The following is a 62,936-nucleotide window of genomic DNA, read 5'->3' as shown; positions in this document are numbered from 1 at the left end:
TCTGTCTGTCTGTCTGTCTGTCTGTCTGTCTGTCTGTCTGTCTGTCTGTCGGTGTGTCTGTCTGTCTGTCTGTCTGTCTGCACACTCACACCGAGTAAACTGTATTGTTGAATGTAAAAAAAAAGCACTTCATGTGTGTATATATATATATATATTTTTTTTTTTTTTTGTCATTTGTGTCCTAACGAATAATATTTACATGTCTGATGTCAATACAGTTCAAAATAAAAGAATTGAGAGTGAGTTATGCCTGAGATTGTGCCCTTTTACAAAAATGCTTTTTTCTCCCTTTTCTCTTCCCAGACAGGCTTTTTTGGTGAACATGGGGTGTATAAAAAGGGTTATAAGTAGAGTACAGAACATGCTAAAAGCTAACTTTCTTTTTGGGGGTGAAAGTAGAGACTTAGATCTTCATTTCGAGGTATTGGACATCACTGTAGTCCTAGTACAGAATTTACTGTGGGTCTTGAAAGATGACCAAACATTATGGAAATACTTGGCCTGTGCCAAAAATGCCAGTCAGATATTGGCAGTGAATGAGTTAATGGCATAGTAGAATTTCCCCTTGACCCCCGTTTAACAGCCTATTGAAGAAGAGCTCTAATAATCCAATCAAACGCCTTCTGGAAATCAATAAAACAAGCTAAAGTAGACATTTTTTCCTTAATTCTTGCATGTACAATAGAGGTGACTGCATAAATATGATCACTCTAGCTAAACCATTTTGCTCATCCACAAGCACACTAGTCCTCTCAAGATGATCAGTAAGTCTATAATTTAACAATGAGGAGTGGGGAGAATAATGCTTTTGTACCACCACTGAGCTGGAATAGTGCCACTATCAAAACAAAACTGAAATAGCTCAAATAGAACATTAAACAGCCTTGGTGATTTCATCAAATCTGGCTTTTTACAATTTACACTTAACTATTGCATTCCTTACCTCGTCCATAGAAAAGGTTGTGTTTAAATACTTATTACAGCTGTTTCAATCACCATTCATCTTATTTTCCATTACTTATTTTCTATTCATTATTTCCATTAAAAAGGCTTCATCAAACGAATGCTTACCACCAGAAAACAATTCAGCAAAATCCTTTTCCCATTTTTGTAATACAGAACTATAATCTATAACAGTACATGAGTGTAGTTCTGTTATAGTTCATTTTACAAAATACAGAACTATATATACTATATAACTATAACCATTCTCTAATTTTACTTCCATCGGTATATATTCCTACGTTTCTGGGGCCCAGTTTGTTAATTTTGTTCCAAAACTCTTGAGGGTTATGGGTTTGTAGATAATCAATATGCAATGAAAGGCCTCTGTTGAACTTGCGCTTCACAGCGTGTAGCCTCCTGTCAAATTTGGTTTGCTTTCCGCTAAAATCTATTCTCAGTCCTTCGCTCAGATTTTTGTCTGTACACCTTATAAACGGTTTCTCAGCTGTTCTCACATTAACCCACAGTGATTGCAAATCAGAGTTCCAGTAAGGTTTGAAAGATTTTATAAACCCTTTATGACTAATACATTTCTTCTTGGCACATTTGTTCAATGATGAAAAAATACAGTCACACAGCTTATCATACCAGGCATCCAGACGCCCCTGGTTACCACAGTTCTTCAACAAGGTTCGCTAGTATGAAACATTGACTAGAGGCCAAAAATAAGTCAGGGAGATGCCTCCACGGTGCAGAACTTGAAACATGTTGTAAATAGAGGATATACACAGCTGTCTACTCTGACACACATGGAGTCATTAGCCCCGGTCATCAGATTTGTGGAACATTAAATATATGAGTGACTTACAAATATATCAACAGTGTTACTCAAATGTATTATTACTCATTACTCTTTTCAAAGTAGGGGGAAGATCCGGATCCGGATTCGGATTCCGGACTCCTCATCGTACAATTCGGTTCACCGTACAAACCCCTAAGTCATCCAAGTCCAGCGCCAAGTTAAGTCACTAAGTCACCCAGGCCAAGTTGGGAAGCGCCAGCCATAAGTCACTAACTTAAGTCACCAAGGCTGAAGGCCAGGCCAAGTTGGGAAGCTGTCGGAGCCGCCGTAAGACGGCAAGTTAAGGACCAATTAACTTCTGGAAATTAAATCTTCCTTTTGGGGGATTCTCTCTAGCCCAAATAGATGCCGCCCTCTCGCCTAAAGAGGAGTGCCATCTTACAATGGAGTCATACGCCAAAGTACTTGCCATGCACGCCACTTGCTAAATAAAGTCCCTTGTTAAACCTTACCAACCGGTCTCTCATGATTGAAGTGAGGTTTCCATACCAAATTTCAAGTATTAATATATTAGACTAAGAACTCTTAGTCAAATCCGTCAGCTCCAGGTCCCTCAGATCAAATGAGCAACTGTGTCTGAAGGTCCCGCGGGCCAAACTGGTGACAAGGGGTTACCGGGCTTTTGCAGTGAAGGCGCCGACACTGTGGAATAAGCTCCCTTTGAACATCAAGTCTGCCAATACCTTACAGACTTTTAAGGCCTTGCTTAAAACCCACCTTTTCGCTCTAGATGATCACTGAGTTACTTTGCTGTTATGTTGTGTGTTTGAGGTGTACTTATGTTCTCTGTCTGTCCATCCGCCTGGTTCCCTGTCTCCATTGTCCTGTCTATTCATTTATTTTATTATTATTTTTCCCCCGGGGTGCGCCCCGGACCAATGTAAAAGTTGGCTGAGGGTCACAATGAAAATATCATATCATCATATCATCATATCATTAGTAATATATTACCACCCAACACTGTATGTCAACTAATTACTTACTCATTTACTAATTATTTGTTTATGATCATTTCATGATTTATTAGAAGTATATAGATGGCTTGTTGACATATATCATGTTATTAGAAATTACAAACGTAAAAACATCAGTTGGTGTTGGATTCGCTGTTTTGAGCATGTCAGAAACTTTTACATTACATTTACATTACATTACGTCATTTGGCAGACGCTTTTATCCAAAGCGACTTACAACAACACATTGTGTCAGCAATAGAGCAATCAACTATGCAACACAGTCTATGACAGCTACAACTTCTACAGAAATAGTGGTAAAGTTTATTTTTTTATTTTATTTTATTTTTTGAGAGAGAGGGAGAGGGAGAGATATGTTAGTTCAAGAAGGGCCCAGATGGAGCCTAAAAAGGCCGTCCTGACCATACCATTTTACTCTGATGATTATATTTGTGTTTGTGTGGGGATCTTCCTTCGGAATGATTTCATTCAGAATGGGAAAAAATGTCTTGAAAGCGACTGAAAGTTTGACAGATGATCATGATGTATTTGGACCATTTTCAGACTGCTGTTGTTAAGCAGAATGTTGTCCCTACATCCATGGTTAGTCCATTCCACTCTCCCATTTCCTCCTTTTCATTCACTGGTGTCTGTCCTTCAGTCTTATTGGCTGCTTTAGGAGGTCCCTCCTCAGTCTTATTGGCTGCTTTAGGAGCTCCCTCCTCTGTGTCCTCATCAATGTACAGCACATCCTCCATCCATTCCTTGGCTGTCTTTGAGCCCAGCTCTCCCACTCCTCCGTTGGCTCCTTCCCTCTCTGTCTCGTTGTTGATGAATGTACTCAGTAGTCGGTCCACTTCATCCCTTTCTCTCTCGCCTTCCTCTTCTGTCACTCCCCCCTCTCCTCCGTCGCCCTCCTCCCACTCTCCAGCCCTATCCAGCTTCACCTGGCCTGCCCAGGCCTTGTCCTCCACCCCTCTCCGTCTGCTGGAGCCAAACTGTTTCAGCTGCCTCTTCCTCCTCCATCTCACGAGCAGGCAGAGGACTCCTCCAACACACACCACACCAGCCAGCAAAATACCCATCAGGATCCACAGCAAACTGGCCTTAGCTCCATCCGTTATGAGGACTGTAGCTAGCGTTATCCCTGAGGTAGAGCGGGTGGCGGTAGCAGCAGCAGTGAGTGTTGGCTGGGCAGAAAGGTGATGGGCAATGCCATCAACCAGATGGGATATGGGTGAATTTGTAAGGGCTAAAGAGGATGGGTTTGTTGTGTACTCCATGGATTCTGAGACTGCTTTGTCAGGTGTGGGAGAGTCTAGAGTGGCAGCTTTGGTGGAGTAACCAATGCTTGGTGGGACTGCTGAGGTAAGGGATTTATTAGTAGTGGGTGGCACTGCAGTGGTGGCTTTGGTCAACACATTGACAGTGGGATCCAGATGATGAGATGCGGTAGACAGTGACAGAGTGCGCCCTGTGGCATGAGGGGAGGCTTCTGAAGCAGCAGCTTCACTAACTGATGATCTTGCTGCAGCTTCCAACATGGGCATTGCTGCTGTGGTGGTTTCAGTCAGCACGGTTTCCACAGTGAATCTATTGTGGGCAGACACTGGAGATAAAAGAGCTGTTGCACCCAAAGTTGCTGCTGCATTATTGGCAGCTTCAGTCACAGATGTTGCAGGTAGGACTGTGGTAACGGCATCCATGACAGGTGCATCTGTTGGTACTCTGGTGGTTGCAGGTAGGACTGTGGTAACGGCATCCATGACAGGTGCATCTGTTGGTACTCTGGTGGTTGCAGGTAGGACTGGATCTGTTACCTCAATGTCATGACCGGGTGAGCTCATCATCCCAATGTAGGCAGATACGGTGATTTCCTCAGGTACATCCTGGGATATGGCCGATATAGGGAAATAAGCAGGTGTGGAGAAGTCCTGGCTTTGAATAAGGGGTAGAGTGAGGCATAGAAGAAGAGTGCAGAGTGGAGTTCCACTTGGTGCTGACATGATTCTATAAGCAAGCAGTTTGGTTGACTTCTCAGATAAGGTGACTTTTTTCAGAGAACTGTCAGTTGGTTAGAGCTCAGCACTCTGTGGCGTGCTATGCAGGAAATACATAGTCATTTGTTTCCTCTTTCAGCCTTTGCTCCTGTTTCTGCTGGCTCTTTCAAGAGTTGCACGAGAAATTGCAGCATCAATGCAACTACCAGCTTGTGGTCTGCAGACAGAGAAAGAAACAGATTGAATGATATGAGATGGTTTCTAACAAAGCGTTTTCTAACTAAACTACCTGCTGCCAGAGATGGGAAAACTATATACATTCTTTACTTAAGCAGAAGTACAGTTACTTCTGTAAAAAAAGACTGGTAAAAGTAGAAGTACTGATTCAACTTGTTTACTCAAGTAAAGGTAAAAAAAAAAGAGTATGAGCTCTGAAATGTACTCTTAGTATCAAAGTAAAACATATTCTAGGCTGTTTCTGTGCAAAGCTAACTGAAACTGACGTCATATTAATTAATATAATCTGAAGACTAGTAAACTTAAAAGATCCCCTCCAAACATGTATTCAAATGGATAAAAACTCTACTTTGATTAATAACATTATTACATTATTGATGTGATGTGACACACTAGAGAGAGAGAGGGAGAGAGGCGGTTGAGCGAGCTAGAACCATGCATGAAGAGAGGGAGCGGTAGATGGTGTGGAAGCTGGGGGAGTGCGAGACAAGAGACAAACAACGTTACATGATTTTTGTCTGTCCTGTGCATTAAGACTAAAGTAACTAGTCTGTTTTCAACATGTAAGGAGTAGAAAGTACATATTTGTGTTAGATTTTAGGGAGTCAAATTAAAAAGTTGTCCCCCTATATATATATGGGGGGGGGGGACTGTAAAGTACAGATACCAGAAAATTCTACTTAAGTAAAATACATAAGTACAAATACTTTGTTACTTCCCATCTCTGCCTGCTGCTCATTGCTTTGTTCACTTTCCTAAATTTGAGGAAGCAACCAGTTCTTGTCGGCTACCTCACAATATATAACGATTAGTAATATGAATAGAAACATCTTTCTATATGTGTCAACATGCAAAATAACTTTCAATCCCCTTTCTGCATTTGTATCATCGAAGAAAAAAGAGACAATGTGTTTTGTTCATCCTGTAAATAAAACAGCAATGTTTGAGATAGAAATGGTTGAGAGGGAAAAGCAAAGAAAGAGTCAAGTTGACTTACCTGCAGCTGTGGGTTGACCAAGGAGAGACCTTTGAAGAGCCAGGTCACCTCACACATGTATCTACTCTTCAAACCTCGACTCTTTTCTTTCTCACACTCCTCTCCTCCTCTGTGAGACTGACAGCAGCAGTTCTGCTAAGTGTTCAGATAGGTGGCGCTTGAGAGCTGCTTTGAGCCTGGTCTGTTGGTCCAATTAACTTCCTATTTTTTCTCACACAAAGGGAACCTACCATCTTTTACGTTGGTAAGCACTTTCATGCTTGTGTGTGTGCATGCGGGAGAAGGGGGGGGGGGTCATTGAAGTACAGTAAGGTGGAGTTCACCAAATACTCACACTTCTAACCTATAAGACAATAAGTGCAAAGGCAAAAAAATCCCTGGGCGTTTATTTACAAAAAATAGTTTCCAGATCCGGCGTCTATTTGAGACCGGCATTTAATTCTTTTTGCACACAATTCTTGCTCAACAAAGATTGGAAAGTATCAAATTGCTTATTTAAAGCAGTATGATAGTACTTAAGTTAGTACACACAAGAAGGTAGGTACAGGCAGTTTTGAACATGCGTATTAGTAACAAGCAGACTTACCAAATGTTTCCAATACATGTCCGGTATAATCCATACTGCATTTATGATTGCTGTTCCACTGACAGAAATGCACTTTTACAAGGCTAACTAACGTTACAGGTGCTCCTGTTGTCTTTAATATGGAAACCAGATGTCTCCAGTCTAACATGTTGACTCCATCCATACAGTCCGTAGGATCAAACAATGCGGTATGCATACTTGAAACATGTCGGTTATGTAGAAACAAAGCGTGAAACCGTCTGAGAGGGGGGAGAAAGTACAATCTCTCCTCTTGCCAAACCAGACTGACCTCTGCCCAAAACACACGTCATTACCATAAGTGACTGGGAATTCAGTCTGAGCGCAACACAAAAACATACCGTAATGAAAAAATACCTGGCGTCTATTTGAAGTTTTACTATAGACGGTTTTCACCAGAGCGCAACCCCACAGCACTTCCTTTTTCTCAGCATTCGGCAAACTGCAGGAATATTCACTCGACATCGTTACTTTTGTTTTCGCCGCTCAGCTGTATAGACGGTTTTCACGGAATGGTCAGTCCTGCACTTGAATGTTTTTTTTTCTTTTATGTCCATAGCAAACACTGCCACAGGAAGTGAGCGGGGGTTCAATTTAGAATGTTTTTGTTGTCAAGTTAAAACCGTCTATAGCCTACTAGGAATCACGCGCACTCGATTCCTAGGCTCGCCCGTGGCCTTGCCCACAGCTCGGCTGCTGTGTGGCCAATGAGACCAGCATCACTGATGATGTCAGATTTATGACATCATATATATATATATATATATATATATATATATATATATATATATATGTAAGGGTTAATGCACGACGAGGTGTCCATTATCAGAAATTATTGGACGAGGTGGAGGCGTGAACAGTCCGAGGCGAAGCCGAGGATGGTTGCCTCCGCGAAAAAATCTAAACTAACCTAAACTAAACTTGTACCACTATTCCTTACAGAAGTTGTAGTTGTCATAGACTGTGTTGCATAGTTGATTGCTCTATTGCTGACAAAAATGTGTTATTGTAAGTCGCTTTGGATAAAAGCGTCTGCCAAATGACGTAATGTAATGTAATGTAATGTATTGAGGTAGAACGTGCCGCGCAACGGCCTGGAACAGAGGCCGATAGGGCATGTGACAACCGTTCATGTAAAAAGCTAATTTTCTGCCACACACTGGCTCAACCACAGGAAAATACTATAGAGGATTTGTCCGACATAAGAACATGCCAGGTTTGTAAATCACATCCTTGAGCTGTACAACCATCATTACATCATTAACATATGATTAACTATTTCAACTGAATACATTTCTATTTTATATGAACTCACACAACACAAATATAGCAGTGGTGCTGCAGTGGAGTGGCCGGGCGACACGAGTAACAGCTGTATGCCCTATCGTTTGTCGTCTTTCTGTGGTTTATATCTTGATGCTATACTAATTGCCAGGTAATGATAATATAATTTGAAATGTGATTTTGCTTACATGATCCCATATTGTAAGAAAAATCCTTAGGATTGGTATCGAGAATGATCCTTATGATTATCTTGATATTGACTTGCTCCTGCTAGCGTTCAAATCCCTCCACGGGCTTGCCCCTTCATATCTCTCAGATCTCATCATCCCGTACATCCCCTCACGCTCCCTCCATTCCCAAAATACAGGCCTTCTTACTGTCCCTTTAATCAAGAAAAAGTCAGCTGGCAGTAGAGCTTTTTCCTACAGGGCACCCTACCTCTGGAACGAGCTTCCACCCAGTGTTAGGAAAGAGACATCAGTCGAAGTCTTTAAATCCAGGCTCAAAACACACTTGTTTGCACAGTCATATGACTTACAATAGCACTTTATTGACTGTTATATTTGCTATGATTATTGTTACTTTTGATATGTCACTTTACTGAGATAGACACTCACTATATTTGATGATGATTATACTGTGCAATATTTCTCTGTGTATTGTCTTATCTGATTTTATTGTTCTGTTGTTATTGTGAAGTGTACTGAGACACCTCGGTGTGATTTTGCACTCTAAATAAACTTTGATTGATTGATTGACTTCAACAGGCGAGATATGGCTCATAATAAGTGTCCGCAATTGCAGATAGATAGGCTACAGTAGGAGCGTGCATGTTGTCGAAAGCGTCCTTACTGAGGACATGCATGCCTGTTGAATGCCAACCAATTACATTTTCTTGCTGCAAAGTCGGCCTCTTAATGACAATAGTGGAATAAAGATCGACTAGAGGCTATAAAGAATAGACTACAGAGAAATAAATGGATTCAAAACATTTATTTAGGAAACAATTACTTTATGTTTATAACATACTTTTTTAGTAGTGGCTGCCGGTAGATATATATGGCCGGAATTCTGGAACGTTACCGGCCGCATTGGCCGTCTGAAAAAATGCCTAGCGGAATCCCTGGTTGCATGTACAGTAAGGCATAGCTGTGGCCGAATACAATTCTCCTCGCTCACGCACGCACGCACGCACGCACACACACACACACACGCACGCACACGCACGCACGCAAGCACGCACACACACACACACACACACACACACACACGCAAACGCAAACACTTTGCATTCTTATTATAGGATAAGCTTGTTCAATCCAGTTTATTGATAGTGCTTAGCTAGACCTAGCTAGACCAATTATCTGTAGCCCTCTTAGACATGCTAGTGAATTAGGGCTATAGTCTCATGTGGTCAGTACGGCTGGCTACTGCAAGAGGGCTATACAAATAAACTTGACTTGACTAGATATATTTATTTTCTTCCTTTCCATAACTACAATAGAAAAGCAGGCATCAGTTGCAATATATTGTTGATAAAAAGAGAAGCAACCAAGGGGATCGTCTCAACGCGAAACTTTTTGGATTTTCCCACTCAAAGCCATGGTGTATCCAGGCCTCAATGAGGAAATTGATTATTCTCTGTTCTTGTAAGTTTTGTTTTGTTTCTTTCTTGGGGGTTAGGCTACATGAACTCATGTTTGCTGTTTTTTTTTTTTTTTACTTTTATTATGTTTGCTTCTGTAATATTAGTCTCCAAATGTGTGATAGAGGGCATACTGGTTGTACAGGGGGTGTTTTTTCTTCATCCATTTTACTCCATTTTGAATCCTATGATGTCATTGCTGGAGTTACCTGTTCCCTCCTTATATGGTAATGCGCCAATCTTCCTGTCTGCTCAATCCAATATGGTAATGAACCATGTTGTCATTTCCTGCCACACCCTATATATGTTTTGGTGTATCACAATTCTCGTTAGTCACCCTGAAGGCCTGTGTGCTGCAACGCATTGGTGTGGTTTAAATTTTTGGTCATATGCATTAGCCATATAATAAAGGCTTTTTAACTTTTTCAATCACAAGTGCGCCTTGGTTGCTTATTTTTTTGTCATCATCTATACCACCCCTTACCAAAGAGCACCTTGTTGGTTTTTACTCAGCCTACAAAAGACACTCCTTTTTCTGCCTTTCTGCAATATATTGTTTTAATGAATGACTGATAGTCCTCCGCTTGCTTATGGTGTTTGGTTTATGGGCTCCTCTGGTTTCAGTCTCTCATGTGAGTACCAAAACTCTGTGATGTCCTTCAAAGTCACCTTGGGCTGCGTCCACAGTTTGTCTTCCTCTCTTCCTTCTCTCTTGTGCTCTGTCCTCTTCTCCTCCCTCCCTCCAATGCTGTCCTGTCTCATCGTCATCGTGTCACTGGTATACCACAACTCCACCCTCTCTTCTGGGGTGGACCTGTGGGCCACCCATAAGTTCTTCAAGTCTACTCCTCTGGCTGTCCCTGGCCTCAGCGCTGCCCCTCGCTGGGCGGACAGTCGCACCCACAGACAGATGGTCAGACCCAGGAAGACGGAAGCTGTCACTCCCAGAAGCCACAAAGTGATGAAACAAACCAGTTTAGACGACTGAGGGGACACGGATATCCAATCTCCTTCTTTACACTTTGGAGCTGTGGGGCTGCAGCCTTGTGTGATGTCAAGAGTTTTGTTTTTATTGAAGGATGTCTGCAGAGACGGGAAAAGTACACACACTCTTTACTTACATAGAAGTACAGTTACTTGTGTAAAAAAAAGACAGGTAGAAGTACTGATTCAACTTACTTACTCAAGTAAAAGTTAAAAAAAAGTACAGGCTCTGAAATTTACTCAAAAGTATGGTATAAAAGTATAAAGTATTTCTACGGGCTGTTTCTGTCCAGAGCTAACTGAACCTCACGCCATATTAATATAATCTAAACGTAAAAGATCCCCTGCAAACATGTTTTAAGATGGATAAAAACTACTTTTGATTAATAAATTATGTGATATGGTTTTTCCACAAAAAGGTTCAATTATCTAATTAAAATCCTTACAATGACATCTACTCCTCCCTCATTAGGCTACATTGTTGATGTGATGTGACACAGTACACTAGAAAGAGAGCGTGCCAGATAGAGTCAGAGAGAGTGGAGAGAGGGGCGGTTGAGCGAGCTAGACCGTGGATTAAGAGAGGGAGTGCAGCGTGAAAGCTGGGAGAGTGTGAAACATTACATCATTTTTGTCTATCGTACATTAAAACGAAAGTAAAACGCCTGTTTTGAAAATGTAAGGAGTAAAAAGTACAGATATTTGTGTTAAAATGTAGGGAGTAAAAGTAAAATCAGAAAAATAAATACTAAAGTACACATACCTGAAAATTATACTTAAGTACAAATCAAGATGATGCTGTTTGCTTGTGTACTTACATCTCCATGATTGACTGTGTTGCTGTTTAACTGGCTTGTCTCATCCAGCTGTGTTTGAACAGTTTGACTGACATCACTGTCTCTGGCTGGTGGTGGCCTGCTGGTGCTGAAAGCTGCTGAACTGCTCGTTAGTGTCCCTTGTGTCTTGAACAGTGTTGGGCTGTAAAGTAAAGTAATGTGTTACAGTAATTGTATTACTTTCCTAGTAGGCTACCTAGAAATGTAAGGGATTACAATTGCCAAAACAATAATTATATTACAGTTACTAATACAAGTAACTTCAAGTTACTGCATTACTTTCTCCAGCGCTGGCACAGCGCTAAAGCAAAGTGTGGAGATAGCTCTGGCTAAGCAAGACTTCTGTGTTGCCAGAACGTGATTCATTTTTGTCCTAGGTAGCCAAAAAAAAGTATGCAGTTTGGCAGATTGTTGATTCCTCCTGTAAGGGTAATATTGTTCCAAAAAAAATTATTCAGTTCTAAAAGGAGCTGGCTAAACAGGTTGTACATCACTTTTTGAGAATGGGGGTAGCAAAAGTTATAGTAAAGTAATGAGTAACATAACTAATTACTTTTGAAACCAAGTAATAAGTAAAGTAATGTTATTACTTTTTAAATGGGTAATAAGTAATAAGTACAGTATCTACACTTCCTGAGTAACTTGCCTGACTCTGGTCTTGAATGTGTCATTGGCTGCTAGGAGCTTAGCATTAGTGCTGGACTCTCTCACGTTCCAAAGAACCTCAGTGGTGGAATCTGTGACAGGGTTTGCGAGGAGTTGAGCAAGGTTGAGTAGCAGGGGAACAAGACTTCTTGACAACATCTGTCGGACACACAAAGAAGGAGAAAGACAGAGAGACAGGCATTCAGATCACCTATTAAAAATGACAATCTTTGAAAGATTATGTTGTTCGAGGAAAACTCAACACAATACAACACAATGACAAAAGAAATGACACTGAACTCAAACAAAAAGCCCACATACCTTATATGTCATATAAGCCTTTTTCTTCCCTTTTGCACAGGATTTCCTCTTTTATGCCCAGGGTGATGCCTGCTTGCGGTTATCACAAACGTCCAATCACACTGCTCTCGAGTCGACTGCAGTGAGACGTCCAATCACACTGCTCTCGACTGCACTGAGAAAGCAAGGACCCTTAAAAAGAAGGATAAGACGTCACATCACAGCATTCAAATTTTGCATTGGGGACAGTTTTATTTAAGGCTACTTTCTCACTGGGAACGATTGCTTTCGTTCCGTTCCGCACCCGGGAACGATTGCCCCCCCTCCCCTCTCCCCCGCTGGTCAGCTTTCACATTACAACATTTCACATTTCTCTATATATATCTCTATATATCCCTCTATAAACATATCATATCTGTGTAATTTCACCTTTGATTGAAAAATGCTTCCACCAGATTAAAGAAAACACCTTATGTGATGTTGACTGATGCCCATTCAGTCATGTGTTGTGATGTAGTTAAGCCCCAAACAGGGACTTGAGTTGAGCTATGCAGCTTGGAGAGCTTGCAGCTGTTTGGAGACCAATAATAAGGAAAAAAATGCACACATTTACATAAAAAGATAATCAGTCAACATCCCACAATGTATTTTCTTTAATCTGGTGGAAACATTTTTCAATCAAAGGTAAAACAACACAGTTTGTGACTTACCCTGCCCGCCCCATTCACTTCAATAAAACTCCCCACAAAGTCTGGCTGGCCCCAATGCAAAATGCAAACGCTGTGACATTAGTCTTAACCTTCTTTTTAGGCTCCTTGTGTGAAAGTAGGAAGTTTGCCTCCCGTAGCAGGCGAGGTGATATTGAGGTGACAGTGCATTGGTTAAGGCAGGGTGTGAGCTGCCTGTGGATTGGTTGAGGCAGGGTTTGGGCTGCCTAGCTGTATAAGTCATGAGACAACTTCCTCCTTTCTTGATTCATCACTTGCATGTCAGAGATTCGTAGAGAACAGAAGACATTTTCTAATGTACTTCAGGGCTACTCAACTTGGTTTGCCCGGGGGCCACTTTTACAAAAGTAACAGGAGGCCAGGGGCCCGTTAACACATTCACTGCCAGCCGTTTTTTTTTTTACTGTAGGTAGGTTCTGCCAGAGGGTTTTTTTGAGGATTCTGGCTTATCTTTCAAGACCCGAGGATTCTTTTCTGCTAAGATTTTGTGAACACACAATATCTCAAAAGAACTAATAGAATGTGTGCTTTCTCTGTCTAAAAGAGTTAGTTTGTAGAGTTAGTAGTTATGTAAGCATTAGCAGTTGAATACAGCATGGTTTCAGCGTCTGAAAAATTATTCAGAGATAAACGGCTTTTTGTGAAATTCGATAGAACAGTCACTTTAACCATTCATTTTTGGCATCAGTAAGACGTCAGACATCTAAACAATAGTTTTGAACAGTAATTTCCTCCATAACAGCAGGAAACCCCCCTCTGCTTCCAACTCCTCCCTCCGTGGGCGTTCTCCTCCGCCCTCCTTGGCTCTGCAGCGGGTCTGTGACAAACGAGTTGCTGCTGCCTGGCAGTCTGGATGGGGCTCGCTGGATGGGTTTTGCTCGTTTCTTGGCGGTCCGGTTGAGAGCTCTGATGAAGCTCTTGCGATTCTGGGCTTATTTATGGTGCGTGTTTCAAAGTGTGCATCCAGTCTATTCTTGGAACCCCCCACCGTTGCCACCGCTGTGCGTCAGCGCGAAAGTGAAAGCGTTTTCGCCATCCATTTTACTGTATGAGAACGGCTTCCTCGCGCTTTTCCCTCCAGTTTTGGCTCGCCTCTTTCTACTGTGGAGAGACATGTCGCCACTCAGTGGGTCGGTAAAATAGATTATACACATTCAATACCTCCAATTCTGGTATAGGAGACGTAAAAGGGTTAGATCAACGTCAAAAATCGGAAAAAATTTTTTTACGTAAAAACACGTCATTGGCAGTGAACCGTTGGATTTTGTTTGACGTAAAAACACGTCATTGGCAGTGAACGTGTTAATAAACAAACATTAATAATATTAATTTTTCTGTAGCTGATTAAGCATGATTTTTTCAGTTTACCCACAATTTTTTCAGTTTGAAAAAGTGGGGGGGACAGAATCTAGGTTTTGAAAAGTGGGGGGGACATGTCCCCCCTGTCCCCAGTGGAAAATTCGCCCCTGTCTATACCGTTAGATAAAGCCTTAAGCCTTCTTCTCTGTATTCAGACCCGAATTATAAACCGGAAACCGGAGTACGTTATAAACGTTATAAATATAGTCACATTATAAACAACTAACCAACGCTGGGGGTCCGTATGGAAACAATGTTACTCAAAATGGTTAAAAGTTAAATCAATTTGGTCATTCAGTGGCGTTTTACTGCCATGTAAAGTAACTAACATTAGCCGCTAGCATTAGCCACAGTACCCGACTACCCATAATGCATTACGGTGATAAGAGAGACAGGGCAAATTCGGAAACTCCCCCGGCACCCGCTAGGGGCAGCCTCTCCCCGTACACTTAATCCATCTATTATACTATCAATGGTTCCAATATTATCCAGCTCCGGCCATTGCAAAGCACGCCCCTACATAGCACGCTGTAGGCCTACAGAGCACGCCCATAGGCGAGAAATGTTTTAGAGAACGAACAGAAACTAGTGAACATAACCGTTGTGTGTCAGTCGTCACGTAGTTAGCGTAGCACCCCTTCCCAAACAAGAAAATGTTACATAAAAAGTGGGATGTTTAGGCTAAGCTAAGTTGAAGTTGTCCAGTGAATGTGTGCATTTTGAAAAGCATTTTATTTGTGTCTGCATCTGCCAGCGGGCCATCACAATAAGAGTAGGCATAATTCCACTACAGGAGAGACGATGTTCTCTGGAATTAGGTGGAAAGTATCCACATACAGTAGTGGGTATCGGATATCAGCAACAAAAAAATCCAATATTGTGCGTCCATATCCAGGATGATGATGAGAGTGAAGGAAAAGGGATTTTTCACGTTGCACTGTAAATCTCAGGATGCTAAAGACAAAAAGTGAAATATAAATGAACTGTGTGTATAATGCTTTGGTTTATCATACAAGGGTTTCATGATTCGATGGAACAAAGTAATACATTCAAATGAGAATAAAATGTGACTGAGCAGAATCATGTTTATTTCTGAGCCACAACATTATCTAGCAATAGCATTGTCTAGAATGTGATTTTTTTAATATTAATATGTAGGCCTACAGCACACATTCCTGTCCATTACATCTTTATTTGTATTAAAATAATTAAAAGAGGGTTCCATTGCCGTTGCCACCCAGTGACGCGGTTTGTTTTACAAAATGCTGCTGCTGATCCCTCGTATTTCTCGCCTATGGGCGTGCTCTGTAGCATACTTACGGGGGCGTGCTCTGTACTTAGGGGGGCGTGCTCTGTACTAGCCCCGGCCGGAGCTGGACCCTTCTCCTGTGTTAGTTAGAAGGAAGGGACTCAGATGGACATTTGTTTTTCACACTGTAAAGATAATAATTTGTGTAACTGCTAAAATTCAGAAGGTGGCGCTAATGCACAAAATGCTGTTTGCCAACCGCCATTAAACAGAAGAAGAAGAAGAAGAAGAAGAAGAAGAAGAAGAAGAAGAAGAAGAAGAAGAAGAAGAAGAAGAAGAAGAAGAAGAAGAAGAAGAAGAAGAAGAAGAAGAAGAAGAAGGGCTGACGTGCTGAAGCAGAAAGGAGTAAAATGTTTGTTAGCAGCGGGGCCGTGCAGCTGAGGCTGTGTGTACAGGAGCGGATCAGCTGTGCTGCTGAAGACTTTCTGCTGCTGCTGGAAAAAGGAAACGAAAGGGCTGAAATCCCACCGGAGGAGCTGAGAGCGCTGCTAACCGAGCGGCTAACTGCGGCTGCGCAGGAGATTTTCGGGCTGTTTGAGAAAACCGTGGCGGAGTATGAAGACAAAGTTCAGCGGTCAGAGCAGGAGATCTGCCGCCAGAGGAAGCTGCTCCATGTCCTGTTGAAACCCCAAGTGAAGCTGCACAGAGCAGGTTAGTAGTCCATTTGGACCAGGTGATTCGGACGCGTTAGTATGGAACCCACCGCGGTTGTGGTGTTATTTTTCCCCCCATGATGGCAAAGGCTAGGCGAAGGCATGACCCGCCCCTCTCTGCCTCTGATTGGCTGACTGCACTCGGCTGCTCTCGCCTGCTTTTCAGGCGAGTCAGAAGTCATCTCAAACGAGCCTAATATATTTCATTCAGTCACTAAGCATTATTTGTTCATAAAGTGAGTAGCAGGTGCAAAACAATCATAAAATCAACAAGCATGAGATGGCAGATGGCAGCATAGAAATAAATAAATAGAGGAGGCACGCACATCCAACACAGTATGGGTGCTGGATCAAAGAGCGTGATTCAGCGTGATCAAGCATGATTTAAAAATAAAATAAAAAATACTAGCCTACATGGGAGCTCCAGTGGTGTGCGGATCCATTATTTCTCTTGTGTGAGATCAATAGCCTACTTGAATGTGTATTTTTTCTTTTCATTCTAAATGTCATCACCTTGTTTCTTCTGATTTATATTTCAATTGAAATACATGTCACTTGTGTTACAATGAGCTGAATTAAAGTTCAATGTAATGCATTGGCCCTGTTTTTATATCACCCTTGATCATTCTCATGAGTCTTTTATCTTATTTTTTCCCCCCTATAGGCTACATAGCCTACGTGCACTGCCAAGAGTAGCTAGCAGCAGCATTATAAACCACAGGGCCAGACTATATTAAAAACATAAACACACATGGCGTCTTTCATTCAGGCTAGCAAGCAAAACTGCTGTCTGTCTGATCCACTGAGTCTCACCACAGACTGTAGAAAGTAGTCTGGGCACCTTTCATCCCGCTTTTTGTCATGGGGCGTAAACCACGGAACCAGAATGAACACCGGAAGGCAGTGCGCCAAAATACGTCTTTGTTGCCGTTAGCTTGACGTCTCTTGCCTCGATTAATTGTCTGATGCAAAGCTTCTGTATTGGCTTAACACGTTCACTGCCAATGACGTGTTTTTACGTCAAACAAAATCCAACCGTTCACTGCCAATGACGTGTTTTTACGTTAAAAAAAAAAATATATTTTTTTTGACGGTGGGACGTTGATCTAACCCTTTTACGTCTCCTATACCAGAATTGGAGGTATTGAATGTGTATAATCTATTTTACCGACCCACTGAGTGGCGACATGTCTCTCCACAGTAGAAAGAGGCGACCCAAAACTGGAGGGAAAAGCGCGAGGAAGCCGTTCTCATACTGTAAAATTGATGGCGAAAACGCTTTCACTTTCGCGCTGATGCACAGCGGTGGCAACGGTGGGGGGTTCCAAGAATTGACTGGATGCACACTTTGAAACACGCACCATAAATAAGCCCAGAATCGCAAGAGCTTCATCAGAGCTCTCAACCGGACCGCCAAGAAACGAGCGAAACCCATCCAGCGAGCCCCATCCAGACTGCCAGGCAGCAGCCAGGCTGCAGCAACTCGTTTGTCACAGACCCGCTGCAGAGCCAAGGAGGGCGGAGGAGAACGCCCACGGAGGGAGGAGTTGGAAGCAGAGGGGGGTTTCCTGCTGTTATGGAGGAAATTACTGTTCAAAACTATTGTTTAGATGTCTGACGTCTTACTGATGCCAAAAATGAATGGTTAAAGTGACTGTTCTATCGAATTTCACAAAAAGCCGTTTATCTCAGAATAATTTTTCTGACGCTGAAACCATGCTGTATTCAACTGCTAATGCTTACATAACTACTAACTCTACAAACTAACTCTTTTAGACAGAGAAAGCACACATTCTATTAGTTCTTTTGAGATATTGTGTGTTCACAAAATCTTAGCAGAAAAGAATCCTCGGGTCTTGAAAGATGAGCCAGAATCCTCAAAAAAACCCTCTGGCAGAACCTACCTACAGTAAAAAAAAAACGGCTGTGAGATTGTGAATCCGCAATGTTTCTAAAAGAACTTCTTCAAAAACTTCGTTCACTACGTCCATCTTTTGTTTTGTTGTTTGCCGTTCTGATACTTGGGTCAAATTGTCAAGTTAATGTGAAAGTTGACGAGCTAGAAACGCTGCCCATCCGGTCTAGGGCGGGCTCTAGGCCGGAACCAGGTAGGGTGACAAAATCAATTGTGAGCGGAAGCCAGGCTCTTTCTCGCCGAGAAGAGCCTGGTGACGCGAGGTTAGTAGAAAGAGGTGCAGGATAGCTAAGCGAATGTGATTGGATGAACATTTGACGCTAGGCCAATCAGAGGCAGAGAGGGGCGGGTCATGCCTTCGCCATCATGGCGGAAAAAATATTGCGCGCTGGTGTGACAGCCTAACTGGTCGCTCCACTATCCTGTCTGGATACACGTGCGTGTGATTGTTGTTTACTTACTGCAGCAACTGTTGTGCACTTCTGTCCGCAGATTCACCACAACTCCACTATAGCCACTTTCAGACATGAACTCCGGGTCAGGTCAGGGTTGCTTGCCCTGAGCCTGACCCGGGGGATACGTGAAGTGTACCCTTTCAGACATGAGGCATGTTGCTTTCATACATGTCCCAGCTAGCAGATCATGGCCGCCACCCACGGCTCATCCAACGGGCGTTTCTGCACTCCCATGACAAGTTTTCCCCTGACATTATTCAGGTGTTTGTTGTTTTTCTTCCTTGGAATTCTAAGAGAAGTTCAGTCATCAACTATCCCTATTGAGTGACGAGCTGCGAGCATTAGACCTCATTGGCACCTGGCCAATCCCAGCGCTTGACTGCTGCGTAGGCGGGCACAGGGCGTGGTTTTGCCGGAACCTTTGTCACTTCAAAGGACGAACACGGAAATTATCTTTCCCTCACCTGGTTCAGCCCGGGGTAATCAGTGCACAGCAGGGCACACATCAATAACACTCCAGGTTGAGTGGTGACGTGACGGGGAAGCCTATGCGACACTGTGTGTAGTTCTGGATTAGCTTAGCACAAGCTTTTTACTTCTAGGGCTCGCATTTACACTTCAAAACTCATGAAAGTGGTCCTCATGTGTGAAGATTATCCGGCTGAACACTGGTTCACGTTTGATAAAGCTTGCGTTGCCCAGAGACCTTATTTGAAGCATTGCGCCAAAACCCCAGCTCTCTATTGCCCGCTGCCTCGCCCACCCTGCAGCTCGGCCGCTGAGGAGGGGAGGGGCGCGGGGGCTCACTACAGCTCAGAGCCACACATTAGGTGTGTTTATGTTTACAATGGAAAGTGAAGGGAAATGTTTTCTAATAGATAATTAGATCAATCACCTACCTACACGCTATAACACTTTTCAAACATATTTCATTTCATCAGACACGCACACGCGCACACAAATATCATAAATAGGGGAAAGGTAAAAAGAAAAGATTTATTTTCCATCTTAAAATAAAACGCCAAATAAACAAAAGGAACCCAACTAAGCTGTTTTAGTTTATACAAATATATAATATCGAAACTAGCTTTAAAAATACAAGACTGCAGCTGTAAAAAAAAAAAAAATGTGTTCGGCAGAAACAAGGACTTTTATAAGAAGATTATTTACTGATCCAAAAATGGCTGCATTTTATGTGGGATGGATAGTTAAAATCCTCTTTTTGTGTATCTTATTCTAATTTGAAAAGTGTGTGTGTGTGTGTGTGTGTGTGTGTGTGTGTGTGTGTGTGTGTGTGTGTGTGTGTGAGTGTGTGTGAGAGAGAACTTTGGCTGGCCATGGCTATGCTGTGACCTGACGAAGCCGGATTTAAAAAAATTAGGATGAGGCCATGACTAGGGATGTCAACGGTTACAACATTTTCGAAACGTGTACACTGGACCTTCTGAAACGTGTACACTGGACCTTCTGAAACGTGTACACTGGACCTTCTGAAACGTGTACACTGGACCTTCTGAAACGTGTACACTGGACCTTCTGGCAGAGTGTAACTGAAACATGTACACTGGACCTTCTGGCAGAGTGTAACTGGTTAACTGGATATTTTTTTGTTTGTTTTTTACCGCATTTGCGCATTGTGACCAATGCGTCCTTACGTGCAATGTACTGCACTTGTGTGAAAACTATAACAATAAAGTTATCTTACAGGCAGTAGATGTCCACTAAACTTCTTTTTCTGACAGTTAAACCCTGGAAGAGTGCTGAGGAGCGCCGATCCTAGCACACCACACAACATGCAAGGACGCAGATTGAAAACATTAGCAGCGGTAGCTAGCTTGATAGCTAACAGTCAGCTAACAACACATACTGTGATAAAAAGCACAGCACTCACCAGGCAGAAATCTTAAGTGTCGAGCCAATCTGCTCCCACAATTGAGCCTTTCTGTCTCTGTAGTGATTGTTTCTCCATATGATTAGTTGCAAGATGAACAAGCGCCCGCACCAGCGCCTTTCTGAAGCCACTGCTGAGTTAACGTTAATTATTTTCAATCTCCTTCCCGACCACCGCTCCCCAGTGCACCCCCAGCACCCAACTGACAGGGATACGCCTAGCGGACACACGCACAGTTTATTTTTGATGAGAAATGAATGATTGCGAGTCCAGAACACAGTAAAATCATTGTCAAAACTTTATTTAAAAGGACACACACAAAAAGACGTGTAAACGGTTATTGATTTCTCTGGATATGATTTATGAGGTGACATCCCTAGTCATGACATTAGTGATGATATCATCAGTGATGTCATCCTTCTTGGCTGAGGCTATAAGTTCAGTCATCTGTGATGATTTGAGGTGTGTGTGTGTGTGTGTGTGTGTGTGTGTGTGTGTGTGTGTGTGTGTGTGTGTGTGTGTGTGTGTGTGTGTGTGTGTGTGTGTGTGCGTGCGTGCGTGCGTGCTTGTGAGCAGAACTTTGGCTGGCCACAGCTATGCCATTTGACGTGCGATCGGGCTGAAACTTTCAGGGAGTGTAAAGACCTGACGGAGCCGGCTTTTTTAACACTTTGAGTGCCACGGCCCTTGGGCAAAAGGTGCTGTACTGTGCCACATAGGCCGCAATGCATTTTAAAACAGTCATATAATTTCTTTAATAATTACTATGTAAACACTGAACACGCACAAATAACGATGAGACTCTCTTCTATCACCTGCAAAAAAAAGTTTATTGATCCCATTTTCCGTTCTTTAGTTATGAGCCGGAGAAGATAGCTTGATTTGACCAAAAACAGCCACTTTTTTTCTAGAACCTGAGATATTCAGCCTTTTGTGAAAGGAAGCATTTCAAGCACATCATTGACTCATTGCTAATATTTTCTGATGTAATGACACCTCAAAAATAATTTCCTTCAATAAAAGAGTGAAAACAAAGGAATTTTGTTTGGCCAAATAATATTTTTTAGCTGCAACCAGCAGCGCTGGCCCCTGCGTGCGCTGCTGGTTGCAGCTTCTTGCTGTTCTTGATTTACTGCTGGTGGGCATCAGATATTCTAGCTTGCGTTTGCTAATCCTGTCCTGCTGTCTGGGTGTTGTATGCTGCTCTGCGTGCTCTGCGTGCCCCCCCCCCCTTCCCCCCCCCCCCCCCCACCCCCTCAACTGCACACTCCTCCTTCTGGGAGTGTCTCTGGGGCTTTCTGCTGCCTGCGTTTGCTCTGCACTGACAAGTCCGCTACATCCAGCTTTTTTACAGCTGCGTGTATTTGTCACCAGCTCCCATGCTTCCAGTTGAGAATAATAACAACTCCACGGCTGATCATGCGAATGGGCTGTCGCAGCGGACACGGAGGTGCTCAATTGTGACAGCAGATTGGCTGCTGCAGGGGCACAGCTAACGTTATGCTTCAATGAAGCAGCTGCATACGGACGGATGCGATGCGATTTCCTTTTCCCCAACGACTTCTTCTGTGTGTTTTACTCCACTTTCTCTCATCTGGAGTGCGCTGTCGCCACCCAAGGGTTCTGTAAAATAGGTTAGACACATTCAATAGCTCTCATATTGTAAGAGGCGATGTAAGAGGCATAGATCGACACCCCCCCCCCCCGTCAAAAAAACAATTTTGCGCTATTGACGCCATTTGGCGTCGCTGGCAGCCTACGGTAAATTTCTAATGACGCCATATGGCATCGCTGGCACTCAATGTGTTAATTATAGTGGGGCTCAAAACAGCACCTATAGGTCGCTTCCGGAAAGAAGCGCCAAAATTGGCACAAATACTGCTTGTGGACTGTTATTTTGATAAAAGTAACTGGCCACGCAGATTTTTTTCCCCCCAAGATGGCCGCCATTTCCAGCCTGAAAACACTATTTTGGGGGCAACTTTGGGTAGAATTTTCCAATATGAATGATCTTGTTATCAAACCATACATTTATGACCACAAAGAAGCCAGATTTATTCCATGAAAATTTCAAAATGGCTGCCATTTTAAAGATGGCTGCCATTTCAGCCATTTTTACCATAGGATTTCACTGTCCAGGGCGATTTTGATGATTCTGGTGTCAAATGAGAGATTTAGTATTTTAGAGTAAATGGTAAAAGGAGATATACAAATGATTTCTGATGTATAATTTTGAAATTTCCATAGTTAAAAACCTGTCATTTGACACCAGAATCATCAAAATCGCCCTGGACAGTGAAATCCTATGGTAAAAATAGCAGAAATGGCAGCCATCTTTAAAATGGCAGCCATTTTGAAATTTTCATGGAATAAATCTGGCTTCTCTGTGGTCATAAATGTATGGTTTGATAACAAGATCATTCATATTGGACAATTCTACCCAAAGTTGCCCCCAAAATAGTGTTTTCAGGCTGGAAATGGCGGCCATCTTGGAAAAAAATAAAATTTCTGCGTGGCCAATTACTTTTATCAAAATAACAGTCCACAAGGAGTATTTGTGCCAATTTTGGCGCTTCTTTCCGGAAGCGACCTAAAGGTGCTGTTTTGAGCCCCACTAATGGTAAAAATAGCTGAAATGGCAGCCATCTTTGAAATGGCAGCCATTTAGAAATTTACATGGAACAAATCTGGCTTCTCTGTGGTCATAAATGTATGGTTTGATAACAAGATCATTCGTATTGGACAATTCTACCCAAAGTTGCCCCCAAAATAGTGTTTTTGGGGCGGGAAATGGCGGCCATCTTGGAAAGATCGAGATTTCTGCGTGGCCAGTTACTTTTATCAAAATAACAATCCACAAGGAGTATTTGTGCAAATTTTGGCGCTTCTTTCCGGAAGCGACCTATTTTACATTGAAAGTGCATTTTTTGAGCCCCACTATTAGGTGATTGCCCTAATTAACTAATGATGTGATGTCAGTAATGATGTCACCAAGTCAAGTCAAGTTTATTTGTATAGCACATTTCATACACAGAGGCAATTCAAAGTGCTTCACATAGTGATGTCATCTTCTTCTGTGGTGTTTTATGGCAGTTGGCATCCTTTATGTTCAGATCCCGCCTCTCCAGGCCAGTGATGTCATCCTTCCTGGCTGAGGCTAATGAGTTCAGTGATAAAGTCATCAGTGATGATGTCATCAGTGATGTTCCAGACCAGGGGGGCCTAACTCACAGGGGGGTCCCCACGGGTCCGCTAGTTCAGAGGTTAGGGATGTTCATCAATTATCGAAAATCGATAATCGATCGTTAAGGATTGGAATCGATCCTGTGGCATTTGGATCGATTTTTTAATTATTAAAAAAAAAAAAAAAAAAAAAAAAAAATTTTTTGGGACTAGGTTTGGGTGAAAATCGTTCCTCCTCGCCCCACTCCATTGCACAGCCGACTAACGTGAGGTGGAGCTTCATATAGTCTCTAGTTTTCTGGCTGGGCACGGGCCTTTGTGCCAACAAAACTGTTTTAAACATGAGAAATTCACACCGGCATGCGCCGGGGACAGCAGTGTTGGAGAGGAGACACATTGAAATAAAGAGTTCATTGAGGAGAACACGTTGTCTTTCGTATTTTCTGCCATAGGCATTCATTTTGTTTAAAAAAAAAAAAAAAAAAAAAATTGAAAATTGAAAATATTGAAAATTTTCTAAGTATTAATAAAATCGATAATCGATAATTGATTGTTAATTCTCACCGATTATCGATTTTGGGAAATTTTCAAAATGAACATCCCTATCAGAGGTACTCAAATGTTTTTCAGCCAAGGACCCCTTACAAGATAGAAAATATACCAGGGACCCCCTCATTCTGATTTGTGATTTTGGGCTAAGCTTAATTGTTTCCACGGTAACGTGCTTGACTTTTAAATTGATCGGTTTGTTAGATTAAAACCATTTTAGATTTAAAGCATAACATATTTTCGGGGACCGCCTTCCATTCTGAAACACCACCGTTCCGACACCCCCCCACTCAGAAACACCCCCATTCCGAAACCCCCCACTCAGAAATTGAAATTGATTTAACCCCCCCACTCCGAAACCCCCCCACTCCAAAATTGATTTTCAAGTCCATATTTCTCAGAGTTTCCTGCATTCCTGCAGCTTGAAATAAACGTTTCAACTCATTGTTTTTTTTATTATATGTCACTGTCTTCATATAATTTCGCTATAGCAGTAAACACGAGCCTGCTGCATTCAGATAGATAGGCTACAGGAATGTGAACGTTGGATACATCCTAAAATCAGCTGTGGATCACTGACACTGTGTTGTTCAGAATCGCGCGAGCCGCTGCTCAGGGACTGGGCACAGCTGTCCCGCTTGCTTTCTCCCCCACTCCGCAAAGAAATAGGCTACACCTTGACAACGCACACTCTAGAGCTGCTTTCACACGTCTGGAATTCGGGAGTTATCTAGAGGCCATCCGTATGGCGGTCTATGTGTGAACAGATTTTGGAGGCTCATGCGCGCTCCCGCGAGCCTCCTCCTAGACGGAGGGAAGTGTAGCCCCAGCCGTAGTGCCAGGAGCAGATTGTCCCCCCCCCTCCAGAGCTCCGTGAAGTAGTCAGCTCAGTGAGGCCATTTACACCTGGCATTAACATGCGTTTTTGGTGATCAGATTGCAATCAGATTGTATTTTATCACTTGAAAGTACAGGTGTAAACACCCCCAAAACGCATTGAAGAAGGATTGCAATCTGATCGGCCAAACCACCTCCGGAGGTGGTCAGGGACGCATTATGACAACATTTAACACAAGTGTAAATGCAATGCGTCCTCTCAAAACGCATTCAGCAACTACCATACGGAAATACTGTACATAATCTTCGGAAGTCGGTGACGGCGCACACACCTGAACGCAATTCCCCGTTACCAGCAGCTGCCACAGTGATTACGCACGGGATCTGCCCCGTATCCCATCCCCTGCATGCTCAAATCCAACCAAATGGTCAATGCAAATCACCACATGAAGTTACAACGCATATAAACGAGCCTGATTATCAATTAAAAAGAAATGAGTGGCAACATGTTGCTGGCTGCGGTGAATGCAGTGAGCGCAACAGACAGAGGAAAAAAGGAAATAAAACTGGTCCGATTTAGAGATGGAGGGGAAAAAAGGCTGACTGTGTGTGCCCTCATCTCGCCGCTGTGCCAAATGCGCACACACACAGGCAGCCTGTCACCATGGACCGGCTAAAAATTCTCTATCTCCCCCCCGCTCCGCTTTTGCACAACACTCGTCTTTCTGCTAGGTAGCGTTGCTTCAAAGTTTTCCACTTGCTGCGGAGGTTTTGCCACGGCGTATATCGAACCCTTTCTCCCTAATTTCCTTTCATTTTCCGCTCCTTTTCCAAAGGAGAATGGGTCACATGACATGCAAATGCTGAAAATGTGTTTCCATTACACCTTTGCGATAAACTGCTATATCGACACGTCTGAAAAACTGCCTCATGAGAGCGCAAAAGCTTTTTGCGATATTTGGGAGGTTTTTCGAAATTTACGTGTTTCCATTACCCGATTTTTATTGCGATAGGCCTATTTAGATTTTGCGCATTTCTGAGGGTAATGGAAACACAGCTACCGTCAGTGAAAAATTAAACACCTGAAACTGGCTTACAGACAGGCCAAGGACAAGAACAAGAAAATTGGCAGGGGTAGGGCAACGTGTCCTTTTTATAAAGAAATGGATGCAGTGCTGGGTGATCGGCCATCGTTTTGTCCAGGTGAAGGGGACGTTCACTGTGCATTTGAGCTTAACAATAACCTCTATTTCCCTGTGCATGTATGCAAACATGCATGCACACGTTCAGGGGGCGCGCGCGTGATGACGTTCGAGCTGGAGAGCAATCGGATTGCAATCTGTTCACCCAAAACGCATGTTAGTGCCAGGTGTAAATGGAATCAGGCTGAAGTGATAAAATACAATCTGATTGCAATCTGATGGCAGAAAACGCATGTTAATGCCAGGTGTAAATGGCCTCAGTGAGTGCATGAGGACAGGGACAGAAAGCCATCGTGACAGATTATTATTATATAAATAGTCGATGTGAATTAGCGAGCAAAAAAACACATCATGCCATTAACTCATTCACCGCCAAAGACGTCTTTGACGTGTTATCAGAAATAGCCCTCCCCGCCAATGACGTGTTTGACGTGTTTTTGTTTTTATTAGTACAGCGCGTAGTTCAAAGACTTCCCCAGCCCTGGCATCTAAGACAAGCCGACAACACATGAACAAACACATACCGCAGCTGTTGTTTTGAAATTGAGCAGGAGGAAAAACAGAAAACGGATAAACGCTTCCTTGAGCAGACAGGAGAAACGCCATTGAAACGCCCCTCGGCGCGCTGCACGAGCTGGTCGCCTTCCTGTGTGCCAGCCGGGAGAAAACGGGAGAAAGTAATCCAGAGATGTGTTTGATCATCGGAGGAATGAGGAAATGATCGATCAGTTTGACGGGTAATCCAGAGGGCGGTGAGGACGTGTTGAATAGCCGAGGGGAAAACGGGAACGATCAAATAGCAGGGAGGATAGGACAGGGAGACATGGACGAGGACGGGTGGACCAGAACAAAACAAAATAAACACACGAACAGCTAACAAGGCAGAAGCGGCAGTCACAGCAGCAGACGCCAGCAGTACTCAGACCCGGAAACAACGTAACGAAGATAAAAGGGGGATCGTGTGTGTGTGTGTGTGTGTGTGTGTGTGTGTGTGTCTCTGTCTGTCTGTCTGTCTGTCTGTCTGTCTGTCTGTCTGTCTGTCTGTGTGTCTGTCTGCACACTCACTCACACTGAGTAAACTGTATTGTTGAATGTAAAAAAAAGCACTTCATGTGTATATATATATATATATTTTTTTTTTGTCATTTGTGTCATAACGAATAATATTTACATGTCTGATGTCAATACAGTTCAAAATAAAAGAATTGAGAGCGACTTCTGCCTGAGATTGTGCCCTGTACAAAAATTGCCTTTTCTCCTGTTTATCTTCTCAGGGAGACCTTTTGGGTGAAAACAGGGTGTATATAAATGGCTATAAGTAGAGTACAGAACATGCTAAAAGCTCACTTTTTTTTCCTGGTGAACCCAGAGACGTACATCTTCATTTTGAGGTATTGCAAATCACTTTGGTGCTAATAGATAATTTACTGTGGGTCTTGAAAGATGACCAACAATTATGAAAATCTTTGGCCTGTGCTAAATATTGGCAGTCCTAAACTAGCCATGAATGAGTTAAAGGGCGGAGCCCATTGAAGAATAATCTAGGATCTGTAGAGATCCGTAGCTTCTTTGAAATGGGTTGTGCCCTTTAACTCATTGAGTGCCAGCCACTTTTGGAGAACGGACGCTCCCAGTGCCAGAGTTTCAGAGCGTTTTCAGTGATTTCTCGAGGCCCACAGAATATTGTGTGATATTACTATGTAAACACCGAACACGCAAAAAGAACAAGGAGACTCTATTGTATCATCAGCAAAAAAAAGTTTATTGATACCATTTTCCGTTCTTTAGTTATCAGCCGGAGAAGATAGGTCAAAAACAGCAAAAACATGCATTTCTATCTAGAAGCTGAGTTATTCCGCCTTTTGTGAAATGCAGCATTTCAAGCACATTCACTGACTCTAGCTAATATTTTCTGATGTAGTGACCTGGTGTAGTTCTGTGGAGCCTGCGTGCCCCACCCCCCTCTCCCCCCCTGAGCTGCAAACTCCTCCCCACACGCACACAGTCTATTTTCGGAGCCTCCGTTTTTGCGGGCGGTGCGGCTCACAGCGGCTCACAGCGCGACAGCGCTGCGACAGCTCACAGCGCGACAAGGAAATGCCAAACGGGACTGCAGGTAAAGGTTTGGCCCTTCGGGGTCGGGTGCTGCCTTTCTGGTGGGTAATCGTGTGGAGAAACTATATGCAGACAGACAGACAGAGGCAGAGGAGCAGTTGTGTGCGCGGATTGATTGCTGTTGGCAGGCACCGTCAAGCAGCAGCCAGAGCAATCTGCATGGCTCTGGGCTGCAGCATGAGCGGTTTCGCTTTGATCACGGCTTTTTCAGGCTGTATTCCTGACATTTCTGTAATCTGGAGAGCACTGTCGCCACCTAAGGGTTCTGTAAAATAGGTTATAGACCTCCAATAGCTACAATATTTGTACAGGAGATGTATCAGGGATTGATCCACGTCCCACCGTCAAAAAACGCAATTGACGACAATCGTCGTCTTTGCCACTCTACGTCAGTATTTGAATTGACGACAGCTGTCGTCATTGGCACTCAATGAGTTAAGGTCCAGGCTCTCTGCTCCACATCAGTGAAGAAATTACTTATGTCGCAGACGTTCTGAGGTCACAGCGGCATTATATGCCCCAAATGCGGACCAAGTGAGGAGCCACTGTCAAGTCAAAAGTCAAAAGAATGTCTTCAGTATAGGGATGCACCAACGAGCAATCAATCGAGTAATTGTAATTAAAAATACAAACATTTTCAAACCATACCAAATGCGTTTTTTCCTCAATAAAACCTTTATTTATACAGCAGCAACTTATTGTATATTTCTCACAGCATTGCATAGCATAGCCTATGCTATGAAACGCATACAAACGTAGAGGCACAACTTTTAGACATGTCAACATTTGCCCAGAATCCCAGCCGTGGCCGCAGGGGCTCACTTACCGCACGCAGATTGTTTACTTTTTCTGCTGCAGTGTGTCGCAGCCATCCTTGATGCCGAGTTGCTCAGCTCCAGTGCAGGTGAGACTAGGATCCGAATGAACATTGTTCAAGTGATTGTTGTTGTACGTGCGTCGCAACTCTTCCTCTTCCTCGCTGATGGTGGGTTGCTCCAGGTTTGAGGAAGAGGAGCCAGCCAATTTATCAGAATGTACACTGTTCAAGTAGACCATCTTATGACTTGTCTGAAAAGGGCTATAGTGATGTAGCCGAGTGTCCGGGTCCGCCAATTACTTACACTTTGTTAATAAAACAATAAACAAGAGTCAGGCTGTAACGTTATAACATGTTTCCAGATTTATTCTCAGACACTAGCGCCTAGCGTTAGCACACCAGTCAACACCGGCTCTGTCAACAACATAAGTCCCCCACTTCCTGTTCTTCAGCAACTCTGAGGGGACATACACAGAGCCTTGCATACACACTGAACAGTCTGTTACAGTGATATAATTGCGCCCTCTGGAGGATCATTGGAAAATGATGTGAAAACACTGTTCTACTGACAGAATGCACGTTGCTGTTTGTTTTGTTTTGATCAAGTAATTTTTCACATGCTCGAGTAAATCCTTAATGAGCGAGTAATTGAGCTTCGATTAATTGTGTGCATCCCTACTTCAGTATCTGCTAGAGTGAGGATTGCATCCAAAAGCGATAGCGCTCAAAGGGCTCCACCCATTTCAAAGAAGCTACGGATATCTACAGTTCCTACGTTCTGTCCACATCAATGCTTTTCCAGAAATGATCAGTTTTACACTTGTGAAGCTGAACTCAACGTACTTGTGGGGTTATTCTTGTTAACTCTATGATGCTGTTTATTTAACTTTATTTATAGCACATTCCATACACAGAGATTCAAAGTGCTTTACATAAACTAGATAAAAGAAAAGATCATAGAGAAATAAAAGTGAAAAAGATGCATTACATTAAATTAATGAAATCAAGTAAAATAGAGACATATTTACCCCAAAGGAAACATAAAATCAAGTGGCTAAGATAATCACAACTCAAAAGACCTACAGTATCAATTTAAATGAGCTCATGAAGGATATGTAGAAGGAGCATGGTGGTGGCCTTACTCCACAGCATAATAATAATAACAGGGTTCTGCCAAGGTGCTTGAAGTGCTTGGATTTTGAGGGAAAAAAAATCAAGTCCTGAAATACCTCGAAAATAGCCCCTTTTTTAAACAAGGTCCTTAAAAGTCCTTGAATTTCACATGAACCACGTAACGCTGTCTGTCAGTGACGTCACATCTTATATTTTGACCAAAGTTATATTTTCCTGTCCCATTCACAGGATTGATAGTAGAATTAACTTGTTAAAGACAAAATGTATATAATGCAAATTTGAGGCCCCTTTTGTGCCAAATTTATATTTGAAAATCAATTATTTGATTTGCGTGAAGTCCTTGAAAATGAAAAAAAAGGTGCTTGAAAGTCCTTGCATTTCGTTTTGTAATGTCTGTATGAACCCTGTAATAATAATAATAAGAAAAAGAACAAGAACAAGAAAAAATTATTTAATTTGTATAGCGCTCTTTAACACATTGACTGCCAGCCGTTTTTTTCTTGCTGTAGGTAGCTTCTGCCAAGCCGTTTTTTGAGGATTGTGGCTCATTTTACAAGAGCCGAGGATTCTTTTCTGCTTGGAGTTTGTGAACATACAATATCTCAAAAGTACTAATAGAATGTGTACTTTCTCTGTCTAAAAGAGTTAGTTTGTAGAGTTAGTAGTTATGTAAGCATTAGCAGTTGAATACAGCATGGTTTTAGCGTCAGAAAAAATATTCAGAGATAAACGGCTTTTTGTGAAATTCGATAGAACAGTCACTTTAACCATTCATTTTTGGCTCTCTCTCTCTCTCTCTCCCTCCCCCTCTCGCTCTCTCTCTCTCTCTCTCCCTTCCTCTCGCTCTCCCTCCCTCTCTCTCTCTCTCTCTCTCTCTCTCCCTCCCTCTCGCTCTCCCTCCCTCTCTCTCTCTCTCCCTCCCTCTCGGGAGGGAGACGCACTAGGTTTAATCCTAGTGAGAGGGGGAGAGGGAGAGAGAGAGAGAGAGAGAGAGAGGGAGGGAGGGAGAGAGAGAGAGCGAGAGAGAGAGAGAGAGGGAGAGAGCGAGAGGGAGAGTTGCTTCAACTCCTCCCTCCGTGGGCGTTCTTCTTGGCTGCAGCGGCCGTCACAAGCTTGTCACCAGCCTCAGTGCTTTGCTGCTGTCCTGTGCCTGTGGCTGCGCGGCCGCTGTTTGAGGAAGTCGGCATGGACTCGCTCGCTTCTTGGAGTTTTGGTTGAGAGAAGCTTTTGCGATTCTGGTCATATTTATGCTGCGTGTTTCAAAGTGTGTTCCACCTGTAATCTATTATGTAAATTTGCAATCCCGCATCGCCAGCAATCAGCGCGAAAACGAAAGCGTTTTCCCCCAGCCATTTTCATGAGAATGGCTGGGGTGAGAATGGCGTGACAAGTTAAAAAAATGCTTGCCTTCCTCTAGTCAGGAGAGCACTGTTGCCACTTAGTGGGTCGGTGGAATGGGTTGTAAACGTTCGGTGGCTCCAATAATTATATAAGAGATGTAAAAGGGTTAGATGCACATCCCACGGTCAAAAAAAAAAAAATCATTTTTTTGACGACTCAACTCGTCGTTGGCAGTGAACAGCTGGATTGTGTTTGACGACTCAACTCGTTCTTGGCAATTAACGTGTTAATGACCCAAAGACGCTTGGAGTTCAGGAAACAAACAATGAAACAAAGCGATACAAATAACAAATAACACATCTAATCAGGGATACATGAAAAACATAAAAATGAGGAGAGGGAGCATGTGGGAGGGACATGGGCTAGGGCTAGTCAGAAAACGGGAGAGGGGAGGGGGGTGGCATAGATGCTAAAGGTGGTGGAGGTGGTTGTACGCTTGGGAGAACTGATCATCATGAAGTTTCATCATGATAATATATTGATTCATTGGACAACAATACGAAAAGCTGCTGAAGATATGCAAGGGAGTGTATCCCATAGTGAGACATTTCACCTGTGCTACTGTTTCACCTGTGCTAACCACAGTTTATGCAAGTCACCTAAAGTAATCCCCCCATTCATTATGCATATGGATTTCCTTAACATTATGAAGTAATAGTAATATGTTTAAGTTGACTTACAGTCAGTGATCCTTAATGTGAATGTACTGTATGTATTTCAGCTGTACCTCCAGATCTCCAGCAGCTGTTAGTCTGTAAAGAAGAGGTTTCCCCTGAGCAGCAGGAGTGGAGCTCCAGTCTGGACCAGGAGGACCCAGAGACCCCACACATTAAAGAGGAACAGGAGCAACTCGGGACCAGTCAGGAGGGAGAGCAGCTTCAAGGGCCGGAGGAGGCTGATATCACCCAATTCCTATCCACCTCTGTCTCTGTGAAGAGTGAAGATGGTGAAGAGAAACCTCAGACTTCACAGATTCATCAAAGCCAAATTGAGGAGACTAGAGAGGCAGAGCCTCTAGCTAGCAGCTCAACTAAACAGCTGAAAACAGAAGCTGGTGGAGAGGACTGTGGAGTATCAGAACCAGCCAGGAACTCAGATCCAGGTAGTGGTTTACAAGCAACTAGTGCTGGCAAGACTTTAGACTCTTCTGAACCTGAGACTGACGACAGTGATGATTATTGGATGGAAACTAGCGCTAGTTGCTCAGTTTGTGGTAAAATATTTGACCACAAGGGAGCTGTGCTGATTCACATGAGAGTTCACACAGGTAAGAGCCCATTTTTTTCTCTGTGAGTTGCTCAATGTTTACTAGTGAGCCAATCAAGGTAATAATGACAGGGTTTGTATGGTCATGAAAAACCTAGAAAAGTCATGGAAATTCAAAATAAAATGTCCAGGCCCTGGAAAAGTTATGACAAAAAAATCCCAAATGTTTTGGAAAAGTCATGGACATTTGTTTCATAAATATGTTCATGTCGTTCATTTGCGCTGAGTTTAAAATAAGTCATGTGCTAAGAAATAACGTAACGTTCACAACCCCGGGACCAGCAAAATGCAGGTTGTGTTGTGGCAACACGCTCGATATTTTGAACATGAGAGAGGTGGAATTAACCAGCCATGCGCAAAGGAGGCAAACATTGTGACGGTTTGGTTTTCGGAGTTCTCCTTGGTATTTTGTATTATTTTGTTCGGGGTGCCAGCCAGGTCTCTCTCCTGCCATTTAAGAGTGTTAAGTCAGGGGTTGTGTCATTTATAGTCTTTTAAATTAATATTCTAAACCTCACAAAGATGTACATAAATGAGAATGTACGTCGTGCACATTGAATGAGCAAAGATCAACCCAACAACAACTTAAACCTGTATGATCATGAAATGCAAGCATTGAAACACACTTCAAATAAATTCAGACCACACAAAAGCTCAGTTTCATTATATATTGTGGAAAAAATAGTTAATAGAAAAGTTAAATCCAGCTCCGGATCTTTCAGTTCACACACACTTAAATCCAGTCCAGGATTTTAACTCGTTCAATCCAGTCAGTTCACAGTTCCACAAAAAATAATCCATTCCACTACAGGTTTTCCTTTCACAGTTTTTTTTTTATATATTTTCTTTTCAATTTTGTATACAACAAGACACAGAAAAAAGTAAGAAGGGAAAGACAACATTCAAAATTACAACATGGTGCTATCAGCCCCATAGCATAAGGTGCTTATGTGATTCAAGAGATAATGTGCATGGGATCCCACGCAAGGGGTCCATGAGATACCAGCCAGGCGAACCATCCGTCACCCCTAATCTCATTCGGTTCTGAATCTGATTTTTGCAAGCTACAATTTCACCCATGTTTTGTTTTTGTTTTTTTGTAGATAATATGCCTCAATCCCCATATGAGGCTGTTCCCCCTGAGACTCAGGCCTCCAGCTCTCTGACTGCTGACAGAACTACTACTCCATCACATCGACTGGACAGCAAGACTCAGGATACAGATGAAGGCAAAAAGCCACAAAGGGAGGAGGCGTCTAGTTCTCTAAGTGGAGTGAAAAAGGCAGTGGTAGTGTTGAGAAGACTATCTGAGCAGACCATACGTAGGGCTCTTCATCCACCAATGGCTCAGTTGGACAGCAGAGAAGAGGAGGACCTGAACAGCTGTGACTCTGACACACAGTGGGAGCCTAAAGATGACTCTAGTGATTCTGATTGCTCGATCTTAAGCTCAAAGATCAAGTCAAACAAGAAGAGAGGAACGCATCGGAAAACTAGAAAGCTCAGCACGGATGATGCAACAAAAACACAAGCAAACACTGAGGCCAAAAGGACCGCCACCAACAACACAACCATACCACAACGAAAAACGAATGTTGTGAAGAAAAGGGCAGCAAAACAAACAACCGCCACAGTTCAAAAGCCAACCAAAGGTAACCTTCCAGCTTTTTCAGTTTTTGAGCGGTAGTTTCCACTACTGCAAAACTATTCCTAATCTTTTAAGTATTACTCCTGTCATGGAAAAAACACAAGTGGAAGTATGGCATTTTCTCACTGAAACTGAAGCAGCCTCATTAAGCCTCTATAGAGTTTCATGACCTTTGAACCCTTGACATGTGTTAAAACCTTGGAGACTTTTGAAGATAGATGGTCTTTGACAACAGTAGGGCTGTCCCAGACCAAATATTTCCCTGGTTGACTAGTAGTCATTACTGTAGTTCAAGCCATTTGTCTTTTTTTTGTCATTTTTGTTCATGTTTTTGCTCTTCACACTCAGCAGACAGCTCTACTTGCCTGAACCAGATGCTCACCATTTCAAGTACCTCATACAACCCCACATCATACTAGAGGGGACTCGGTAGAGTTCATGGGCCCTATCGTTGCAATCGGCGTAGAAACTGCGTTTAAGGCCTAGCGCTAGGCCGCCTAGCGCAGTAAGTGGGTGTGGACCAGCGCACTTGCTATCTTGGTATCGGCGCTACACTCAGCCTCAACCATTATAACCATGCCTTTTAAGCGTAAAATTATGCATAGTCCGCTCATTGGAGAATTGCAGTAAAGAGACACACGCTTGCCTTTTAAGCTCCAATTCCTGGACAAATCCGGTAAAACCAGACAAAGCCAAGCGCTCTGCCGCCCCCCCTCCCTTCATCCAGTCTGTCTATCTCCATATATAGGCTATTATTCCATATTATTATGCTTCTCAAACCAATCTAACTGCAGTTTAAATACTGCAAGCATGTAAATACCCTACACTATAGCAAGATCAAAGTGAAAAGAATGTTCTAAATGCATCAGCTAGAAAAATATAGCCTATTAGATTGGTGAAAGTTTGTCCAGAAAGATATCATTTTCTCTCGCCTGCTGCAGGAAGGATGATGCACATAAATATAGCCTACATTATGTAAAGTCATTGCATAAATGTGTTTTTATTGTAAAACTAAATGTGAAGTAGGGCCAAGTTATTGGAGCGGACATCACAGTATAGCAGATGACAGTAGAAGCGCGTTCCGAAGCGCGTTCCGCTGTCACTTATCTAAATCACGTTAAATCGACAAGGGGTAGGAGGACATATATGTTTCACATAGGGTGGTGTTTTCATTTCGATGTTTTATTTGGTCCAATATTGAAATGTTCTACAATTGCAGCTTGTGTTACCATTACACATTATTTTGGGAGCATGTAACCATATATTTCGGCTCATTTGGTTGCTATTTAGTAGCGAAATGGAGTACCACAATGCATGCTGGGACGCCAGGCAGTGAACTTACAACTTATTTTTCCTATGGGAAGTGTGTTGTGTCTGTCTGAGCGAGGGAGTCAGAGAGAGAGTCGTATTGTGCCTGTCAGACTGAGGAGAGAGGGAGAGAGTGACACAGAGAATGGTGACAGAGGGGAGCCAGAGGGGAGCGCTCCACGCAACCAGCGCACTGAATAGGCCTGGTTTTCAAAAGCGCAAAGCGCTAAATTTACGCCAGGTGGGAAGATATCATTACGCCGACTTTTAACGCCGAAACGCCCATTCTCGCCCATTCAGGGAGTGCGCCACGACCATTCGGCCTAAAGCGCATTTGGCAGCGTAAAGCCATGTTGATATCTTCCCGAGGCAGGCGCAAGGCACGTTTTTTTGCGCCGAAGGCCCGTTTTAGCGCCGAAGGCCTGTGGGAGAATAGGGGCCCATAACTCTGCCATGGTGTGTTACGTGAATCCATTTGGAACTTAGGCGCCTTTTTGTCATTCGCTATGCCCATTGCCATGCCTCCTTTTAGCTAGTGGCCGTGGAAAGTTACTCAGTTCTAGTTGGCCCATGACCTACTTATCTACAAAGTTTTGTGGTATTAGGTGAATCCATGTAGAAGTTACTGTAAGCGCCCTTTTGTGATTGGTCATGGTCATTGTCACACTCGCTTTTGGCTAGTGACCGTGGAAAGTTAATCACTTCTAAGTTGGCCCATGACCAAACTTTCTGCCAAGTTTTGTGGTGGCTTGTGAATCTGTTCGGAAGTTAGCTGCCTTTTTGTGATTGAAGATACCCATTACCACACCCCTTTTGGCCAGTGGGGGTGGAAAGTTAAAGACCCTGGAAACCGAAATCCACAAAAACCTTCTAACGCGGTAATTTAGGGTCTTATGTTACTAATTGTAAGCCTCAAAAAGTTTGAGACATTAGTTTCAACCCAAATCCTAAATATCACCATTTCCCTGTTAAAATGTTTTATTCTGGCAGGATTTGAATTTGGCTGTGCTTAACGGCTTCAAATTGCCCAGCTGTTGACGTCAACAGGCAGATCCAATCATAAAGTTGCTTGCAGTTGTCCATTCTACAAAACTGTCATGACCCCGCACTCAGCCCCCCTGCACTCAGCCCCCCTGCACTCCCCGCTGGGACTCTGTCTGAATGGGGCCGGCCGTGTCAGAGTGCTGCTCTGCCGGGCAGCTTTTGAGGAAATGACTCAGGGACGGTCCTCACCTCATTGCGCGGGACACATTGCGTTTCTTTAAATGCATATTTCAAAAGTCTACATTAAACACACATGCCCATGTTTTTATATCTGTTGTGGGCTATTTTCGATTTATTTTACATTTATAAAACATAGTCAGACTGAGTCTCTGAGCGAGTCCAGTCCACTTTCACTTTCTCTGCTCAGGTCTCACCAGAGCTGGAGAGACCGGGAGAGAAATGTAGTAAGTAGGCTACACTGAGCCGTGTTTTGACCACATTTCTTGACCCATGTGGTCAGGGCCCGAAATTAACTTTTTGACCCACCGGCCAGTGGCGGGTAGATGGAAAAAATCTACCCGCCAAGCATATTTCTTACCGGCCAAAAAAAATAAACGCATTTTTGTGTCACATATATCCATATATATACATTTTCTTCAGTACATTTCAAGTAGATAAGGTATTATGTTGAAGAATACACACTTAAATAAGAGGCCAGAGTAAAATTTGAAGCAAATTATTTTAATATATTGATTGATGATTGATTAATCAATACATGTCAAGTCAATCTTGAGCTTAAATTGTAACCTAATGTTAAACATCAGACTCCTCACTCTCTACCCTCTTTGCAGGATTTAACAGAACAGAAGTAAATTTGAAGGTTTTGTAAACATAACTCCTCAGACTCCTCACCCTCTCTCTTCTCCTCTTTACAGCCAATGTGACTCTGGCTCTGTTCATGGTCACGAACGGCTTCCAGCTTCATTGATTTACTACCGATGACAAATGTGTTGTTTCTATTTTTCTTTTTGGCATAATTGCGGCACACGGAACAACTCATCACTACAGCCCCAGCATCATACTGTAGCCAGTCTCTTGAAACACCACTATCGCCAAACTTCCACTCCTCTCGAAACTTTCTTTTGTTAGGTGGTCCCGCTCTCGCTGCTGCTTCATCCTTTTCGTCGGAGAAAGCCGCGGTGGGTTTTCTTTTTAGCGGCCGGCTTACTCCCTCAATATGGTTCCACATTGTAACACATTTAACGTTATATTAAGCTAAGGTTAGCTTAGCTATAGCAGGCGGACCGGCGTAACGTTGGCTCCCTGCAGTGCAAGCAGGCGCTGCAGAATGCAGATGGCCACGGCCAGTCAGGACAGGAGAGTAGCGGATGTGACGTTCGTAAACAAGCCAAAAATGAGGCCGGAGATGACCCGCACGGAGAGATTGGGGGCTGCAATAAAGGCGACTGTCGTAAGACCAAAACACACCGCAGTTTTAATTATTTTACATGACTATTTTGTTACCCGCCACGTGGTGGACAGCCCTTTTATGTCACTCGCCAAAGCTAAAATATGCCCGCCATTGGCGGGTGGCGGGCTCTAATTTCGGGCCCTGCATGTGGTAAAACTTTGATTTCAAACTGCAGAGTGTGCACACGATCTGCTGCGGTCTGCCTCGCTCATGATTCGGCCAGAATTTGAGGAAGTAGTCGAGCCAGCGAGCCAGCACGGCTTTCCAACACACACACACACACACACACACACACACACACACACACACACACACACACACACACACAATTGTAGCTAATTGCCTAAGTAATACAATCTACACAATCTACACAAAGCCAAGGACAATCGTGAACATGATCAACTAACATACTGTTGTCAAACAAGACATTTGGTGATACGTTACCTTCACATAATGTGGTAACAATGAGGAAATACGAGCGATCGGGTATTCTGAGAAAGTTAGCTAGAGAAAGCTACAGTAGGCAGAATACAAGAAGCTTTACCTTCAAAATAAAAGCAATAATTTATTATTTGGTAAACAACAAACAGTCGACTCACTACGGGTTAAAATTGACTTTTCGAAGGCAGCAGATATGTTCTGTATCTTTCGGATCACACACAAAAAATGTTACACATGCATCATTATTACTTTGTTTATTTATAATATATACGGTATATTCTTTGCAACATTCATCATCGTTCAAATTTGGCTGGTGGCTTATTAACAGTTCCTGTAGTGTGATGAACTCAAAATGCATATTTATTTTGGGTTTCCAGGGTCTTTAATCATTTTTAATTTGGCCTATGACGGTTTTACGTGAATCTGTTTGGAAGTTAACCGCCTTTTTGTGATTGGCCACAGCCATTGCCATGCCACTTTTGGCCAGTGGGCATGGAAAATTAATCACTTCTAAGTTGGCTTATGATCAACCTTTCTGTCAAGTTTCTTGCAAATCCATTCATAACTTTTTCAGATATCCTGTTGACAGTCGGGCGAAAATATAACCTCCAGCCATCGGCAAAATCCGAACTATCCCTTTTTTATATATATTTTATTTTCCATTTTTATAGAACATACAAAGAAGATAAACAGGCTCAGACAGGAAAAGAAAGAAAGAAAAAAAGAAAAAACATACATCATCGACATTCATCATTACAACTTGGTGTTATCAGCCGCACAAGGTGCTTATGTGCTTGCCAGAGACAATGCGCATGAGATCCTACGCAAGGGGTCCACGAGACACCACCCCAAACCTCAGTCACTTATCATTCTTAACTCATTCATGGCCAGTTTAGGACTGCCAATATTTAGCACAGGCCAAAGATTTTCATAATTGTTGGTCATCTTTCAAGACCCACAGTAAATTATCTATTAGCACCAAAGTGATTTGCAATACCTCAAAATGAAGATGTACGTCTCTGGGTTCACCAGGGAAAAAAAAGTGAGCTTTTAGCATGTTCTGTACTCTACTTATAGCCATTTATATACACCCTGTTTTCACCAAAAAGGTCTCTCGGAGAAGAGAAACAGCAGAAAAGGCAATTTTTGTAAAAGACACAATCTCAGGCAGAACTCGCTCTCAATTCTTTTATTTTGAACTGTATTGACATCAGACATGTAAATATTATTCATTATGACACAAATGACAAAAACATATATATATATATATATATTAGAGATGGGAATAGATTCATTTTTTTAATCTAGATTAATCTAGATTAATCCTGGTCATTAATCTAGATTAATCTAGATTAAAATGGGTCATTTGAAGTCTGTCGAAGCCATTCAAAATATGTGTGTGCAACATAAATAATGACTAGAAGTAAGTCCTTGTGAACAGGTTTCTGTTTATTCGGTTGTTCACGCCCCCCCACAGCAGCCAGGATGGGGGAGGCAGACATAAATGTCCGCGCTTACATACCTGTTCCATTCTAAAGTGATAATCATCATGGCCTGCTCAATATAAGTGGACCCTGCTACCAGACAACTTTGAGAATAATAATATATATAATAATAATAATAATACAGTGGAGCTGCTCAGTGGCCAGCAGATCAGACTGTGGTTGTACTGGACAGCTTCCAGGTATGAATGTGTGTGAATGTGAACAGGGCGCTCCTGAAAAAGAGAGCATTGCTCTCAGTGAGACTCCCCCTGTATAAATAAAGGTAAAAAAAAAAAAAAAAAAAAAAAAAAAAAGATTAAAATAGATTAACGGCGATAATTTTTTTATCGCGCGTTAAGAGTCTCGCGTTAACGCAGCCGTTAATGGCGTTAACTATCCCATTTCTAATATATATACATGAAGTGCTTTTTTTACATTCAACAATACAGTTTACTCAGTGTGAGTGAGTGTGCAGACAGACAGACAGACAGACAGACACACAGACAGACAGACACACAGACACAGACACAGACACACACACACACACACACACACACACACACACACACACACACAGAGAGAGTTCTGTCCACAGCTGCTGCTGGATCGCACCTCCTTCCCCCGCAAATTAGCATAGGAGGGGAACACCAAACTGGTTTGAGATCAGCGTCTAGCCTCCTCTGCCTCGCATCGTTTTCCTCCTCTCGTTCGCGCTGGGACGAATGCTGCGACACAGGAACGGGTCCGGCTTGGCTTTGGGACCAGGCGCTGGAACCGGATCGATCATGTTCGTCACGGATTTGACTACTGCGAACAACTCAATCCAGGTTTGCCCTGCAGCAAGGCGAGCAGTGCAGCGTGCCGAGGGGCGTTTCAATGGCGTTTCTCCTCTCTACAAGGAAGCGCGTTTCTCTGTTTTTCCTCCTGCTCATTTCAAAACAACAGCTGCGGTATGTGTTTGATCGCGTGTTGTCGGCTTTGTCTTTGAGGCTAGGGACCTGATAACATGTCACAGGCTGGGGAAGTGTTTGAACTACGCGCTGCACTAATAAAAACAAAAACACGTCAAAGACGTCTTTGGCCATGAATGAGTTAACCTCGTTAAAGTATGCCAAAAACGGGTCCCAGACAGTTGAGAACCTTTTGAACGAGTTGGTTCTCAGGGACCTGACTCTCTCCATCTGTATTACAGAAATAATTTCCATCAGCCACACCTGAAAAGAAGGTGATGGTAAATGGTAAATGGCCTGCATTTATATAGCGCTTTTATCCAAAGCGCTTTACAATCAGTAGATAGTCTACATTCACCCATTCATACACCAATGGCGGCAGGCTGCCACGCAGGGTGCCTACACACCATCGGGAGCAAGGAGGGTTAAGTGTCTTGCCCAAGGACACAACGACAGCAGCTGGGAGGGAGCGGGGATCGAACCGCCAACCCTTGCGTCATTGGCCGACCCGCTCCACCTCCTGCGCTAAAGCCGCCCCTCATCCAGGTGAAGAGGAGGACTTCCATTCCTTCAGAATAGATCTTTTGGCAACAGTTGTCCCCAGTGTCAGTTTGTTGCACAGCTGTAGAGAAGTTCAGAGAGGACTCCGAACAGCTGAAGATGGCGAGTTCTGCCTCCAGCTGTAGGGTTATTTTGTAGGACTTGGAGTACCAGTCAAATATTTTGGCCCAGAATCCGGATAGTGAGGGCCAGAACCAAAAGGCATGAGACAGTGTGCCCTCTAAGACCCGACACCTATCACATAGTGGTGAAACAGAAGGATACATCTTGTGCAATCTATGCTTGGAGTAATGAAGATGGTGAGCAACTTTAAATTGAATCAGCTGGTGTCTGCTGTTAATTGAGCAGAGTTGGACTATAGACAAACTCCTGTCCCATATAATTTCAGATAGATCAACACCGAGTTCCTCCTACCATGCCTCTCTAATCCTCGTAGTGGGTGCTCTAATGCAGTGGTTCTCAAATGGGGGTCCGCGGACCCCCAGGGGTCCGTGGCACTTTGCCAGGGGGTCCGCGAAAAGTTTTCAAGTAAATTTTTTTTTTTTTTTTTTTTTTTTTTTTTTTTTTTTTTTTTTTTTTTAATTAAAAAATAAAATGCTACATGTTAATTATTCCTTCTCAAACTACTTCCTACATGGTGCTAGTCTATCAAAATATCTTGGCTGTCATTGATTGTGTTGCATAGAGGTTTTCTATACTGTTGACAAATTGTGATATTGTAAGTCGCTTTGGACAAAACAAAAGTGTCTGCTAAATGACGTAATGTAAATGTAATGTAATAAAAAATTTTTTTTTTTTTTTGCAAAATCTTCATAGTTCAACGAAAATAGTTTATGCTTTAAATCTAAAATGGTTCATGGATTACATTCTAATAACAAACCTATCAAAATAAAAGTCATGCACGTTACCGTGGAAACAATTAAGCTTAGCCCAAAATCACAAATCAGAATGAGGTATATTTTCTATCTTGTAAGGGGTCCTTGGCTGAAAAACATTTGAGAACCTCTGCTCTAATGCATCTATCAAACAAACACACAAACCTAGAAATAAGATGCTTGGAGTGAGAGGGGGCTTAACAAAACTTCGAAAAAATTGTCATTTGAGAGGACTTCAAAGTCATGAATCTTGGATCGAACATAATTTCTTAATTTGTATGTATCTGTAAAGATGCGTTTCGGGCAACTCAAATTTCCTCTTCAGAAGATCAAAGGATGGAAATTGGGCGTCAATATATAGGTCTGATGTTAACAAGCCCCTTCCCACTCCAGGCACTCAGAAAAGAATGATTAAAACAAATTGGTGTGTGAACTGAAAAATCTGGTATACTCAAAATGCTCCTAACCTGAATCTTGATTCAGAAATCTGACAGTTCTTTGTAATAAAACTTTAAGTTTTTAAAGTCCCAGGCTTGCATGCTACATGGCTAGCATGGAGGAGTTAGCAACTGAGCTGGCCTCTATTTTTAGCCACAGGAGGCCCCATGGGTTAAGTTGCCAGAAGTCCCTTGTTGCCAAAACATCAGAGCCCTAACATTGGCAGCCCAGTAATAGTGTCTAAACACTGGTAGAGCAAGCCCTCACTCAGACTTGGGTTTCTGCAAGTGAGTTTTTGCAATTCTATGATTCTTATAATTCCAGATATAGGACAGAATTATGGAGTCCAGTTGTTTAAAGAAAGCTGACGTAAGAAAGATGGGAATATTTTGACATAGAGGAACCTGGGAAGAGAGACCATCTTAATTGAGTTTATATGGCCAATCATGGACAAAGGGAGGATTCTCCAGTTTTTGATACATTGTTTCAATCTTGAAATAAAATCACCAAAATTAAACTTGAATATTAGCTTAGGATCTTTAGGTATGGTCAAACCAAGATATGTGAGGCGGTCCTTTGATTCAAGATTCAAGATCCTTTATTGTCATTGTCATTTGCACAACAATGAAATTGCATCCTCTGCAGTATAAAAGGTTAAAAAGAGCTATAAAGACCAGTCAATTAGTCAATAAACTAAAACAGACATCGGGTAAAGTATAAATAATGTAAACAAGTCTCTGTTAGAAGAGAAAAGAAGGCAAAAACATTCATACATTTCTAGGCTTCCTCCTATTGCACGTCTCCACAAATTGCACTGGGAAAAAGCAGCAGAAAAAGGGCTACAGCCTTAGTGCGTTAAACAGCATTGAGTGCAGTTATTGCTTTAGGATAGAAACTGTTTTTTAGCCGGTTTGTCCTGGCTTTGATAGTCCTATCCTATGTCTCCTGCCCGAGGGCAGCAGCTCGAACAGACAGTGTCCTGGATGTGATGGGCCTTTGAGGATTTTTTTTTTGCTTTGGTGAGACAGCGGGAGGTGTAAAGGTCTTCCAGAGTGGGGAGGGAGCAACCTTCCGTTCTCTGGGCAGTGGAGATGACCCTCTGGAGCACCTTCTTCTCTGCTGCTGTGCAGCTGGCGTACCACACGCACACACTGTATGTGAGCACGCTTTCAATGGCGCAGTGGTAGAAAGCCACAAGCAGCTTGCCAATTTGAATGGGAGATTTTCCTGGAAACCGGGAGTGAAAGCATCGGCGAAGGGCATAAATTCACTCTTTGTCCAATTAATTGTGTATCCGCACAGCTTACCGAAGGAGGTGATTAATTCTAGGAGAGGGGGGATCGATTCTTCTGAATTGTGCAGGTATAATATTAGATCGTCTACATACAAACTGATGCGTGTCTCGATACCTCCGACCGAAGGGGCTCGAGCGCAATGGCGAAGAGGGCTGGCGAGAGAGGGCAACCCTGCTGGCTCGAGCGGAGTAATGGAAACCTGGTTGACTTGTCACCATTGGTTATAACTGAGCATGTTGGACTAGCATATAAGATTTACCCAATTGCCAAACCCAAATCTGTGCAGTGACGCAAACATATAAGGCCTGAACTATCCCTTTAAGTGACAGTAAGACAGTGTGAGTGCAGCACAAAGATTTATTTTCTCTTCCTGCGACTAACTGACCAATTGAAAACTTGACTGAAAACTCTTCTCGCCGACTAACGATTGGTCGACTATTAGGGGGCACACACACACACACACACACACACACACACACACACACGTATAGAGATGATCAGCCCTAGTCAACAGTGATATATGCCCATGAACATTGACATTTTGCAGTCGGTCTTGCTTGTCAGTTTTAATGTAACCATGTTTGTGGTCCTTCCTTGCGAACAGCACAGTCACTTGTAGTGTCCAGTCTCTCTCAAGCTCCCAACCAACCCACAGTTCCCCTCTCCGGGCGACTAGAGGATGATGTCATCGTAAACATGGCCGTCCTGGCCAGGAGGAAGCCCTTGAGCTTGCAACGCAGGGAAATATGGAGAGATACTAACAAAGGGTAAGATATACTGAATATCCATTAATTCATTCATATGTAAAACTGGTTTGTAAATAAGAATTTAAAATTCACTCGCCACTCATGCTGATTAATGCGGCTCTGTTAGTGGACATGCCCCACCAGAAACATCTAGCACAGTAGGATTGATCGGCACGAGATCGGAATCGGCAGATTTGGACCTCAAATATGCAATCGGCTGATTGCAGATATTGCTTTATTGTTGCCAATCTATGTAGCCGATCATGCTGCACGTGAGAAACATGAGACAGCCCATTTCTCCGCAGAGTTAATTGGTGTAAAAAAAAACATTTCCATGATAGAAAATGTCTATAATTTCACTTTCATATTATGCTCTATCGTTTATATTAAGCCACTTCTTAACATGCAGTGAAATCCGTATTATAACCAGCTCCTAGCCGGTTGGCCTGCATGTTAAACAACAATTAGCCGGCCTACGCGCACTCCCGCGAGTCCGTATCATATTCATCTCGGTCCCCTGTATAGGATCCGCATTCGAGCAAAAGCGGCTGCTGTTTAACTCTGGCAGCTCATGATCCAGATCATCTAGCTGATGTGTGAGTGGGCGCGTGGTGGCACTTTACAAACCATTAATGTCCCATCATTATTTTCATGAATGGACGTAGCGTTAGTTACGTGGCTGGATTATTTGGAAGAGAGCCAAATTAGGTGAGTAAACAACTAAAAATTGAATCCCCCGTCTGCCAGTTTAAAAATGCAACAAGAGAGATGATGATAGCCTACTAGAGTTGCGCAATCTTGACCTCAGTCAGATCGTCAATCGCCACCCTTTGACATCACCAATACATGATGTCATCGCGCAAGCACATGGCTATATATTAATATGGATGTTAACGTCCATATTAATTAGCTTCAGCTGCGCTCTTGCTGTAGGCTACTTTGCTAACTTAGCATCGATGCTAGCGGGACTTACCCAGCTATCGTTATTGCCTGCTTTTACTGCTGCTTGCTGGTAATAATCCCATCATTCCCATGTCAGAAAAAGTCTCCAGATTTGTCACTAACGTTAGTCTCTTCTGAGAAGTTTTCTCGAGTTGGATGCAGCCAAGTCTATTGTGTGAGGCAGCCATTTGAGGCAGGCAGTGTTGTGTGACTGTGAGCATCCACAGCTGCGGAGAGAGGAGAGGAGCTGACTGACTGACAGCCTATATCGAGACATAGGCCTAGCCTAACTTTTGTGGGGAGAAATAAATTTAAAACTAGTCAGATATGACTTGAATGCCACTTGTAAAATAAATCACCCACAGTGATTGACGACGGTGCGACCACTATTTTGACTGGGCGGCTTTATGTAACAAGGCAAGCGCTCATTTTTGGCACAATGCCACCCCTCGTTATTGCCTGAATGGTTGGAATGGACCCTGGTGGAATGGAGTTTGGTTACAGATTCGCTAAAGCTGTTTCCTATCACATTTCTTGTTATCGATACATGCTACCGCACCCCCCCCCCCGCCCACTGGCAGAGAGAATACTGACCATTTCCAGCTGTTTCTAAACACAGACTCCTCATGTCTAGAAAGGTAAAACCGGAAAATATCCTGCTCTGGCTAGCCAGACATGATCCAGACTTCATGTTTAAAAGCCACTTTATTGTGTTGCAAACTCTGTCAACACGCCCCTTGCATCTTTTAGTCACACAAATCAGCCGGAGAAGCACCTCCAGTCCTCCACTACGTCAGCCTACTGAGGCATTTGCGCTATGTTAATTCTGCGTTAGATCCATATTTGCGTGTGACCTCGTAACGTTAAACTGGGCAAAACATCTCTCATCCTCTCGTCATCGCAAAGAAATCCATTGAGCCGACAGCCAAACGTCTCCAGTCCAGAGACTTGACAACAGCAGTTCTAATCTTGTAATCAACTAGCCAACTAAGAGGCTGTAAAATGAGCCGCTAAACCCCAGAAACCTGGCTGTTTGACTGCAGTAACAACATAGACAGGAGTCTTTCCCTCTCTAAACATTCTGTTTATTTAACATGGCATCATGTAAAAAAATATTGTTTTTTTGTTTTGTTTTTTGTTTTTTTCTGATCTTTTTTTATCAAATTTTTATTCCCCATTAGTGCTCATTTTAATGTATTTATCCTGGTTGCTGCTCCACCCTCTGCCGATCTGGGGAGAGCAGAAACTGGCTCCATGCTTCCTCCGAGACATGGGCAGTAGCCAGCCGCTTCTTTTCACCTGACAGGGGAAGCTTCACCGGTAGGACATACAGTAGCACTTGGGAGGATCACGCTATTCCAAGGAGTTCCCCTCCCTTCGAACAGGCACCCCTAATGACCAGAGGAGGCACCACATCAGCAACCAGGATATCAACACGTTCTCACTCCGAGCGCGTAGCATATTGACGCTTTGTCCCGTCCCTTGTGCTTCGCTTGTTACTAACATGGTACCCTTGAGCGACCCATGAAACGACTTGGGCTTTCCGACTAAACTCAATGTAAACCCATGGAAGTCATCTTTGACGCTTATGGCAACTGCTCCCCCGTTAGCCTAACTGCTCCCCCATTAGTCAAGTGCTCCCCCATTAGGGTCTGGGGGGAGGTTAGGTTTAGGCGTGGGGGGTGGGAGAGGTTAGGTTTAGGGTTAGGGTCTGGGGGAGGTTAGGTTTAGCCATGGGGGGTGGGAGAGGTTAGGTTTAGGGTTAGGGTCTGGGGGAGGTTAGGTTTAGGCGTGGGGGGTGGGAGAGTTTAGGGTTAGGGTCTGTGAGAGGTTAGCTCCTCCCCCCAGACCCTAATGGGGGAGAAGTTGACTAATGGGGGAGCAGTTAGGCTAATGGGGGAGCAGTTGCCATAAGCGTCAAAGATGACTTCCATGGGTTTACATTGAGTTTAGTCGGAAAGCCCAAGTCGTTTCATGGGTCGCTCAAGGGTACCATGTTAGTAACAAGCGACGCACAAGGGACGGGACAAAGCGTCAATATGCTACGCACTCGGAGTGAGAATGGGTTGAGGATATTGCATGTTTTGGTGTGGGGTTCCTATATGAAGGAAACCCCCAGGGGGCACGGGGAGAACATGCAAACTCCACACAGAAAGGCCCTTTAGACGACCCCACCCGGGCGGTGGGCACTCGAGGACATGCGGATGGGCACGCACTCCTTCAGCGCTCACATAGAAAATGATTGTTAAAAAAAAATCTGTTTAATTAATTTGTTTATTTATTTAGTTTATTCATAAAACCACAGATTACATGCACAGTGTCATCTAGTGGTTTTAAGTTGACTAGTCTGTGAACACCGTGTGTGTGTGTGTGTGTGTGTGTGTGTGTGTGTGTGTGTGTGAACTCGTGCGTATGTGCGCACGTGTGAGAGAAGAAAATTAATTATGAGATGCTGTCTCTTGGGCAGCAGCACTTTACTTTTTTCATTCACATTGATGAAACCTTAATATTTCCTCAATAGGTTTTAGTCTTCAGAGAAGTGCTTGACTCATACAATCACTGCTTGCAGCTACATTATTACATTATTTTATTATTATTATTGCTGTTTTTTTTGTGGATATTCCCTCTTATTGACTGTCTGTTTGATGATGTCAGAGCTGATTGGCGGCAAGAGAGACATCTGGCAGAAGAGAGGAATGTTGCTGAAATGAATTCTTCAGAAGAGGTGAGAAAAATATCACTGATGTTGTAGTCTCGCTGGCCAGCCTCCCATCCCTTCCATGAGGAGTCTGGCGGCACAGGTCTCCATTGTGGAATTGCGATTGGCGGCGCTTAGCGGCAGTGCCATTGGAAAATAGTTTCCAACAATCCAACTTGTGTAGCAACGAGCTAGCGTGTAGGTTTCTGCTGTTAGCTTGCTAGCTAGTTAGCGTTGTTGTTTTCACTGTGGCAGCAGGGGACTATTTACAGGGACACACAGAGAGGAGGGAGCGGAGGCTGCTCTGATTGACATGGTTGGAGCCAATGACAGAGCTTCTTAAGCGGGGAGCGTAAATCCGGCAGCGTCTGAAATAGACGCCTCCAATGGGAGAGCAGCTGTAGGGCAGGGGAGGGCTTATGCCAGCAGCCTGTTTCCGTGCAGCCAGACTCCTCACGGAAGGAAGGGGGGGCTGGCCAGCGAGACTACTAATGTTGCAAGACGCACACACTCTATCCCTCTGTCCTGATTCTTTCTCTTTCTCTATGGAAACAGAGACACACCAACGGACCCAAACGTCACCGCTGTCAGCAGTGTGACAAATCATTCACAACGCTTCAACTCTTAAAGATTCATCAGAGAGTTCACTCAGGGGAGAAACGGTACTCCTGTCAGCAGTGTGGGAAATATTTCAGTCATCTAGGTAACCTAAGAAAACATCAACGCATTCACACTGGGGAGAAACCTTATTCCTGTCAGCAGTGTGACAAATCATTCACATCACTTCAAAACTTAAAGGTTCATCAGAGAGTTCACTCAGGGGAGAAACCTTACTCCTGTCAGCAGTGTGACAAAGCATTCACATCACTTCAAATCTTAAAGGTTCATCAGAGAGTTCACTCAGGGGAGAAACCGTACTCCTGCCAGCAGTGTGACAAAACATTCACACAATTTGCAAGCTTAAAGCATCATCAGAGAGTTCACTCAGGGGAGAAACCTTATTCCTGCCAGCAGTGTGACAAAGCATTCACATCACTTCAAAACTTAAAGATTCATCAGAGTGTACACTCAGGGGAGAAACGTTACTCCTGTCAGCAGTGTGACAAAGCTTTCACATCACTTACATCTTTAAAGCATCATCAGAAAGTACACTCAGGGGAGAAACCTTACTCCTGTCAGCAGTGTGACAAAGCATTCAGAACACTTCGAGAGTTAAAGCATCATCAGAGAGCTCACTTGGGGGAGAAACCTTACTCCTGTCAGCAGTGTGAGAAAGCATTCAGAACACTTCCACAGTTAAAGCATCATCAGAGCGTTCACTCAGGAGAGAAACCTTACTCCTGTCAGCAGTGTGGCAAAGCATTCAAAAGACTTGGAACCTTAAAGCAGCATCAGAGAGTTCACTCAGGGGAGAAGCCTTGCTCCTGTCAGCAGTGTGACAGAGCATTCACAACACTTAGAGACTTAAAGCGTCATCAGATAATTCACTCAGGGGAAAAACCCTTCTCGTGTGACCAATGTGGGAGCAGTTTCTCTTTCTTAAGTAACCTAAGATCACACCAACGTATTCACACTGGAGCGAAACCCTACCCCTGTGACCAATGTGGAAGAAGTTTTGTTCGAGCAAATTACCTAATAAGTCATAAACGCATTCACACTGGGGAGAAACCCTACCACTGTGACCAATGTGGGAGCAGTTTCAGTCACTCACAGTACCTAAGAGTACATAAACGCATTCACACTGGGGAGAAACCTTACAGGTGTGACCAATGTGAGAGCAGTTTTGGTCAGTCAGGTGAACTAGCAAGCCACTTACGCATTCACACTGATGTGAAACCCTACTGGTGTGAGCAATGTGAGAAGAGGTTCAGAAACAAAAGTAACCTAACAATACATCAACGAATTCACACTGGAGAGAAACCCTACAGGTGTGACCACTGTAAGAAAATGTTCAGTCAGTCATCTCACCTGAAGAGACACCGCTGCAAATAAACCTGCTGAAGAACGCCTCCACTGTCTGCAGGTGGAACAAGCTTCTCTCTGTCAAACCAAACATCTATACTATAATTCCGGCATCGTCTGTCTCTCTCTCTAGCCCTTTTCCCACATGCGCTTTGTACCGCAAAATGACCGGTACGTGGTCTAATGCCTGCATGTGAGAAAGGCGCCGTGCCGGTATAAGCGCGACCCCGTCGTCGCGGAGATTTCACCACTTTCTAGCCTGTCAGAAGAGCGGTATGCGCTTTAGCGGATACTAGTGAGAAACGGGTGCAGTCATTTTCCGCGACACTCTCATGGGCGAGGTGTACACACGTTGCTTAATGTTCCAGCGGGCATAATCTAATCATTCGCGCACATTAAAGCAAACTGGCGAAATGATCTTGTGATAATAACAGCAGTAGCCTATGTCAGCTTCATGTGTGGGTGTGCTGTGCTGATTTTCCCCTCTCCTCTCTGCTCGCTCTCTGGCCACAGTCCGTCCTCCTCCTTAAGTCACAGCCCGACAGGGACTAAGCAAATGCACGAAGCGAAAGTGGAAGTATTTTGCTTACGTTGCCGACAGCGAAGGCAAGCCCGGACACATCAAACGAAGCCAGTCTGTAAAAAGTGCTTCAACGCTACGCAGGTGAACGGATAAACAAGCAAACTTATTTCACCATTCGGAGTTTTGCCGACACGTCACTCCCCCACTCGCTCTGCAGTGCGCCCCCCCCCCCCCCCCCACATACAGGCAATTTCGCTGCTAGATTCCGACATGCCAGAGGAGAGGTGTGAAGGGAAATGTCCGATATTGACTTACAGGTAATTTTCCGGTACGCATGTGGGAAAACGGCTTCTGTCTGTCCTTCACGTATCTCGAGAACCGTTGGTCGGATCGACTTCAAACTCGGGGAGTGCGCTGATGGCGACCCGACGGAATGCAGTGCCCTGTTTCCGTGCGATTCCGATGCGAAACACGTTCGATATTTGAACATTTGTCTTCAGTTCTGCGCTCCTTCATGCCCTTCAAGTGTCTGGGTGGGTCGCTCTGTGACAGGAGGTGCGAAAAGTAAACGCAGGGTCGTTAAGTAAGCGAGAAAAGTCAACATGGAGTCCTTGACAGTGAATGGGGGGAGGGAGGGGGGGTAAAGTAAACATTAGAGAGAGGGCAGCATGAAAGGAGGAGAGATTGGTAGGAGAACATGTATTTGTAAGCTGAATAAGCAGCATTAATATTCAAGTCTGTCGAATAAAATCAAGGGGAAATAATCAGTAGAGCTCAGTGATCTTAGTTAACTCATTGAGTGCCAGCCACTTTTGGAAAACGGATGCTCCCAGTGCCAGTCCTTTCAGAGCGTTTTCAGTGATAACTCAAGACCCACAGAATATTGTGTGATATTACTATGTAAACACCGAACACGCCCAAAGAACGATGAGACTCTCTTGTATCATCAGCAAAAAAAAGTTTATTGATATCGTTTTCCGTTCTTTAGTTATCAGCCGGAGAAGATAGGTTGATTTCACCAAAAACAGATGTTTCAAACTAGAAGCTGAGATAATGAGCCTTTTGTGAAATGAAGCATTTCAAGCACATCACTGACTCTGAAGCTAATATTTTCTGATGTAGTGACACCTCAAAAATAATTTCCTTCAATAAAAGAGCGAAAACAAAGGAATTTTGATGGCAAAATAATATTTTTTAGCTGCAACCAGCAGCGCTGGCCCCTGCGTGGTCTTGATTTACTGCTGGTGGGCATCAGATATTTTAGCTTGTGTTTGCCAATCTGTCTGTCCATCGAGCCTGCTGTCTGGGTTGGTGTTGTATGGTGCCCTGCGTGCCCCACCCCCTCAACTGCACACTCCTCCTCAGTGGGAGTGTCTCTGGTGGCTCTCTGCTCTGAATTTTCCACTGCACGTTTCAAAGTGCGCTGCACCCAGCCTATTTTCACAGCACTCCGCCGTTTTTGTCGCCGGCTCCCAGCGCTCCCAGCTGAGAATAATTTTCAGAAAGACGCTCGTGTCGGGTGCTCCTTTTCTGGCAACTAATCATGTGGAGGGGCTATCGCAACAGACAGAAAGGCTCAATTGTGGGAGCAGATTGGCACAGCTAACGTTACAGTATGCATCGGTTTCCGTGTGCCCAGTGCCCACGGCTTCTTCTCTGTTTTTTTCCTCACCTTTCTCTAATCTGGAGAGCACTGTCGCCACCTAATGGGTCCGTAAAATAGCTTATACACCTTCAAAATCCCCCATATTTTTACAGGAGATGCATCAGGCTTTGATGGTAAATGGACTGCATTTATATAGCGCTTTTATCCAAAGCGCTTTACAATGTGCCTACAATCACCCATTCACACACCGAAGGCGGCCAGCTGCCAGGGCGCTGGCACAGCCATCGGGGAGCAATTTGGGTTTCAGTGTCTTGCCCAAGGACACTTTGAGGAGCGGGGGGATCGAACCACCGACCTTCTGATTAGTGGACGTGCGACCTGCTCCACCTCCTGAGCCACATACCATCAATGTTGAGCATCATGTTCCACATGGCAGGACGGACAGACTGATGGAAGCCAAACCACACCTCCCTGCCCCCGCCCAGCGGATGGTAGTAGCCCTCTGGAGGGGAGAAAAACGAGCGCCCCACTTGATCCACGTCCCACTGTCAAAAAACGCAATTGACATCTTTAGACGTCATTGGCACTCTACGTTACTATTTGAATTGACGTCTTTAGACGTCATTGGCACTCAATGAGTTAAGTGAGGTTTCTAAGAGATTTTTATGTGGATATAATGGTAGGCTATAATGAGTCACGGATTCAGAAATAATATCCTCTAGGGCAGTGGTTCTCAAATGGGGGTCCGGGACCCCCAGGGGTCCATGGCACTTTGTCAGGGGCTGTCATGAATAAAATCAATTTGTGGGAACATATTTGAATTGTCACTCTATCCAACAATCATACCTTGAATTTGTGGATTAACCATGTTGATAAATCATATGAATTGGCTTAGCAAAGTTATTTTGAAGTAATGTAATAATAATACAAGTCCTTGGTAAAATATTTGAAGGTCTAAGAGTGAATTTTTACTTGGGGCTTTACTTTTAAACACAAATCTGTTAGTTGGTTATTAAGTTATCTGTACTGTGTCTGTGGAGTTTGCCGGGTCAAAGTGAGGCAATCACTGTCTGGAGTTTACAGTGTTGCATGCTGAATCAGAATTCATGTGTTTTTGATTTAATTAATTTAAGTTTCTGTGATCTGTGTGTGTGTGTGTGTGTGTGTGTGTGTGTGTGTGGGTTGTCCAGGCTTGCCTTGGCTGGCTGCCTGCCTGCCTTAGGGGGGGGGGGGGGCTCAATAAATCTGTTATTTTACATGCATCAGATTGATTTAACCCACAGTTGTCTTTTTTTGTTTCAAACTGTTCTGCTCCAGATTCGACTGTAAAATATTAAAGCTGCTCTAGTCACATTTTGATGTGAAGCTGCAGTGTCTCCTCAGTGTAAACTAGTGCTGCACGATTAATCTAATCGCAATCGCGATGTCAGCACGTGCGATTACATAACCGTAAAAGTGTGCGATTTTTCCCCCCCGTGTTTTTGTGTGTGTGTGTGTGTGTGTGCCTCCTCTAAACTAACGTTACACACGACGCAGCAAACACACGTTTCCCTGCCATCACACTGGGCATCAACACTAGCGGGAGACTTCTCCCATGCACTCCCGCAAATAAGTAATGTTATGTGCAGCACAGTTACATAATATCTTACCGAGAGGCAAAGAGAGAACATCCATGATCGCTAACAGCGAGCTATGCTAACAACTAGCTAGCCGTTGAGAAACGCATGTAAACAGCCGTGTGATTAGTGAGAACATCAGTAAAATAAGGAGAGAGCTGCAGGTGCTTATGCAGAACTAGTGCGCGATTAAGTGCACAGTGGGTATGACCCGCTGTGATGAAGAATATAGAGAGAGATTAACAAGGTTGATAGCCGCAAAACACTGTCGCAGCTGCCAACAGCAGCACCTCCAGGCTTTAACTAGCCTGTCACATGATGCCTTCATGGTCCCTCGATAAAGTCTGCAGATGCACATTACCTCTCTCTCAAGAAGCGTCACGTGAGTGTGGCGTTTAAGGCCATCTTTCGCTACAAAAGAAATAAACGGGGTGTATCACTGTATTATTGGACAGACATGTAACTTTGCAGTCTGAGCCATGTGCTGTAACACAGTGCAGTTTCTATTTTTCTGGCGTTTCTTTTTTACATTTTTGGGAGATCGCAATCGCAAATCGCAATATTGTCCACCATAATCGCTAATCGCACCTTTCCCCCAAATCGTGCAGCACTAGTGTAAACAGGGAGTGATGTGAAGCGCCTTGTCTTGAGCCGCTGTAGATTCTCCCGGTTTGTCTGAAATAGGCCGCAGCCACACTGATCCGTTGTGTCCATGGTGATCAATGGAGTCAAATCACCATAATAGACTGTCCAGTAGGGGTCCCCCAAGGATCCATTCTCGGCCTGATCTTATTTTCTTTATATATTAATGATTTTTTTGATGTATGCAAAAATGTCCATGCACAGTTATATGCAGATGACGCCGTAATCTTTACAGCTGCAGCAAACGCCGCGGATGCTGCACAAGCCCTCACGGCAGCGATGGTCCACGTCCAGGAATGGCTCAAAGATTCCTGTCTCCTCTTGAATACAAAAAAAATGGGTCTGTATGATGTTCACACAAAAAAATAACAAAATTGTCACTCACTCAGGTGTGTTCCTGAACGGTGAGGAACTCGCTCTAGTAAGCGAGTTCAAATATCTCAGAGTCACCTTGGACTCAACCCTCACCTTTCAGAAACACATTAAGAAAGTGACCAACTCAGTCAAATACAATCTGACGAACTTCAGACAAATCAGAAATTTCCTGACGGACGATGCTGCCTTGATGTTCTTACACTCTGATATTTTCCCACATTGAATACTGCTTAACGAGCTGGTCTTTGGCTTGTAAAACAGCTCTTAATCAGAATTCTGATTAAGATCAATTGAATCTAAGCCGATTGAATCTCTCTTTAAGAAAGCCCTAAAGATTTTCGATAAAAAAACCCTATTCGCTCATATCTGTAATATTATAAAGAAGCATAATTTCCTTGATTTTGACCATTTTAAAACCTTCAGACAGGCCTGCTTTGTTTTTAAGTGTCTCCATGGTCTTGCCCCACCCCCTCTGGGAGAGTTTTTTAAGCGGAGGTCCGTGGAGGGCGTAGTAAGGGAATGCCCCACATACCCTACCTTTAAAGTCAAACTCAAGGAATGGCTCAAAACGAAACAACACTGTACCCATAATCAGTAGCCTTCTCTTGGACATTTAATCTTTTTATAATTTTATTATTTTATCTGTTTATCTTGTCTGTGTGTATTGCTTTTATCCTGTGTATGTATTGTTATCCCTTGTGCATTTATCTTGTAGTTTTTAGTTCTGTATGTCCTGAGGACTGCGGGGGAAAATTAGCTTTGGCTAATCCCGGCACATTTACCGTTGTCACGTATGGATGATTCTGTATGTGTAAAACTGTCTTATTAATGTGCACTGTCCTGTCTAGATAAACAATAAAGTAAAGTAAAGTAAGTCCATCTCATTGTGTTCATTTCAATTCATTTTCAATGAGAGCTGTCTGTTGTCCGGGCAGCCCTGAACGTCCGTCAGAATGTTCACATCCAGTTGAACTATTTCAGGACAGACTGATTAATCACCGCAAATCTTTTTTCTTTCTTCTTTTTGCGTTGAAGTTCCAAAACTCTCTTAAGGCTCTCTGAGCCTTAAGAACAGGCTGTTTCTGTTGCTGTATCTTAAGGCTCATTACTATTAACGACCCCGCTCAGGGTTTCTGCAGGTCCTTAAAATATGATTTTGCCAGGGCTTAAATTGTTTGTTACTTTTATAAAGTTCCATTATCTTCTGGGGTTACGATACTTTAATAACATAACATTTGTATTCCTTCCTCTGTAAAGTAAAATCTGGAGGATCTGGCCGCTGATTCTGGTGCAGGTTGGAGACCACATTGCATTAGTATGTGGGAGGGGTATATAACAATGGGATTTAAAAAATAATGACACATAGCTCCATCTAGACTCATTTTTGTAAAGCATCTGGCCATGCGTGCCTGAAATGGAACTGCCACCTGTGATGTCAGGCCAGAGGCAAGCAGCATAGTCTCTTAAAACAGACTGTCTCATCTACATCCGGCGAATGCAGCTATATACAGTCTGTACATTACACCCCCAGAACATGCACAAGGAAGTTGGTAAAAAAAACCTTCAGACTGGAAGGAAGTTCGACAAAATCCGACCAATCACGACACGTGTGTCCACGAAAAAAAATTCTGATTGGACTAATGAGCGGAAGACCCGCCTTAAAAAAATTCTGATTGGACTAATGAGCGGAAGACCCGCCTTTCTGCTTCCCATTCCGGTTGGTGCATGATTCTCCCTCACGAAGTACAGACGGTATGGTGGAAGCATTTGAAAATTGCGGAAGCCAACTCGTCTGTTCTAAGAGACTACAAGCAGCAGAACCAGTAACAAGTGATGTCAGGTGGAGGATGCTCAGGAGTTCTTATTGGGCGTATGCCTTGGAATGCCACTTTTATCCCCATATCTCAGCCCAATGCGCCTGTAAAATGCACACACACCACTAATGCAAACTTTGCAGCCAGGTCAGAATTTATTGGGGCACATGCAGCTTCACTTTCATCTAAAATGGGTAAGTGCAAGGTCAATGAGATCTGTCTGGAGTACAGTGGATTTAGTGCTTGGTTGAAGCCAGTCCAGGACGGTGGCTCACCTGGTAGAGTGCAGAGATGGGCAGTATTTTAAATACATGTATTTAAAATACGTATTTCAAATACATTTGTGTATTTTGTCATTTGTATTTGGCTGGACCGAGAAAAATAAGATGTAATTTGTATCAAGATACTTTCAGACCTTGTATTTTGTGTATTTTAAATACATAAAATACTTTTTTCTTTAATTTTGTCATTTTATTCTCAAATTGACACATTCTAACCATTGACACAGGTTTAAATTGTGGAGAAAAAAAAGTGACATGTCACTTCTACTCTAGTCTCGGCTCCCAGATGTTTGGTGAGCTGCGCCACCAAACGTCTGGGAATTTCACTGTCAGAAACTGTCTCTCCGAGCCCGGCGAGAACGGCCGGCAGCAGACACGCCTACATTTATTATTAGAATTTTATTTGGTAGCGGCAATGCCATTTATCATAGTCCTAACACAGAGCATGAAGCTGATATGCTCCAAACAAAATTTATAGCTGTGGTTTATTTTACAATAATTTTTCCTACCCGGAAGTGGTCCGCTTGCTACTGTGAAGTCATCAGCAGGCTCTGTAACGTTAGCCTCGAGAGTCGGGCTTATCGCTGGGGGAAAGACCTCTAGCCGCCGGGGCCGGATGAAACACGTCCTATTAACAGGTTATGTTTGTTTCTAAGTGATTAATATGTTTCTCCGCAAATGCGACGATGTTTTGCGAGACACTGGTTCTGCATGAGAACTGCCCCCAGAAAGCAGGCCCGCCCACAACACTCATGATTGGTTCTCCGATGCAAGGCTTCCAACAGCGCCACCTAACGTTATGCAAAGATTTAAATAGTAATATTCTCAGTCTTACAGGAGTGAAACGGATTAAGACTGAGGGCTGAGTCTACTTCTACTCTACCTCTGATTGGCTTACCCTCAGAACAAACTCTACCACAAATCAGAGGCAGAGTAGGGTGGGTCTTGAGTCAGACTTCACATCACTTCTTCGTCTAGTATGAAGCCTTGTATTGGTGGAAATTCCCCCAGAGATAAATTACTAATATAAATTGATGATTAGATATTGCATGCACTGGCCTATCTGCAAATGAAACGGTTTACTGCATATTCAAACCAGTGTATCATATTAGAAAGACAACTAATTATCTTCTTAATTAAAATTGGCAAAGTGGGTGGCAGTGTGTGTGGCGGCAGTGTGGGTCATGATTGTGATGTCATCAGTGATGTCACTCGATCAATTATGATGTCATCAGTGATGTCACTAGAGCAACTGATTTGCCAACTGTGATGTCACTCAGGCAGTTGTGATGTCATCAGTGATGTCACTCGAGCAACTCTGATGTAGTATGAGCCGATGGCACCAAGGTGGGTGGGCGGTGTCTGTCTGTCAGTCATGATTTTGGGAGCCCGTGGAGCCGGCGATTTCCATAACTACAGCCATGGCACATCATCTCCAGGGATAATGTTATGATCATATGTAGCCTAGTGCCGGTAGAACGCGGGGCAACGGCGTTCCCATACTTCTCCAAGCGGTGTTTTGTGTGTGTCAGCGTGTGTGTGCATGTGGAGCCAATAAAACGAGTGAAACTGGACAAAGTTGTCGTTCGTCTATATTTAAGTGGGCTGAATGATTCACACGGCATCTACTCGTGGCTTGAAGGAAGAAGGAAACATTCCACCTTAACTAATATTTAAGATGGGCTGAATGATTCACACGGTATCAACTCATGGCTTGAAGGAAGAAGGAAATATTCCACCTTAACTACCATTGACCATTTATATTGTGTATTCATTTTTCCTTTGTATTTGAGAAATAGAAAATGGTCAAAAATCGAAATTGAGGAATGAAAAACAGTGGGGGTAAAACAGTGTCAGATGGATTGTAAATGGACAGATTATGAGTCACAAATAGATGATCCTTAAGAACAGATTGGAGAGCAATCGCATCAAGCTGGCGTTAAAAGGAATATTGCAGTTGAATTCAGGGGGGTATAGGGCTATATTTTCATTTTTAGAGGAAACTTGACTAGAAGAATATAGTCAGGATAGTTTTAGAAGCCCATTCTGGGCCCATTCAGAACGTGGCCAGTTGGTGGCGGTAATGCACTAATGTGTTGTTTGCCAACCGCCAATAAATCTTAAAGAAGAAGAAGGAGCGCGAAATTTCAAACGTACTAGGCAGAGCACTCTGGTGGTGATGACTGCGGGAGGAAGTAGTGTTGGCGGGAGAGTTGCTGAAAATTTCCAAATCTGGTTGTGCTTCACTGTTTTTTGGATAAAATTTGACTGAATAACGATATTTGACTGTGGTGCTGCTGACGTTGGGACTGTTTAGTGGTAGATTTGCGGGGAATATCGGTAGGAATATCGACCGACGGCCTGTATAGGCCCGGCACGGTATTCTTGCCGTATTCTTGGCAATCTGCGAAGGTATGACAGGAGAAGGTATGGAGGGGATTGTGGCAGGAGAGAGGGGGAAAGGGGGTAGTAAGGGTGGGGGGAGAGGAATAGGGAATCAGCAGAGTAAAAGAAAAAAGGAGTCTGCAGATAGTTCGAGTGCAACGGAGAGTGAGGGGGGTGATGAGGATGAGCCTCAGCAGCCGAAGGAGAGAGTGATAAATGTAGTGGTGAGATTTGTGGAAGAGGGGGGTGTAAAGAAGGTTGAGCCGATGAAGTTATCAAATGCTATTAAAGGACAAGTTGGAGAGGTGAAGTATGCAAAAGTTTTGGGGGATGGAAACTTGCTTATAGGGTGTTGCAGTGAAGGTGATGTGGGGAAGGCAATGCTAATGAAGACTGTGGTAAAAATCAAAGTAGCTAGAGTAGTAAGAGTGGGGGAGAAGAGGGACGGGGGGTGTAAGGGGGTTATTTCTGGAATACCTATTACAGTTAATATGAAGGAGCTGGTGGAACAAGTGAGTAAGGAGAATAGGTCAGTCAAGAATGCTAAAAGAATGACAAGGGGAGCTGAGAAAATAGAGACCCGGGCCCCGTTCCAATACCCATACTTCCATACTATTTAGTAGGCAAAAAAAGATTTAGTATGTCCCAATACATAGTATGTCAGATGCAGTATGCCAAGAGTACCAGGATGTTGTACTACATCAGCTCCTATTTCGGAGTATGCATCGATGCATGCTGCTTCAGCCAAACTTCCCCACAATCCTTTGCGCAGCAGGAAGTTATGTCTTCTTCTTCTTCTTCTAATGTTTTATGGCGGTTGGCAAACAACTTTTTGTGCATTACCGCCACCTACTGGAGTTACGTCGCACTGACTGAGCTGCGTGTTCATGAATGAGATAATTAACTTTAAGAAAGCCTTAAAATATGTTAAAACCAAACAAGCATGGTGTGTACCAAAACATGCATATCTTGATTCCTGTTTAGATCTCTGACTTAATGTTTTTGCTTTATTTATTTTATTTTGTTTATTTGATTGTCTGTTCCAATTTTGTAAATGTTTAGTCTGAATTTTTTGTATAATGTACTGTTTGTTACTGCCAGACTTTGTTTATTGAATAAAAAAAAAAAAAAAAAACTCAAATGTGGCGCTGCAGACGTCGGCGGAAGTGAGCAAGAGGTCGGAGTTCAGGAAGCTCACGTGACGACAGATGTAGTGTGTCCCAATAGTATGCATTTTGCATGCATGCTGCACACTACAATCCATACTTTGTGAGGGCAGCGGCAGTACATACTACAAGAAAGAAGTACAAGTATGGGTATTGGAACGGGGCCTGAGAGTATTTTGATTGAGTTTGATGGCAATGTTCTCCCAAATGAGATATATTTTGGATTCATGAGGTACAGTGTTAGGGAATTCATTCCAAAGCCAATTAGGTGCTTTAAATGTCAGGAATTTGGGCATATGGCTATGGTGTGCAAAGGGAAGAAAAGATGTGCTAGATGTGGTGGGGAACATGACTATGGGAAGTGTGGAGCTGGAGTGGGGCCAAAGTGCTGTAACTGTGGGGGGGAGCATAGTGTTGCTTACTGGGGATGTGAAGCTATGAAGAGAGAGGTTGAAGTGCAGAAGATAAGAGTAAAAGAGAAAGTATCCTATGCAGATGCAGTTAAAATGGCGGGTAGGAAGGAGCAAGTGAGATATGTTAGCAGTAATCAGGAGGGTGGGAAAGAGCAGGCGACAAGTATTATGCAGAAAGTGGAAAGAAAGATGGAGGAAGAGAGAAAGAAACTGGTGACGTTCATAGCAGGAGTGATAAATGCGACGGTAAATACAACATCTAAGACAGAAAGGATTAAACTTGTGATTATGGCAGCTGTCCGTCACCTGGATATGAGAGGGTTGGGATGGGAAGAAGTCAGGGATGAGTTGAATGCAAGTGCAGAACCGCAATGTATTGGGTGATAGTCACAATTTTAATCCTCCAGTGGAATGCAAGAAGTCTGATTGCGAATGGGCAGGATCTTAAGCAGTTAATTTACAGTAGGAGGGAGAAACCAGACCTGGTTTGCATACAGGAGTCATGGTTAAAACCAAATCTAGACTTTATAATAAAGGGATATGTGGGAATAAGGCGGGATAGGAAGGATGGGGTAGGGGGAGGATGTGTCACCTTTGTGAGGGAGGGCATTCCCTATAGAACTATAGATGTTGGAAATGAGTTAGAGTGTGTGGGTGTGGAAGTGTGGGCAGAAAGGAGGAAGCTGCTGGTTATACATTTCTATAATCCATGTAGAAAGTTAGAACTCAGTAAGATGGAGGAAGTAGGAGGAAGTGGAGGTAGCTATGTATGGTGTGGGGACTTTAATGCACATAATGTGTTATGGGGGAGTGACAGAACAGATTACAATGGGCAGGTAGTGGAAGAATTGTTAGATGAGAATAATTTAGTAAGTTTGAATGATGGAAGAAGCACAAGGATAGATGTGAATTCTGGGAGGGAATCTGTGTTGGATTTGACATTAGTTTCTAATACTTTAGCTCCATTGTGTGAGTGGCAGGTGTATCAGGAGGGGACTATTGGGAGTGATCATTTTCCAATATTTACTAGAGTAGAGATAGCAACGGGACAGGTCACAGAGAGCACAGGGGGGAAGTGGATTTTTGGAAAAGCTAATTGGGGGAAGTTCATGAGTGAGTGTGAAATAGGTCTACAGCAGGTTAGTGACAGTATGAGTGCAGAAATGATGAGTTGTGAAATAAGTGAGGGTATAATAGCAGCGGCAT

The 62,936-nt window shown here is 43.3% G+C and overlaps 2 protein-coding genes and 1 long non-coding RNA gene across 3 annotated transcripts; 1 reads left to right on the top strand and 2 right to left on the bottom strand.

Annotated features, from left to right (window-relative positions):
- Positions 1–2,877: 2,877 nt before the first annotated feature.
- LOC310787637 (uncharacterized protein) lies at positions 2,878–6,082 on the bottom strand. Its single transcript, XM_083649115.1, has 2 exons — positions 5,995–6,082; positions 2,878–4,977 (listed from the first exon to the last, which is right to left on the bottom strand). The coding sequence occupies exon 2, from the start codon at positions 4,764–4,766 to the stop codon at positions 3,321–3,323; it is 1,446 nt and encodes a 481-aa protein (XP_083505241.1). The 5' UTR covers positions 4,767–4,977; positions 5,995–6,082; the 3' UTR covers positions 2,878–3,320.
- Positions 6,083–9,588: 3,506 nt separating this feature from the next.
- On the bottom strand, positions 9,589–11,483 carry LOC310787180. Its single transcript, XR_014553249.1, has 2 exons — positions 11,330–11,483; positions 9,589–10,610 (listed from the first exon to the last, which is right to left on the bottom strand). It is a non-coding gene; the product is annotated as an uncharacterized lncRNA (long non-coding RNA).
- A 4,546-nt stretch (positions 11,484–16,029) lies between these two features.
- LOC310787849 (uncharacterized protein) lies at positions 16,030–47,054 on the top strand (the record flags this gene model as incomplete). The annotated part of the gene is made up of 4 exons (XM_083649312.1): positions 16,030–16,339; positions 32,562–32,942; positions 34,210–34,507; positions 47,000–47,054. Exons 1-4 carry the CDS (start codon positions 16,039–16,041, stop codon positions 47,052–47,054), a joined length of 1,035 nt encoding a protein of 344 aa, XP_083505438.1. The 5' UTR covers positions 16,030–16,038.
- Between the last annotated feature and the right edge of the window lie 15,882 nt (positions 47,055–62,936).

Source organism: Poromitra crassiceps, assembly GCF_964638095.1.
Source record: "Poromitra crassiceps genome assembly, chromosome: 13".
Taxonomy (NCBI): Eukaryota; Metazoa; Chordata; class Actinopteri; order Beryciformes; family Melamphaidae; genus Poromitra; species Poromitra crassiceps.
The sequence above is the reverse complement of the archived record's forward strand: the minus strand, read 5'-3'. Positions and strand labels throughout refer to the sequence as shown.

Bases quoted from the DNA above. Each gene is read 5' to 3' on its own strand.
- LOC310787637 (XM_083649115.1), bottom strand. From the start codon at position 4,766: ATGTCAGCACCAAGTGGAACTCCACTCTGCACTCTTCTTCTATGCCTC.